The 72,089-nt window shown below is 43.5% G+C and overlaps 1 protein-coding gene across 2 annotated transcripts; it reads left to right on the forward strand.

Moving 5' to 3' along the window:
• Nucleotides 1–9,045: 9,045 nt before the first annotated feature.
• LOC145342097 (proteolipid protein DM alpha) lies at nt 9,046–57,160 on the forward strand. 2 transcript variants are annotated; one of them, XM_080187313.1, is made up of 7 exons: nt 9,046–9,311; nt 36,835–37,021; nt 38,010–38,166; nt 43,236–43,404; nt 53,198–53,271; nt 54,217–54,282; nt 55,854–57,160. In XM_080187313.1, exons 1-7 carry the CDS (start codon nt 9,308–9,310, stop codon nt 55,932–55,934), a joined length of 738 nt encoding a protein of 245 aa, XP_080043439.1. In that variant the 5' UTR covers nt 9,046–9,307; the 3' UTR covers nt 55,935–57,160. The 2 variants fall into 2 exon arrangements, with proteins under 2 accessions (XP_080043439.1, XP_080043440.1); XM_080187314.1 differs by lacking the exon at nt 9,046–9,311 and adding an exon at nt 14,633–14,944.
• Nucleotides 57,161–72,089: the final 14,929 nt, after the last annotated feature.

Below are 72,089 nucleotides of genomic sequence, written 5' to 3' on the forward strand. Positions count from 1 at the left end.
TATTATCCTCTCCTGCCTTGGTGCTTTTGTCTTCCGTGTGTGCCTGTTACAGTGGATGGGGTGAGGGGTCTCCCAGGGCTGGTGGGATGGGGTGACCTTTTATTCTTTGTGGGTGTTTTATGTTGTGCTGGGCAGGATGTAATGGTATGGATTGAGAAAATATGCATCGAATTGGTGTGGAGGCACTATTGGCGGAGCAAGTTGGGTCGGAACATTCCTGTTTATTAAGATGGTTTATGGGAATGGTATGAGGGTCGGTCTTTTGCTGATAGTGCAAAAGTTGCTTCATTGACTATTTATTTGTTTATTTCTTTATTTATTAATTAATTAGTGTCCCCAGTAGGTTCACATTAGCAATATAATGAAGTTACTGTGGAAGGGTACACTAAGGAAGACTTTAGCGTGGCCAATCCAGCCTTGTTAGTTGTAATGAATCAATCTGTGCCCACATTTCTCCCATTGTTCCTGATGGTTGAAGTTGCATTTTCTCCAGATTTGCCTGTGAATTCTATCCAGTCACCACGTGGTCGGAGTATCATTCATACAGAGTTACAGATTTATATTTTTGTTTTTAGGCATATATATTTGTCTGCGTGGATTAGTTTGCCCATTCTAATAGATTCCAATGCGTGTCCAATTATCTCTTTTATGTAAGGTGAAACTATAGTGACCCCTGAGCCACATATAAGACAATATCTGAGGATCTTTAGTGTGTGTTTTATTTAAAGAATCTCACTGACTCTAAAGCTCCTGAAGGTCAAGTCCACGTCCAGCTGGGGTTCATTTAGCTCCTGTTCATTCTATGTCCGAGGCTGGCCACGGATAGAGTTTGGCCATTCTAGCCATCTCTCTCCAGTAAAACTGTAACTGAGGCTTAGTCTTGCCCTCTTGTCTTGCATCCCAGCCAGTTTCGCTGCCTCCTTGTGCTTTATCAAGGGAAGGGAGAGTTGATTTTGCCATTCTTTGCTTTTTGTGTTTTTTTTTGACCCTTTTTGGATCTTATCCCCTCCAATAGGTTCAGGAGAAGATTTAGTGAGAGGAAAGAAGTAAAGGAGATCAGTAATAGTAGAGAAGTGGTGTTGGGGAAACTCATGGGAATGAAGGCCAATAAATCCCCGGGGCCTGATAATCTATATCCTGGAGAATTTAAGAAAGTGTCCCAAAAAATAGTGGATGCATTGCTAGTCATCTTCCAAGATTCTATAGACTCTGGAACAATTCCTGCAGATTGAACGGTAGCTAGTATGACCCCACTATTTAAAAAGGGAGGTAGAGAAAAAATGGAATTATAAACCAGTAAACCTGACATCAGTAGTGGGGAAAATTCTAGAATCTGTTATCAAAAATGTAGTATCTCCAAATTTGCAATGACACAAAGCTTAGTGAGGGGGTGAGCTGTGAGGAGGATGCAGCGATCTTTCAGTGTGATTTGGACAAGTTTAATGAGTGGGCAAATGAATGGCAGTTGCAGTATAATTTGGATAAATGTGAGGTTATTTTGGCAGATTATCTTGACAGATAAGGCAAAGGAGAATCCAAAGAGCTTCTACAAATATATAAAGGGCAAAAGAGTAACAAGGGAGAGAGAAGGGCCTCTTAAGGATCAATAAGGTAATCTATGTGCGAATTCACAAGAGATGGCTGAGATCCTAAATGAATATTTCTCATCAGTATTTACTGTTGAGAAAAACATGGATGTTAGGGAACTTGAGGAAATAAATAGTGAGGAGCGTACCTATCACAGGGAAGGAGGTGCTGGAAGTCTTAAAGCACATCAAGGTAGACAAATCCCCAGGATTTGATGAAGTGTATCCCAGGACATTCTGGGAGGCTAGGGAGGAAATTACTGGTCCTGTAACCGAGATATTTGAATCATCAATAGTCATGGGTGAGGTGCCTGAAGATTGGAGATTGGCAAGTGTTGTGCCTTTGTTTAAAAAGGGCTGCGGGGAAAAGCTTGGGGACTACAGACTAGTGAGCCTTACATCTGTGATGGGTAAGTTGCTGGAAGGTATTTTGGGAGACAGGATCTACAGACATTTAGAGATGCAAGGACTGAATAGGGATAGTCAGCATGGATTTGTGAGTGGAAAATCATGTCTCACAAATTTGAGTTTTTTGAAGGGGTATCAAGAAGGTAGATGAGGACAGTGCAGTTGATGTCGTCTACATGGATTTTAACAAGGCCTTTGACAAGGTACCGCATGGTGGGTTGTTGCATAACGTTAAATCTCATGGGATCTAGGCTGAGATATCTAAATGAATACAAAATTGGCTTTTTGACAAAAGCCAGAGGGTGGTTGTAGGGGGTTGTTTTTCAAACTGGAGGCCTGTGACCAGCGGTGTGTCTCAGGGATCAGTGCTAGGTCCACTGTTATTTGTCATTCATATTAATGGTTTGGATGAGAGTATAGGAGGCATGGTTAGTAAGTTTGCAGATGAGACCAAGATTGGTGGCACAGTGGACAGTGAAGAAAGTTATCTCCAATTGCGACGGGTAGATGGAGTTTAATTTAGACAAATGCAAGCTGATGTATTTTGGTAAATTGAATCAGGGCAGGACTTACTCAGTTAAAGGTAGGGCACTGGGGAGATTTACAGAGCAAAGAGATCTAGGGGTATATGTTCATAGTTCCTTGAAAGTGGAGTCTCAGGTGGACAGAGTTGTGAAGAAGGCATTTGGCATGCTTGGTTTCATCGATCAGAACATTGAATACAGAAGTTGGGACGTCTTGTTGAAGTTGTGCAAGATATTGATAAGGCCACATTTGGAATACTGTGCGCAGTTTTGGTCACCCTATTATAGAAAGGATATTAATAAATTAGAAAGAGTGCAAAAAAGATTCACTAGGTTGCTACCGAGACTTGAAGGTTTGAGTTATAAGGAGACGCTGAATATTCAGGGACTTTTTTCTCTGGAGCATAGGAGGCAGAGGGGTCTATTTTATAGAGGTCTATAAAATAATGAGGGCACAGATCAGCTAGATAGTCAATATCTTTTCCCAAAGGTAGGGGAGTCTAAAACTAGAGTGCATAGATTTAAGGTGAGAGGGGAGAGATACAAAAGTGTCCAAAGGGGCAATTTTTTCACACAGAGGGTGGTGAGCGTCTGGAACAAGCTACCAGAGGTAGTAGTAGAGGCGGGTACAATTTTGTCTTTTAAAAAGCATTTAGATAGTTACATGGGCACGATGGGTATAGAGGGATATGGGTGAAATGTGATTAGCTTAGGGATTTTAAAAAAAGGGCAGCATGGACAAGTTGGGCCAAAGGGCTGCTTTTCATGCTGTAAAACCTCAATGACTCTATTCACTTTGATAGCAAACACAGATTGCTTTCTGAATGGCCATAGATTAGGAGAGGGGAATGTGCTATGAGACCTGGGTGTCATCATACACCAGTCACTGAAGATAAATGTAAGTGTAGTAGGCAGTTAAAAAAAACAAATCGTATGTTAGTCTTCACAATGAGAGGATTTGAGAAAAGGAGCAGGGAAGTCTTGCTGTATTTATATACGGTCTTGGTGAGGCCGCACCTGGAATATTGTGTGCAGTTTTGGTCTCCTTATCTGAGGAAAGATGATCTTGCTCTGGAGGGAGTGCAGAGAAGGTTTCCAGACCGATGGGATGGTAGGATTAATCTTTGAGGAGAGATTGAATTGGTTAGGATTGTATTATTTGGAGTTCAGAAAAATTTAGGGTATCTCATAGAAACCTATAAAATTCTTACATGACTAGATAGGTTAGATTCAAGGAGCATATTCCCAATGGTGAGCGTGGCCAGAACTAGGGATCACAATCTGAGGATACAGGGTAGGCCGTTTAGGACAGAGATGAGGAGAAATTTCTTCAGCCAGAGAGCCTATGGAATAGGTCAGCCTATGGAATTTGTACTGAGGAAGTAGTTGAGGCCAAAACATCGAATATTTTCAAGAAGCAGTTAAATATAGCACTTGGGGTGAAGGAGATCAAAGGATATAGCAGGAAGGTGGGATCACCATGATCATAGTGAATGGCAGAGCAGGCTCAAATGGCTGAATGATCTCCTACTACTCCTATTTTCTATGCTTCCTCATTTCTTCCACAGAGAATGGTGGAGGTTAGGTTTTATTTTATTTTCAAGGGAGTTAAGGATTATGAGGGACAGACAGCAAAGTGGAGTTGAAGAAAAATCCAACCAGCAGTGATGGGCTTCTCCTCAATGATGGAGGAGCCTAGCACGTTCATGTAAAAGATAAGGCTGAAGCATTTGCAGCAATCTTCAGCCAGAAGTGCTGAGTGGATGATCCATCTTGGCCTCCTTTCGTGGTCCTCAGTATCTCAAATGCTGATCTCTATCCAATTCGATTCACTCCACGTGATATCAAGAAATGGTTGGAGGCACTGGATACTGCAAAGGCAATGGGCTCTGATAACATTCCAGCAATAGTATTGAAGATTTGTGCTCCAGAATTTGCTGCTCCCCTAGCCAAGCTCTTCCAGTACAGTTACAACACTGGCATCTACCCAACAATGTGAAAAATTGCCCAGGAATGCCCAGTACGCAAAAAGCAGGACAGATCTAACCCAGTCAATTACAACCCAATTAGTCTACTCACGATCATCAGTAAAATGATGAAAGGGTCATCAACAGTATTATCAAGCAGCACCTGCTCAGCTATAACCTACCCAATGACATGTAGTTTGGGTTTTGCCTGTATCACTCAGCTCCTGACCTCATTGCAGCCTTGGTTCAAGTGTGGATGGAAGAACTGAATTCCAAAGATGAAGTGAGAATGACAGTCCTTGACATCAAGGCTGCATTTGACCGAGTGTGGCATCAAGGAGCCCTAGCAAAACTGGAATCAATGTGTATCGGGGGCAAACTCATTGCTGGTTGAAGTCATACCTGGCATATCAGAAGGTGGTTGTGGTTGTGAACGATCAGTCATCTCAGCTCCAGATGTCTCTGCAGGAGTCCCTCATGATAGTGTTCTAGGCCCAACCATCTTCAGCTACTTCATCGATTACCTTCCGTCCATATAAAATTGGATGTTCGCCAATGATTGCACAATGTTTAGCACCATTCACGACTTCTCAGATGCTGAAGGAGTCCATGTTTAAATACAACAAGACCTGGACAATATCCAGGCTTAAGCTAACAAGTAAAAATGAACATTCGTACCACACAAATGCTTGGCAATGACAATCACCAGGAAGAGAAACTCTAACCATCGTCCCTTCACATTCAATGGTATTATCTTCACTGAATCACTGACTATCAACATCCTTGGGGTCACCATTGACCAGAAACTCAACTGGACTCGCCACACAAACACAATGGGTACAAGAGCTGACCAGAGGCTAGGAATATTGTGGCGAGTAACTCACCTCCTGATTCCCCAAAGCCTGTCCACAATCTACACGACGCAAGTCAGAAGCGTGGTGGAATTCTCACCACTTGCTTGGATGGGTGCTTAAAGCCAGCCAAGACAAAGGAACCCGCTTGATTGGCATCACATCAACAAACATCCATTCCTTCCACCACTGATGCTCAGTAGCAGCAGTTTGTAGTATCTACAGAATGCACTGCAGCAATTCACTAATGATCCTTAGGCAGCACTTTCCAAACCAAGACCACTTCCATCTAGAAGGACAAGGGCAGCAGATACCTGGGAAAACTGCTACCTGCAAGTTCCCCTCCAAGCCACTCACCATCCTGACTTGGGAACATATCACCATTCCTTCACAGTTGCTGGGTCAAAATCCTGGAATTCCCTCCCTAATGGCATTGTAGGTCAACTCACAGCATGTGGATTACAGCAATTCAAGACGGCAGCTCACCACCAACTTCTTAAGGGCAACTAGGGATGGGCAAAAATTGCTGGCCAACCAGCTATGCCCATGTCCCACGAATGGATTTAAAAAAATGATCTTACTGAATAGTGGAGCAAGCTCAAATGGCCAAGTGGCCTGCTTCTGTTTCTGGTCTTGTGATCTTAGTACAGTGGCATTTTTCACATGGTACCCTAACTGCATTCAGATTTATCTCGCAAAACCCCTCTCGATTCCTGCGCTTGCTTGCTTGAGCATGTTGCTTGCTCATCATTCTGTCATGGCTGAGCAGAATATATCTCTATTTAACAACAACTTGCACTTATATAGCACCTTTAACTTAACAAAAGTTGCCAACTTGCTTCCTAGGAATATTTCAAAGCACAATTTGACACTGAATGAAATAAGGAGCTGTCAGGTCAGATGACCAAAGGCTTGGTCAAAGTGATAGATTTTAAGGAAAGTCTAAAATGGGAGAATGTGGGATCAACATAGAAACATGGAAACATAGAAGATAGGAGCAGGAGGAGGCCATTTGGCCCTTCAAACGTACTCTGCCATTCATTACGATCCTGGATGATCGTCCAACTCAACAGCCTAACCTTGCATTTTCCCCATAACTTTTGATCCCATTTACCCCAAGTGCTACATCCAGCTGTCTCTAGAATACATTCAATGTTTTAGCATCAACTACTTCCTGTGGTAATGAATTCCACAGGCTCACCACTCCTTGGGTGAAGAATTGTCTCCTCACATGGTGGTCCACTCTGAATCTTCAAACTATGACCTTTGATCCTCGACTCCCCCACCATTGGGAATATCCTCCTTGAATCTACCCTGTCTAGTCCTGAAATTCCCCCTCATTCATCTAAACTGCAACGAAAACAACCCTACCCTAGTCAATCTCTCCTTATACATCAGTCCCACCATCCAGAAAAGAGACGGAGAGGAAAGGAATCTCAGAGCATCAGGCAGCTGAAGGCATGGCCAATGGTGGAGCAATTAAAATTGGGGGAGCCAGAATCAGAGGACAACAGATATCTCCAGAATCGTGAGGCTGGAGAAGGTTACAGTGATAAGGAGTGAAGGAATTTGAAAAGAAGAATGGGAATTTTAAAATCAAAGAGATCCTTGATTTTAAGTTAAGATATGGGTTGCAGAGCTTTAGATGAGCTCAGGTTTACAGAAGGTGGAGGATGGGTTACAAAAGTTCAGATAAGCATTTTGGCAACAGATAAACTGAGGCAGAGTAGTGGGTGGGATATGAAGAGGGAGGGAGAATGGGATGGGACATGGAGAGGGAGAGAGAATGGGGTGGTATATGGAGAGGGAGGGAGAATGGGATGGGACATGGAGATGGAGGAAGAATGAGATGGGACATGGAGAGGGAGGGGATGGGATGGGACGTAGGATGGAGAGTCAGCTGGGATAAGGAGGGGGCAGTGATAAGGAGGGGGATGGAGAATGTTTAAGTTTATTTATTAATGTAAAAAGTAGGCTTACATTAACATTGCAATGAAGTTACTATGAAAATCCTGCAGTTGCCACACTCCGGTGCCTTTTCGGGTACACTGAGGGAGAATTTAGCATGGCCAGTGCACTTAACCAGCATGTCTTTGGAAGAAACGCGCACAGACATGAGAATGTGCAGACTCTGCACGGGCAGTGACCCAAGCCAGGAATCAAACCTGGGTGTCTGGCACTGTGACGCAGCAATGTTTAATCACCATGCCAACGTGAATGGTGTGGGATATGGAGGAGGAGGGAGAATGGAGTGGGATATGGAGTCGACTGGGCTGAGATATGGAGGGGAGAATGTGCTATGGATAGAGTGTGGAGTAGGATTTTGATGGGGAGCGGGTATAGGGTGGGAGATGGAGAGGCATGTGGGGTCAGATATGGAGGAGCAATGGGGTGGGATACTGAGGAAAAGGTGTGGGCTATAGATGCAGACTGGGGAAGGATATGGAGGGGAAGAAGGAGTTGGGTGGAATATTGAGGGCAAGGGGAGTGAAGTGGGATATGGAGGAGAAGGGAAGTGAGGTAGCTTATAGAGGGGTAGTGGGGTGGGACACTGAAGGGCATGGTTGTGGGATACAGATGGCGAATGAGTAGGATATGGAGGAGGAAGAGATGGTGGGATAAAGGTGGGGATTGGGGTGGGTTATGGAGCAGGTATGGGATGGGTTACAGATACAGATATGGAAGGCAAGTGGGTGGGACATGCAGGGGAGTGGGTGAGACATGGAGTGGGATATGAATGGAGGGGAAGCAGGGTGGGATATAGATGAGGAGCGGGATGGATATGGAGTTGTGGTGGGATAGAAAAGAGAAACGGAATGGGATGTGGAAGAGCAGAAGGGTGAGATATGGAGGGAAATGGGGTTGTGGTGCGATAGGAAAGGTGAGCAGAATGCGAGACAGAGAAGCAAATTGGTGATCCTGGTGAAGGCTCAGATTGATATTTAGCATCTCATATCAGGGTGAAATATAACACTAAGTTTGCAAACAGTCAGCTTCATTCTCAGGTGGTTACCAGTTTGTGCTGTGTTGGGAGCTGTGCTATTCTTGTGCTGGGTTGTGATGGTGGTGGATGTACCTTGGCTTAATACTATGCTCTTGTTGCACCATTGCTTGCGCTGTGTTGGGTTGTTCTTACGCTGTGTTAGAACAGGGCTGTGCTGGTACAGGGTTCTGCTGTTACAGGGCTGTGCTGGTATAAGGTTCTGCTGTTACAGGGCTGTGCTGGTGCATGGTTCTGCTGGTACAGGGTTCTGCTGGTGCAGAGCTGTGCTGGTATAGGGTTGTGCTGGTACAGGGCTGTGCTGATACAGAGTTCTGCTGCTAGGATATGGAGGAAGAGGAGATGGTGGGATAAAAATGGGGATTGGGGTGGGATATGGAGCAGGGCTGTGCTGGTACTTGGTTCTGATGTTACAGGGCTGTGCTGATACAGGGTTCTGTTGATACAAGGCTGTGCTGGTGCATGGTTCTGCTGGTATTGGGTTCTGCTGGTATAGGGCTATGCTAGTACAGGGCTGTGCTGGTAGAGTTCTGCTGCTACAAGGTTCTGTCAGTGCAGGATTCTGCTGGTACAAAGCTGTGCTGGTCAATGATTTTACTCTTACAGGAATGTGTTGGTACAGGGCTGTGCTGGTATAGGGTTGTGTTGGTATATAACTGTGCGAGTGCATGGTTTTGCTGGTACAGGGCTGTGCTGATACCGGGTTCTGCTGGTGCACGGTTCTATTGGTACAGAATTCTGCTGGTACAAAGCTGTGCTGGTACAGGACTGTACTTCATTTGGGTTGTGTTGATATCGAGTTAAGCTGGTGCTGGAGCAGGAGCGGACTCATTGCTGTTTCGTGTCAACTTTTGTTTAATGGTACTTTAAGGAGTTTTCTGTGCTCTGAGTCGGACTGAGAGGTTTTAACGAGCGGCAGCTGGCAGTTTGAGAGTTTCACAGAGTGTGTCTGGAGCAGAGAGCACAGGAGATGGGTGAGTGAGAGCTCTGTGTTATAGAGAGTCTAACGGTGTGTGTTATAGACAGTGTAACTGGGGCTCAAACTCTCGGGGCAAACTGCGGCGCTGCTGAAACCTATTGAAGGTGTTTTCCCCGCACACTTACTCCGAAATCCGGGAGCGTTTTGTTCACTCGATAGCGGAGCCGGGATTTGCCCAGTTTGTGACTGAGGAACACTGCCGGCTCCGGACAGTGGCTCCTTCTCTCCAATTCCAGCTCCCCAATTTTCCCCATCTGTCCCCAGTTTGTACCCTCTACCCTTTCTTTCTCCATGCCCCCCATGACCCCATCCCACCAATGCCCCCGATCTCCACCCCTCCCCTGATTTCCCCCCTCCCCTGATTTCCCCCTCCCCTGATTTCCCCCTCCCCTGATTTCCCCCCTCCCCTGATTTCCCCCCTCCCCTGATTTCCCCCCTCCCCTGATTCCCCCCTGATTTCCCCCCTCCCCTGATTTCCCCCTCCCCTGATTTCCCCCTGATTTCCCCCCTCCCCTGATTTCCCCCCTCCCCTGATTTCCCCCCTCCCCTGATTTCCCCCCTCCCCTGATTTCCCCCCTCCCCTCCCCTGATTCCCCCCTGATTTCCCCCCTCCCCTGATTTCCCCCCTCCCCTGATTTCCCCCCTCCCCTGATTTCCCCCTCCCCTCCCCTGATTTCCCCCTCCCCTGATTTCCCCCCTCCCCTGATTTCCCCCCTCCCCTGATTTCCCCCCTCCCCTGATTCCCCCCTGATTTCCCCCCTCCCCTGATTTCCCCCCTCCCCTGATTTCCCCCCTCCCCTGATTTCCCCCCCCCGATTTCCCCCCTCCCCTGATCTACCCCCTGATCCCTCTCCCCGATCTCCCCACCGATCTCCTCCGCTCTCCAATATCCCCCTCCCTGATTTCCTCTCCACGATTTCCCCCTTACCCTGATTTTCCCCCCTCCCCTGATTTTCCCCCCTCCCCGTTGGGCCAAAGGGCCTGTTTCCCGTACTGGGTTGTTCTTTGTTCTTTGTATATCCCACTCCACGATCTCCCTCTTCCCTGATCTCTTCCCAAGCGCTCTCCTCCCCACTTCCTGAGTGATCTCCCCCTTCCCTGATCTCCCCCTTCCCCGAGTGCTCTCCACCTCCCAAGCGCTCACCCCCGGGCGCTCTCCACCCGCACCCCCGGGCACTCTCCACCCACAAACCCGGGCGCTGTCCACCCCCTATCCCGGGCACTCTCCCCACCCGCCACCACCAGCACTCTCCCCACTACCCCAGGCACTTCCCCCTACCCTGAGTGCTGCCCCTTTCCCCGAGCACTGCCCCCCCACCCCGATCTCCTGCCTGATCTTCCTCCCAATCTGCCCCCTCCAATCTGTGCCCTTCGATTTGCTCCCCCCCCAATCTCGCCCGTCCCCGATTTACCCCCTTCCTGATCTACCCCCCCCCCAGCGCTCCCCCCCACCCCCCAAGCGCTCTGCGCTCTTCCCCGGGTGCTCCGCCCCTCCCCGAGCACCCCCCCACCCCCCCAAGTGCTCTGCACCCTTACCCAGGGCGCTTTCCCTTACTACCCCAGGCACTTTCACCCCCTACCCCAGGGCTACATTTTCCTCCCTACCGCTGGCACACTCCCCTCTACCCCTGGTGCTCCCCACCCCACAACCCAGCCGCTCTCCACTACCTACCCTGGGGTCTCTGCCCCCCCACCACGGGCGCTGTTCCCCCTGCTCCCCCGGGCTCTCCATCCTCCCCGCTGTCTGCAATCTGTCCCTTTCCCGATCTCTCTTCCAGCCCTTCCGTGATCTGTCCTCTCCAGCCCTTCTTTCCATACTATTCTGCTCAATGGAGAATGCAATATATTTTTCTAGTGTTCCTTTGACTTATTCCTTGAAATTTTTCAGCTGCCTGTTTCCCCCATCCCCACCCCAACACTTTGACCCCCACCCCAACACTTTGACCCCCACCCCAACACTTTGACCCCCACCCCAACACTTTGACCCCCACCCCAACACTTTGACCCCCACCCCAACACTTTGACCCCCACCCCAACACTTTGACCCCCACCCCAACACTTTGACCCCCACCCCACACTTTCACCCCCACCCCAACACTTTCACCCCCACCCCAACACTTCCACCCCCACCCCAACACTTCACCAGAATTAACATTGCCACTGTGACATTTGACTAGTATTTCCTAGTTCCAGTTAGTTTTGTTGATTAAGAGGAGGAACACTGGATGTTTGAATTTCCTGATGTTTTGGGATTGGTTTCATTTGATGTCACCTTGTTATGGAATTTGAAATATATGTGGTTTGTCTCTCAGTGTGACATAACTGTTTACTGAATCAAATCTTGGCTTTACTGACCATTTTTGTTTTTCTCAGCTCTTGAACATTTCTGTGTTTCTTGTAGATGTGGTCACTGAGGGTTATGGTCCAATGCTCCACTTGACTGGGTGATCATTCCTGCACATTGTCAAATTTTCGTGGGCTGTGGATTGTGGGGCTTTCTAACAGCTGCTTCATAGCCAATCTTTCTCTCCCCTCACATTCATTTCCTTAACTGAGGTACCAGCATTGTGAGCTCATCAGGAACCTTCAATCCCTCAAAATGTTAATGGGGTATCCAATCCCATTAGACTGTCTCTACTGTGTTCCTCTAAACCACCCCACCCTCCGCCAATGTCCCTTATCACCTTTGGGTCCCATTCATTCTGTCCATTGTTTTCCATTCCTGTTTAATTTATTCCAAGATCCTGATTAAGTAAAAGTTCCCTGAATTTTATATTTGCATTAAACTATCTCATTAATATATCCTGACACCGTGCCATTAGAGTACCCATCATGCATGATTATGTGGGAGAAGTTTTAGTTTAACATCAGGAGTAAACCATTTGGCTCCTTGAGCCTGGTTGACCATTCAACAGGATCCTAGCTGATTTCTAAACTTATTTTCTTCTCGCTCAATTTCCACACCCATTGAATCTCTGAGAGGCCAATCAACTGTTGACCTCTGTATTGGATATAATCAGTGATGGAGCACCCACAACCCTCTGAGGTAGAGATTTGCAATCTTTGAATGAAAAACTTTCTTCTTGTCTCAGTACTAGATAATCAAACTCTCTACCTGAGACCGGGGTTCCTTGCTCAAGACTTCCGGTCTGGGGGAAAAGGAAACCCTTGGTATCTACTCTGTCAAGCTTTGTCAGGGTGTAGTATTTCAATGAGAGCACCTCTCATTATAAACTCTAGAGAGTATGGGTCTGATTTACTCAGTGTCTCATCATTGGACAACTATCAGTAAAACAAATTTTTGTTGAACCCTCTCTTGAGGCATATCTTTCCATTGCTGAGGAAGTCAAACTTGCATATAGTTCTCCAGACATGTTCTCACCAAAGCCCAATATAATTATGGCAAGACTTTTTTACTTGAGCATGGGCACTGCCAAATCCCCTCCAATAAAGGCTGATCTTCAAATCACTGAATGGTTATTACACAGGAGGAGGCTAGATCTGTCAGTCTGATTTCAGGTTGAGTGAGTGAGCAAATGATTGGTAGATTGGTAATATGGATAAAAGTGAGGTTATCCATTTTAGTAACAAAACTAGGAAGGCAGATTACGATCGAGTGGCCAAAAATTAGATCAAGGGAATGTGCAGTGACACCTCATCACTGAAGATAAACATGCAAATGCAGTAAAAAGGGCAAATGATATATTGGCCTTTGTAGCAAGAGGATACAGGAGCAGGGATGTCTTGCTGCAATTATACAGGCCCTTAGGGAGGCCACACCTGGAATACTGTGACAGTTTTGGTCTCCTTCCTTGAGAAAGGATATTCTTGTTATGGAGGGACTGAAGAGAATATTTCCCTGATTGATTCCTGGAATGGTAGGACTGATACCTGAGGAGAGATTGAGTCTGTCAGGATTGAAATTCAGAAGAATGAGAGGGATCTCATAGAAACCTATAAATTTCTAACAGGATTAGGCAAGAAATACAAGGAGGATGTTCCAAATGGTGGAGTCGCCCACAACCAGGGGTCACAGTCTGTGGGCGTAGACATTTAGGACAGAGGTGAAGAGAAATTTCTTCATCCAGAGAGTGATTAGAATTCACTACCATAGAACGTAGTTGAGGCCAAAACACTGAATGATTTCAAGGAGCAGTTAGTTATAGCACTTGAGGTGAAGGGATCAAAGGATATGGGTAGAAGGTGGAACTTGGCTAAAGAGTTAGATGATTAGATGATCAGTTAGATGGATGCTGGAGCAGGCTCGAAAGAATGAATGGCCTCCTTGTCTTATTTTCTGTTTCCATTCAGCCCGTCATGTCTGATTGAATCTGCCAACACCACACTCATGGATTGTGCATTTCAGACCATAGACAATTGCTGCATAAACATTTTTTCCTCATAATACATTTGATTCTTTTGTCATTCACTGAAATTTTTATTGCCCTTGCATCTGGATGTTGTGTTTTGTGACACCCAGATCACTTTATACATCAACAAATATCTCTTCCCCCATACAACAAATATTCTGATTTTCATTTTTTCCTATCAAAGGGAAGAACCTCGCATTTCCTCACATTGTATTCCATCTTCAGCACCATCACTTAGCCTGTCAATTCCTTTGAAGCCTTTTTGTGCCTTAATTCCTGGCTTTGTGAACTTTGGACAGATTGTCTTGGCCCCTCCAACTAATTCAGTAAGGTAGACTGTAAACAGCTGAATCTCCATACAACACAGATCATTGAAACATGTTAATTCTCTTCAGCGTATATCTCAGATTGAGAGCAGGTACTTTCCTGGCTGCTTTCTTCAGAGCAGCTGTGGAGTTGTTTCAATGAGTGTTGTGCTGATGAAATTTATAATGAAATTATTTGTCTTTAATTGGTGATGAAGAATAATGAGAATTAATTTGTTGAGCTCAATTTCAGAGCCTGTTTTGGACTCGTTCTGAACTTGTCAGACTCTCAGTGGTGTTTTGGTTCAGACTATCCCTTTTGTCTTCCCATTTTTGTTCTCTCTTTATTCCCATGACGTAAAGTGACTCTGACTGAACAAACTGAATCAAGTAATTGTATTGTTCAATGGATTTCATATTAAGAGTGCCTCGACATCTGTTTAAACCCTCTCTTCCTGAATTGAGGGGGGGTGGTGGTCCCAGGGATAATGAACTTGGAAGCACCCATCCGAGAGAACAAATATCTCGTGACAAGTTCTGACGTTGGAAGATCCCATTTAGAACAAACCCATTTTTCAGTGTTCAGTGTCAAAATTCCAGGATTTGTACGGGAGCCTTCTGTTTGTACAATGAATACTGGGATCAACTCTGATCCAGGAGACCTAGCTCAGGAAAGGAGGGTGCTTCTAGATGGACATCAGATTAACATACTTATAAGTCACTAGCGAGGCCAGCATTGCTTATCTCTAATTGTCAGTGATGACTAAGTGGCTCGCTTAGCAGTTTCACAGGATGTCAAGACTCAGCCATGTTGTTGAATCATCAATGGCCCTGAATGGATAAGGATGGGATAACTCCTTCCCTGGCTAGTCTGAGAGAACCGGATGTTTTATTTTAAATGACTATTTGAAAAGTTCGTGATCATCATGGCTGAAACTGGCATTTTATTCCAGGTATATTTAATTGAATTTAAATTCCCCCCAGCTATGGTGGGAATTGAGGTTTGAACTTAGGTCTCTGTCTCCAGTGAATTTGTCTCAGGTTCTGAATTACAACCCAGTGCATTACCTCTATGCTGCTGTCCCTTGTTTGAACTCATTTTGTTTATTGTTTGTGGCAAGGACTCTCATCACAGATGTTGATCAAGAGAGGTTAAGAAATTGGATGATGCATATTTTCTGTCTGCTTATAATATATTGAGTGTACATCTGAATGATCTATTGAGCAAGCTCTTTGAAATGACCATTCCAGGAAGGGTTGGTGATGTTATGTTATGATGTGGGTATGCCGGCGTTGGACTGGCGTAAACACAGTAAAAAGTCTGACAACACCAGGTTTTAGTCCAACCTATTTATTTGATAATATACTCACAAGCTTTCGGGGTTAGCCCCTTCGTCAGGTGAATGGAGAGTTCTGGCCTCAGACAGAGCATATAAAGCACAGACATATAAAGACAGACTGTCTGTGCTTTATATGCTCTGTCTGAGGCCAGAACTCTCCATTCACCTGACGAAGGGGCTAACCCCGAAAGCTTGTGAGTATATTATCAAATAAATAGGTTGGACTAAAACCTGGTGTTGTCAGACTTTTTACAATGTTATGTTACACAGAGGAGTGGAATCTTGGTTGCTGTGACAACGTGAATTTTTACAGGCATGTTATAGTCTGGAAATATGGATAGTAATGGTCGAGGCTTCAACTTTCTTTCCATTGCAAGGTGACCAGGAAACTTTCCTACTCTTACTGCTTGCCATTGGTCTATGTTGGAAGGATTTGCAACTTAACCTGTTTGTCCACATTATGAACGCATCTTCCTTAGCCTTCACGTCCTGGTGTATTTCTGGCTTGGAGGAGGAACACTGCACCACAATACCTTCTATTCAGGAAGGTTAAGGGAATCGAATTTATTGATATGCTCCCAGCATGCTGATAAGTTTCTGGTTTTGAACTTCTAAAAAGCAATCACATTGGACTCAAGACATTAACTGCCCATAAATGCTGCCAGAAATACTGAGGTTTTCCCAACATTTTCTGTTTTTATTTGTGGTTTTGAACTGTTGGCCAGAATTCAGATTATCTTGCATCTTTTACTCAAATTGAAGAGGGAGAGGGGGTGCTGGTTGTTGACTCTTTTTAAATTATGTATAGAAACTCTTACTATTTTAAAACTTCTGCCTGACTGATTATTTTTACTCAGTCACGAATCACATCTTTTGATATTATCTCCTTCGTACAATTTACTAATTATCAACTCTTTAGCTCAATTGGCCAACTCGTAGAATCCCTACAATGCAGAAAGAGGTCATTCAGCCCATTGAATTTGCACCGACTCATTGATCTCAGAGGCTTCTAGGCAACATACCAACTATTTTTCGTGTGGTGGGCAATTTATTTAAGTGCACGGCCCCTTTAAGTTAGCACTTGTGTGACTGAGCTTGTGCAGGCACTTTCAGGTTGCAGAGCAGTCGTAAAGCTTCGAGTGAACTTTATTCTAGGGCTGAAGGAGATTGGGGAGTGCTAAGGCCATGGAGGGATTTAAACCTGAGGTGGAGACATCGTTGCTAGAGCGGGAGGCAGTGCTGGCCAGCAAGCGCAGAGGTGCTGGGTATTCAACATGTAGTGTCAGTTAGGACATAGGCAGCAGGGCTTTTGGTGAACTGATGTTTGTGGAAAATGAGAGTGTGTTCGTGAGAACACGAGGACAGCAACTGGAATTAACAATGGCATGAATATATGTTTCAGCAGCTGATGATTATGGCAGAGATGTTATGGTGATTGTACTAGAATTTCTCAATGATGGAGAACATGTAAATGGGTTCAAACATTAGGTTCAACTGATCGGCCTCCCACATTCTACCATCTAAATACCCTGAGGTCATCCAACATACCAACTATCTCCTCACTAGCACCCTGTCCTATTTGCATGTTACCCCGTGCTTGCTGACCTACGATAACTCCCAGTTAAAACAGTACTTTAATTTTAAAATTAATGTTTTCAGCCTCCTCAGGACTTCTCTTGCCCCCCCACCAATGTAATTCCACCCCCCCAACTTCCCCAACAGCTTGTGCCTTCAGCTGCCAAGACCCTAATAGCTGGAATTTCCTTCCTAAACTCTTCCACTACTCTATCCCACTTTTCTTCCCATAAAACCCACATCTCTGGCCTTCTGTCTTGGTATCTGTTTATGTGGCTCAGTGTTGTATGCATATACAAACATACATACAGACAAGGAGCAGGAGTAGGCTATTCAGCCCCTTGAGCCTGCTCCACTATTTAATAAAATCATAGCTGATTTGATAACAACCTCAGATCTATATTCCACCTATTCTTGATAACCTATTATTCCTTTGCTTACTAAGAATCTATCCACCTCTGCCTTAAAAATATTCAAACTCTGCTTCCACTGCCTTCTCAAGAAGAGAGTTCCATCCATGACCCTCTGAGAGAAAGCAAATTCTCCTCATCTCTATTTTAAATGGGCAATATCAGACCCCTCAGGCTATTATATGTTTCAATCAAGTCACTAATTACTCTTCCAAACTCCAGCATATACAAGCCTAACCTGTTCTACCTCTCCTCATAAGACAACACGCCCATTCCTGGTATTAGACTGGTAAACCTTCTCTGAACTGCTTCCAACAAATTTATATCTTTCCTTGAATAAGGTGTTGAATAGTGTATACAATACTCCAGATGTAGTTTCACTAGTGCCCTGAACAACTGAAGTATAACCTCCCTATTCTTGTATTTAATTCCACTTACAGTGAATGATGACATTCTATTAGATTTCCCAATTACTTTTGGTACCTGCACCCTAGCCCTTTGTGATTCATACAGTAAGACACCCGGATCCCTCTGCATCTTAGATCTCAGTAATCTCTCACCATTTAAATTGTATAGGGCGTTGGTAGGCCACACCTAGAGTTTCAGGTACAGTTTTTGTGTCCTTATCTGAGGAAGGATGGTCTTGCTATAGAGGGAGTCGAGAGAAAAGGTTTACCCAGCTTATTTCTGGGGTGGCAGAACTGTCATATGAGAAGAGACAAAGTCGATTAGGATTATGTCCATTGGAGTTTAGAAAAGTGAGAGAGGTTCTCATAGAAACTGATAAAATTCTATCAGGATTAGACAGGATAGATTCAGAAAAAATGTCCCAGATGGTGGAGGAGGCCAGAACTGGAGGTCACAGTTGGAGGATGGAGGAGAAACCTTTCAGGACTGAGGTGAGGAGTAATTTCTTCAACAAGGGTGTGGTAAATCTATGGAACTCACTACTACAGAAAATAATTGAGACTAAAATGTTACATGATTTCAAGAAAGAATTAAATATAGCCTCGTAGGGCCAAAGGATCGAGAGATATGGGAGAAGCCGGGATCAGGATATTGAATTTGATGATCAACCATGAACATAATGAATGGCAGAAAATGCTTCAAGGGTTGGCTGAATGGCCTATTCTTGCTCCTATTTTCTTTTTATATTTCTATGTATGTATAATACGCTACCTTTATTCTTCCTGCCAAAATGGACAAATTTTGCATTTTCCTACATTATATTCCATTTGCTAAATCTTTGCCCACTTGCTTAACCTAGCAATGTCTTTTTGTAGCTTTGCTATATCTCTGGCACCAAGAGGCAGCAGTGCTAACTACTGAGATGTTACTTGTATCCTCTATTGTGAAGATTGAAGCAAAATATCTGTTCAATTCATCTGCTATCTCCTTGTTTCCATTATCATTTGTCCAGACTCAATTTCTATAGGACCAATACTTACTTTTTTACCTTGTTTCCTTTGAAAACATTTATAAAATCCTTACTATCAGTTTTCATATTTCTGGCCATCTTTCTCTTATACTCTCATTTGCCCTCCTTATTAATCTTTTAGTCATCCTTTGCTGTTTCTTGTACTCTGTTCAATCTTAATTCTGACCTTCCACCTGTCTTGCACAATTATAAACTTTTTCTTTAAGTTTGACACTATCTTTAACCTTCCTAGTTAATCATGGATGGTGGTCCATTCCTTGGACTTTTTCTTTCTTGTTGGAATGTATCTTCTGTACATTTTGAAAATATCCATCAAATATTTACCACGGCATTGCTATTGACTTAACATAATTTGCCAATTCACATTAGCCAGCTGTGCCTTCATGTCCTTATAGTTGCCCTTATGTAAGTTTAAAAATATTGTCATGGGCCGACTACTCTCTCCCTCAAATTGAATGTAAAGTTCAATCATATTATGCCACTGCTACCTAAGAGCATGTTCAATGAGATCATTAATTAATCCCATCTCATTGCCAGTATCAGGTATAGTATAGCCTGCTTTCTGGTTAGCACCTGGACTTGTTGTTCTAAAAGAAAACTATCCCAGAAACATTCTCTGAACTCCTTATCTGGGCTACCTTCGACACCTGATTTTTCTAGTCTATATGTAGATTAAAATTAGCGTGTCTTTCTGACAAGCTCCAATTATTTCTTCCTTTATGCTCCAACCTACCAAGAGATTACTATCAGAGAGCCTGTATATGAATCCCACAAGTGACTTCCTGTTTTCACTATTTCTCACCTCTAACCAAACCGTTTCACTTCCTGGTTTTGTAAGCATCGATCATCCCCCTCTATTTTGCTAATACCATCATTAACTAACAGAACCACCCTCTTCCTTTTCCTAGTATTTTGTCCTTGCTGAATATACTACACTGTTCAATATTCAGGTCCAAATCCATGTCTTCCTGCAACCATGTCTCAGTATTGATTATCAAATTGTGCTTATTTGTCTATTTGTGCACTGTCAGTTCATCTGTTTTGTTTCTAATGCTGCATGAATTCAGATAGAGAGCTTTAAGTTTTATCCTTTTATTCTTTTTATAATTTCTAGTTTCATCTGTTGATTTACTGTTAGGTTTATCCTCTCTGTCCCTTCTTGTCATAGTCTGTTTTTAATTTTCCATAATAAAACCTTTCTTTTTTGTTTTATTTTTTCATTTATCCTATCTCCTTGCCTCTTTACTTAAGAACCCTTATTTCCCTAGTTATGTGGCTCCAGTATGGCTCAGGTATAGACAGTCCCAATGGTACAGATGCCACTTTCCCCAGTATTGGTGCCAATGCCCCATGAACCCAAATCCATTTTGACCTCTTTGTGTCTTTGAGCCACATATTTATCCCTCTAATCTGATTTCTCCTACGCCAATTTACATGTGGCTCAAGGAATAATCCAGAGATTATGACTTTGAAGTTTTGCTTCTTAATTTGGTGTCCTAACTGAGAGAACTTTGGAAAAATATAATTTTACCTGCAGCTAATTCCATTAACATCCTGGGATGGGAAACATCTGATCCTGAGGATTTGTCATTTCTATGGGATGTGTGTGGCTGGTGAGGAATCGTATTTGTTACTAATCGCTAATTACCTTTTTCTTATGTTGGTTTTCATGAGCCCCTGACCCTGATTCAGTATGAGTTTCCTTGGGATGCTGGCATGCTGAATTCTTCATTCACTGCAATTTATTCAATGCGCCTGCCTTTTCCTTCTTTACAGTAGCAGTATCGCTTTGATCAATTTTGAAGGGTTCATATTGTGCCTGATCATTCTCTTTCTGCGAATGTAACTAACAATTTTTCTCTTGATTTTGGTATTCCTGGCAAGTTTCCTTACACATTCCCTTTTGGAGTTATAATTATCAGTTAAGTCACACTTTGCTGGATTGTCTGTATCTTTCCCATTTCCAATGCTCTTTTGATTTTGTCTTTATGAATGTTTATTTTTTAAATTTTCTGTTACCACTTTAGACACTGATTTTACCAGCATGGCCACCCTGAAATCGGGCCAGGCAAGGGTTCACAGAACAGCTTTCCCCATTGGTCTCGAGTGCGGTCTTACGAGCTACCAAGGGCCTTAGTGTCCAAGACTTTTTTTTGATAATTAAAGCACTTGCCTCTTAGAGAAATAAACTGGTACTGGATCACATTAAATTAATTTTGCATACCTCCCAGTGATCTTTTGCCCATTGCCAAATTTGTCCAGTTTATTTTGATCTAAAATACAAAAAAACCAAATACTACAGAAATCTGAAATTAAAAAGTGACAATGCTGGAAATACTCAGCAGGCCTTTTTACTCATTCAGAAGATGTAGGTGTCATTAGCTGGGCCAACATTTATTGCCCTGCCCTAATTGCCCTCTTACTAAGTGGCTTTCTAGACCATTCCAGAGGGCAGTTAAGTGTCAACCGCATTGATGTGGATCTGAAGTCACATGTAGTCCAGACCATGTAAGGGCAACAGATTTCCTTCCCTAAAGGACATTAGTGAACCAGATGGGTTTTTAATGACAACAATGGTTTCATAGACAACATTCAACTTTTCATTTCAGATTTTTATTGAATTCAAATTTCACCATCTGCTATGGTGGGATTGAACCCTGGTTCCTAGAGCATTACCCTGGGTCTCTGGATTACCTGTCCAGTGACAACACCACTACACAACTGCTGCCTCTGTGGGGAGAGAAGGAGTCAATGTTTTAGGTCAGCAACCTGGGCCTCAGGCCTCTATAGGTCCAGAGACACGTGACAGCTCTCATTTAATTGAGGTAGGGCAGTGTCGGCAGTTGGGTGGTGGGCAAGACACCCATTGGGTTTAACCTGCCTGCTGTTGGGAGTGTGTATTATCCAGCATAAAGTCAATCTGGACCTCAACTCTATTTCCTTGCCTTTGCTGCATATTCCTTCATATTCATCCCAAAGAAAAATCCATCAATACTAGTCTTCAAATGTCCAACTGACTCCCAACTGACTCTTTAATGCTTTCAAACGCTTTGAACAGATTGCCTTTCGACCATCGATATTCGAGGGAATACAAACTAGGTCAATGCAATTATTTCCTTAAACAGTTAGGGTTTCACGTGCAGAGCCCTTGGCCAGAGCTGTACCCAAAGCAATAAATAACCTTTGAGCTCAGCCTCCTACTCCATAGCAGCTTACTTTAATAGCACTGATCCACCCAGGACAGTAACACTTTGGTTTCATCTTTCCCTGTGTTACATTGATTGATCAGACAGGGATGATGAATGCCAAGCAGCAAATAAGAGATAAGAACTGGAGATCATTCATCCTTTTGAACCTGCTCCATCATTTAACAAGATTGTGTCTGATCTTTGACCTCCTGCATTATCCCAGAACCCCTCATTCCCTTAGTAGAAGAACTATCAGCCTCTGTCTTGAAGCAGCTCAGCCTTCCCAACTCTTAGGGGTAGAGAATTACAAAGATCCATACCCTTGGAGTGAAGAAATTTGATTTAATCTCTGTCCTGAATTGCTCTCCCCTTACTCTGAGTCAGTGACCTGATGTTCTACATTTGCCAGCTAGGAAAAACATTTCCCTCCACAACTACCCTGTCAATCCCCTTCAGAATTTCATGGATTGATTAGATCGCCTCTTGTTTTTCTGAACTCTAGGAAATATAAGCCTAATCCAAGCAAGCAATAGCCCAAGACATCATTGCAGGAGTTCAACAAGGTAGTATCCAAGGCCCAACCAGCTTCAGCTGCTGCAATGACCTTCTTTCTATCATAAGGTCAGGAGTGGGGATGGCCACTAATGATTGTTTCAGTATTTGAGGTACTGAACACTGTACAATCTATGCCCACAGACCTAGTTAACATTCAGGCTTGGGCTAACAATAGACAGGTAATTTTGGTGTCTGTAGTAATTCAGCCAGACGGCAGTTTCCTAACACCAAACACCCTTTATTGTGCGCCAAAGAGAAGAGCCATGACTGTGACTTACGGCTAGACAATCTATACCCCGGGAACTACAACACCCATCTACGTAGAGCAACAGGTTTAATAACCTCTCATTGGGTGAACCTATGCTCGCTCAGGGAAGCTCATACTCCATGAAGCTTAAGGGGAGATCTATCGATGATCTCCCGTGGCCTTTGTGAACATCGTAACATCCCTCTCCTTTAGATCCGAGTCTCACCTAGAACCCCCACTGTGAGAAGATTCTTTCCACCATTTAGTGGTTGTCTAAGGTCCGGAGATGGGTCAGGCAGTATAAACTGAACAGGGGACCTTCGTTTCTGGAGGGAGCATCGCAGGGTTATGGATATGGGTTCCTCCTTAGTTCTGGTTTAGCCCGGAGGCCCACAGCCTCCATCTCGGAGTCCAAACTTACACAATCTGGAGGGCTTCGAGCCGAGGGCTGACACTCACTGGCAGTGGCTATCTCCATGGCTGGTAGTGAGGCTTGCTTGAGTATAGACTCCTGGGCACTGAGATAGTCCATTGGCCTTGCAAGATCCTGGTCCAATTTTCTCCACAATGACCCCAGGGACCCATTTAGGACCATCCTTGAAATTTCCCATGTGAGTCAGATCACCCATTGTGAAAGTTCTTTCTGTCCTTGTAGAATCATAATTTCCTTTTTTGGTTTTCTTGTTGTGACTTTGCCCTCCCTGCGAATTTTGGAAATAGCAAGCTTAATCTGGTACATTTCACCCAATGAGAAGCAGTCAGCAGAGTTATTAAACCTGCTGCTTTATGTGGATGGATGTTGTAGTTCCTGGGGTGTAGATTGTCTAGCTGTAAGTCACAGCCATCATCCCATCAATAGCTCCATTGGGTCAACATCTGTTGTTGTTGTGTGATCCTGTAATCGAACCAAAATCCATGGATGCCGCTGATTGTTTCTTCATGCCATTTTGGAAGGTTTTAACTGCCCATTCTGCCACTGCATTTGATGATGAGTGATAGTCCAAAAATGCCAGATACTACTGGAGAGCGCAAAGTTTTGGAAATCACTGCTAATAAAGGTCGTGCCATTATCAGAAGCAAGGACTTCTGATATTTTGTGTGTGTTGAAGCTTTGCTGCAATTTCTCAATCGCAGCCTAAGAAGTTGTGGAGCTTATGCAGTCCATCTCCAACCACTTAGAGTTGGCGTCCACCATAATTAAAAACATAAAATCCAGAAAGGGACTTGCAAGGTCCACATGTGCATGCACCTGTAGCCTGCCAGTCCACTCCCATAGGGAATGGAGGCTGAAGGAGGATGGTTTCGATTTTCCTGGCACAGGTCATGTCGCTTCACCAAGTCTGTGGTGTCAGATTTGTGATCGGGCCACCAGAACAAACTCCTAGCCAGCATTTTCATTTTTGATACTCCTGAGTGGCCATTATGTAGTTGTGTTAATATTGGACATTGTTCTGGGGGGTGGAACAATTATTCGGGACCATCAAAGAATGATCCCATTCTCAATATGAAGTTCATCTTCCTTAATGAGATAGGATTTAATTTCTTCTAAGGGTCATTCTTGGAATTCATTGCATCGGATCATATGCTTATTTTGAATAAGGTTGGATCTTTTTGGGTCTAGGCTTCAACCTGTCTTGCTGACACTGGCAAAGTCTCCCAAAAATTCAGACTCATCTACTGCTGGTGAAGGAGCCAACTTGTGGGCAATGGGAGGTGACTCAATGCATCAGCATTGACTATGCGGATTCCAGGATGGTGTTCTAAAAGATATTTGGCATCAAAAACAAGGCCCATTGCTGTATCTGAGCAGGCAATTGAAGGGATTGCTTTGTCCTTTTTTTGAAAAGACTCTATGGTTGATAACTATAACAAAGAATCAACTTTTCTATAACAAAGGACCATCAATCCTTTGTCAATCTGAGAATATTATCACTCCATGTCCAAAATGATTCTGGGGGCATATGCAACGGGCTTTTCTGTCCCACCTTTGAAGTAATGTGACAGCACTGACCCAAACTCATTTAGGGAAGTGTCACCAGTTAATAGAAGTTCTTTCCTAGGTTAAAAATAGGCCAGTAGGTTAAAAAGCCTCTGCCTGCGGAGCTTCCCAAGACTATTTCTGGTATTTTTGTAGCAGGGCATCAAAGGGGGACAGGATGGAAGCCAAGTTTGGGATAAGATTTCCACAATTTACTAATACCAAGAAGGACTGCAACCCCATGGTGTTCCTTGGGGTTGGTGCTTCCTTGGTGACCTTTACCTCATCCTCTACTGGATGTAACTCCTTGCCATCTACTTGGTAGCCTAAATATGTTACATCAGCCTCTTCAAGCAAACTCCCACACTGGTAAATTGCTGCAAGACTTCTAAATTGCCTGGGTGTTCCTGTTCTGAAGCTCCCATGAACAAGGAGAGCTTACTTACTTACTCATCTAAGTATGCTGCTACCTTGGGTAGCCCTTGGAGGATGTTTAGAATAGAAATGTTCTCCATAACTCTTTGGAAAATGACGCATGCTGACGACACCCCAAAATGCAAATGAGTACAGTTGTAGAGTTCCTTTTGCATGTTGATTGTCACACATTTCCATGAAGACTTGTCCAGTTCAAGCTGAAGATGGGCATGGCTGATGTCCAACTTGGAGAATACCTTGCCGCCTGTTGGTATACAGATCTTCGATTTGGGCTATGGGGTATCTATCAAGTTTGGAGACCTGATTGACTGTTAGCTTATAATACTAAGACAAACTGACTTGTCGGGCTTAGGATCAGGCACTATGGGTGTGACCCATTCTGCAAATCTCACGGGTCTTATTTTATCTAAACTTTCAAGGTGCCCTAGTTCAGTTTCCACCCTCTCCAGTATGGGGTATATGACTGGACTTGCTTTAAAATACCTATGTGTAGCATTAAAGTCAACATAGGTCTTGGGCTTGGCCTCTTTCATTTTGCCAGATCTTCTTGAAAATCATCAGCGTGTCTACTGATAGTTTCTTACAGTTCCACCATGCCTGGCTTGAAGATCTCCCAACCAGTTGAACCAAATCTGCTGGAGCCAGTTTCTCCCCATGAGGCTTGGTCCATGCCCCTGTACAAGAATGAGTGGGAGTCGAATTGATTGCTGTCTATAAGTCACTGGGGCTAATGTGATACCTTTTATTTGTAAAGTTCCCCCATGTTGGTGGCCATCCTGGCTTTCGTATCTTCCAACCTCAGGAATTGGGTGCCAGATTGGAAAAGAAGCTTTTCTCTGACAATGGAGACTGCAATTCCTGTGTCCTCCGCCTTCTTCAAGTGATGGCTGTTTGCCAGTATTTCTACCATTATTGGGGTAACTTTTGTTGTTACAATATGATTCAGTTATAATTCCTCTGTCTCTGGAACACTCAGGTACCAGCCTTGGCTTTCTTCCTAGGCAGCATATATTTTGCCTGTTCTTGAAAGGTCGCTGTGGCTGTGTCTTTTGATGTGCTTGCATTAATTTGTTGTTTGGCAACTGCATCTTTCTGGCACATATTCTTTCATATTCTTGAGGTTGTTATTGCTTTTCCTTGACTGTCTGATGGTGACGTTAGGGTTTTTACATCAAAAGATCCCTTTAGCACCTGACTGACACAAGCACTCTCCATTGGGGCCTGATTATATGAGGTTCCTCCCCCTAGTTGGAGGATATTGCTGCTTGATGCCCTCTGTACTGCCTGAACCTCTTTTTCTGCATTCTCATTTGTGCCACATATCAATCTTGCAACGTTTCATTAAGGGGTAGTCCGAATTCACAATGTTCTTCCAATTTCCACATCCTAACCAAAATCTCAGTGACAGATTTTCCAGTTCACCCAGCCGTGTTGAAACAATATCTCTGGAGGATTACAGAGGGCTTCAGGTCACAGAGGTCTAACCAGGTCATTAAAACTTTGAGTCAGGACATCCACATAGGTTCAGCTTTTATCACATTCAAAGTTGAGGCCATGCTATCAACAATATCACTTTTTGTTTTTCATCTCCTTCGATGTTGTTAGCACAGAAAAAATAACATGCAGTCTGTACAGTGGGCCCAGTCTTCCCCATTGGAATCATAAAGTTCAAGTTTCCTGAAAGGAGGCATTTTTTGTTTCTTACAGGAGAAGTTTATTGGCTTATGGAGGTTGTCTGGAGAGAGATAGAGGAAAAAAAATCTTGGAGCCAATGTAGAAATTCAGCGAAATGCCAGTTTCCCATCACCAAACACCCTTTATTGTGTACCAAGAGAAAAGCCACATTCGCAGCTCAGTGTCAGACAATCTACACCTGGGGGCCTACAACATCAATCCAAGTTGAGCAGCAGGTTTAAAAACTCCCGCTGGCTGCTTCTCATTGGGTGAACCTCAGCTTGCTCAATAAGGAACGTCCTACTCCACAAAGTTCACAGGGAGATCTATTAGTGACTCTCCATGGCCTTTGTGAGCATCATAACCGTGCCATATGAATGCCATACAATGAGCAGACCCAATGTCCCTTTGATACACTGTAGAATTACAATCACTGAATCAACCACTATCAACATCTTGGGGTCACCATTAATAGAAATTTAACTGGACTAGTTATAGAAATGCTGAATTTTCAAGAGCAGCTCGAAACTGGGAATTCTATGTGAGTAACTCACTTTCCAACCCTCCAAGTCTGTTCTAATACAGAGTACGATGAAGCATTCTTTACTTATTTGGATGCTTTATCTGCTCTAACATACCCAATGTTCAACATCGTGGAAGACAAAATGGCCCTCTTGGTTGGCACCCCATTCATTAAAAGTTCTTTCCCTCCACAGTGATACACATAGCTGCCACATCACATGTACAAGATGCACTGCAGCAACTCATCAAAGCTGCTTCAACATCAATTTCCACACCTGCAATCTCTGCTATCTACAAGTACAAGGGCAGCAGATGCAAGGGAATGCTATCACATGCAAATTCCCCTGCAAGTCACATCATCCTGAAGCGGAAATACATCAATGTTTCTTTGCTGTCAAAATCCTGGAACCCCTTCCTAACAGCACTGTGGATGTACCTACACCTCATGGACTGCAGTGGTTCAATAGGAAGCTCACCAACACCTTCTCAAGGGCAATTAGGTATGGGCAATAAATACTGGCCTATAAATGAATCCATAAATGAATGCTTACTATAAATTCTTACCCTCATAAAACAACTCATTTGACCCACATTGAATGTCTGCTGTGCTCCTAGGACATTTGTGTTGTTCTTTGGGTAAGAGTCCAAAAGTGCTCCAAGTGTGCCCCGTGTAACTGCAGTTAGCCTTCAGTATTCAAATGGATACAATTGGCTGCAGCTACAACTGGGCAAGGCAACCAACCAGAATCCCTTTCTCCACTCTCTCTTGTAAAATAGATTCTACTCCTCCCCCTCACCCTCACAACACACACACACACACATGCACACACACAGCCCACGGTGGCATTGGTTGAGGATAGTGCGTGGGCCATGGGACATTGGTCAAGTTGCTTTGAGGCCAGTACAGAGTCTAGCCAAAGCAATAGACACTGGTGAGGTAGCACAGGTGACCCAGGGCATGCAAGACCACCCCCTGCCAAGAAACCCTCTCCTCAGGAGGAATCAGATGTAATTGTGCAGCGGGTTGGATAGGTCAGGTGAATCAGATCGAGGAGATGAAAGCAGGTCCAGTGCTTGAAAACGGAGAATTTCCGTGTCTCCACCGCTCTCCCAGCTCTGTGACTGAGGTGGTGACTGGCACTGCACTGAGTGTGATGTTGTTCATTTGCTGTTTCTCCTCTTGCCAAGTGTTGAATGGGAGCTGCTGTCCTGGCTAGTGCTGAATGATCCCTTTGTTGAAGGTTAGAGTTCAGAATCAGCCGCCTTCCTCTCGCTGAGCATTGTTTACGCTACTTAACAGAGCTCCATTGAATCTCAACTCTTCACAGAACAACGCCAATTGTTCCCTGAGTCCTGTCCATTCAGACTGTGGTCATTCTCATCGAATCATACAGCACAGAAGAAAGCCGGGCAGCCCATACTGCCTGTAACTAGCTCTTTAGAAGAGCCATCTAATTAGTCATGCACTCACACTGCCCTACTCTTTGCCCAGGACGCTGCAAAATATTCCCTTATCAAGCGTTGGATCTAACGTCCTTTTGAAAGTTAATATTGAATCGGCTTCTACCACACATTCAGGCAAAGTGTTCCAGATTGCCACAACCCAGGGTATAAAAGAAATTAAGATTTCTGCATGTTATCTCTGTTCCTTTTTCAATTGCATTCAAATGGTATCCCCTGGTTATTCACCCTTCTAATAGTGGAAAGAGTTATTTGCTCTTTCAAAGCACCTATCACATCTTTCCTCCTGGTCTAAGGAAACAAATCTTCTTTAGCTTCTCTCAAAAGTCCCTCATTCCTGGTATTATTCTAATAAATCTTCACTCTGCCTTCTCCATTATTTTGGAATTCTTTCTATAGTGCAGTGGCCAGAATTGATTATAGTACACCAACTGAGGCTAAACTACTTTTCTGTATAGATTTAGCATAATTTCCTGGCTGTTGTACACATCTCTAGTAACAAAACCAAGGATCTTATTTGACCAGCCTTCCCAACATGTTCTGCTACCTTGAAGGATTGATGTATGTCCATCTGTTCCTGCATTCTCTTTCAACTTGCATCATTTGATCTGCAGAGCAAGGGGCGCCTGAAACAGCCCCTTCGGCCCAAATTGTCCATGCCCACCATTTTTTAAACCCCTAAGCTAGTCCCAATTGCCCGCATTTGGCTCATATCCCTCTCTACCCATCTTACCCATGTAAATGTCTAAACACCTTTTAAAGACAAAATTATACATGCTTCTACTCCTACCTCTGGCAGCTTTTTCCAGACACCACCCTCTGTGCTAAAAAATAACCCGTCTGGATCCTTTTGTATCTCTTCCCTCTCTCCCTCTCACCTTAAACCTATGCCCTCTAGTTTAGACTTCCCTTCCTTTGCGAATTGATATTGACTAGCTGATCTATGCCCCTCATTATTATATAGACCTCTATAAGATCACCCCTCAGCTTCCTACACTCCAAGAACAAAGTCCCAGAATAGAGCTGTCTGAGGTATCCTCTGGGCTTTTTTGTAACGTGGAGTTCCAGACTGACATCATCTGGGTGGCACGGTGGCACAGTGGTTAGCACAACTGCCTCACAGTGCCAGCGATCTGGGTTCAATTCCCAATTTTGGTCACTGTCTGTGCAGAGTCTGCATGTTCTCTCCGTGTCTACATGGGTTTGCTCCCACAGTCTGAAAGACATGCTGGTTAGGTGCATTGTCCATGCTAAGTTCTTCCTCAGTGTGCCCAAACAGGTGCTGCAGTGTGGCAACTAGGCGATTTTCTCAGTAACTTAATTGCAGTGTTAATGTAAGCCTCCTTGTGACACTAAGCTTTAGTTTGTCATGAGCTGGCTGATCTCAGTTGGGGGGAAGCCAATCTTTTGTTGCCCTTGCTAGCTCAAATATTGAAATAAAAGCAAAATACTGCAGATGTTACAATGTCAAATATTGAATAAGTAGCAGAATGGAAAAGTTACAAGATTAGTGATGCAGAAGCCTGGACTAATACTCTGGAAAATTTGAATTCATATCCCATCCTGGTGACAGCGGATCTTAAATTCAGTTCTGTAAATATATGTATCTGGAATAAAAGACCAGTCTTAATAATGTTGACCGGGTAGCTATTGTGCTGTAAAGCCATCTAGTTCAGGGGAGGAAACATACCAAACTTAGCCAGTCTGGCCTTCATGTGACTCCAGTCCCAAAGGAATCCTAGAACCCTACAGTGCAGAAAGAGGCCCTGCGGCCCATTGAGTCTGTACTGAACACAATCCCACCCAGGCCCTACCCCCATATCCCTACATATTATACCCACTAATCCCTCTAACCTACACATCCCTGGACACTAAGGGGCAATTTCTTAGCATGGCCAATCAACCCAATCTGCACATCTTTGGACTGTGGGAGGAAACCGGAGCACCCGGAGGAAACCCATGCAGACACGAGGAGAATGTGCAAACTCCACACAGACAGTGACCCGAGCCAGGAATCGAACCCAGGACCCTGGAGCTGTGAAGCAGCAGTGCTAGCAACTGTGCTACCATGCCGCCCCGCAGAATGTGGTTTACTCTGAAATGGCCTAGCAAAACCATTCAATTGTTTCAAGTACAATTAGGGATGGGCAACAAATGTTAGTTTTGCCAATGATGCTCCCATATCTTGTGAATAATTTTAAAAAAATGACTTCTGCTTGAATTACAGATGAGGATAATGTCAGGTTGTGCTTTGACTGCGCCTGTGGTTGAATATCTTGCTGATGTGTGCAATGAATGCAGTGCCCAGTTAATGCACAGCATATTTAACCATTGCCTAAACAGTCACTGAATCTCTGACCATGAATGGAATTTTAATTAATTTGTAATACAAAGTGAAAATGCTGGAAGTATTCAACAGGTCTGGCAACATCATGGAGGGAGAAACAGAGGTTGGAATTCTCTGGCCATTCATGCCCTGCTGCCACTGTCCGTGGGAATAGAACATTTGGCACTCAGCCCAATCTCCATTCACTGCAGTGAGACTGGAGAATCCTAGCTGCAGGCGAGGTCAGAGAATCTGGCCCAAGTTAACATGATGTGGGTATGCCGGCGTTGGACTGACGTAAACACAGTAAAAAGTCTGACAACACCAGGTTTTAGTCCAACCGATTTATTATCAAATAAATCGGTTGGACTAAAACCTGGTGTTGTCAGACTTTTTACCAAGTTAACATGACAGCTAATTACATTGTATAAGGGGAGAAGGATTCCTGATATCACTGCCTGCCATCTGAGACTGCCACTTTTTAGTATGGGGTAGAGAGGGGTGGAAGCAGTGGGGCTGTTCGTACCTTCCAGGATAACACAATTTCATAACCCAAAGGTTAGGTCCAGTTTTGTTCCTTGCAGTCCCCCCAAGTCAGTAATAACTCTGCCTCAGAGTTCCAAGCTCAGGGTTTGAACCCAATAAAAGATCCTTTGTAACTAGCAGCCCCTGATCAGTGCAGAATGGAAGCATAATACACAGAACCTGTCTCTAATCTATTCTCATTGATGTATGACATCATTCATTTCCATCCTAACTTGCTTCAGAGTCGATTCCACCAACTAGTTTGAATGTGATTATGGGATTACACAGCTACCCTTGCAGCTCTAACCAGTTCTTAATGTGCTGCATCCATTGAATATTGCCTTCTGAATTGGAACATTCATCAATGCCCTTTAATTTCGAAATTAGACTGAAATAGAGGAAGAGGAAGAGGCCATTCAGCCCCTTGAGACTGCTCAAATATTCAACTCTGCCTGATCTGTACTCTGTTTCCCCAACTGCAGCAAATATCTATTAAGGTGTCTGGTGCAGTATTTAAAAGATCAATACAAACCAACAGACCCAACTGGTCTCAAACTTTAGCTCCAAGTTTTCACTCCCCTTTCTGTGAAAACAATGCTTTAGATTTTGCTGCTGAGCTTCCCAGTGATCATTTCAACATTCTGACCCTTGTTCTTGTTTCCCCCACCGGAGGAAATAGTTTCCCTTCATTGACCATAACAGACACTTACTCATCTTAAACGCCTAACATCTAAATCAGTCCGGAGCTTTTTAAACAGAGTGGAGTACAAGCCATATTTATACAACCTATCCCTATAATTTAATCCTTTTGACCTCAGGATTATTTCGGTGAATCTGCACTTCCTCCCTCTAAGATATCTCCTGTGTGAGATGCGATGATGTGGACATGCCGGCATTGGACTGGGGTAAACACAGTAAGAATTCTCTCAATACCAGGTTAAAGTCCAACAGGTTTATTTGGTAGCAAAAACCACTAGCTTTCGGGCCTCTGACCCTTCATCAGATGAATGGAGAGTTCTGATCACAAATAGAGATGTAAAGACACACACTCAGTTTGCAGAAAACTGATTAGAATGCAAGTTTTTACAGCTAATCAAGTTTTAAAGGTGCAGACAACGTGAGTGGGGATAGCATTAAGCATAGGTTAAAGAGATGTGTATTGCCTCCAGACAGGACAGTAAGTGAGATTTTGCATGCCCAGGCAAGTCATGGGGATTACAAATAGTCTGACATGAACCCAAGATCCCGGTTGAGGCCATCCGCATGTGTGCGGAACTTGGCTATCAGTTTCTGCTCAGCGACTCTGCGCTGTCGTGTTTCTGCTCAGTGAGTCTGTGCTGTCGCATTGTAATCAGTATTCTGTAAACTGAGTGTGTGTCTTTACATCCCCTGTTTGTGATCAGAACTCTCCACTTACCTGACGAAGGGTCAGAGGCCCGAAAGCTAGTGCTTTTGCTAAATACCAAATAAACCTATTAGACTTTAACCTGCTGTTATGAGACTTCTTACTGAGGTGCGATGCCCAGAATTGAATGCAGTTACTCGAGGCGGGGTCTCACCACAGATCCATAAAACTAAAGCATGACTTCCAACCCCTTGACATGAAGGCTGACATTCTTTTAACCATAGTCACTAACTGTTCATTGTTTGATGTGCATGGACTTCAATTAATTTTGCTTTAGTTGCTAGCCATTTGCCATTAAGAGTCTGGTGAAAGATTTCACATTTGGCCACACTGAATTCTCTTTTCTAACTTTATCCATTAACTTACGCTGTTTTATGTCACTTTGTAAATCATTTAATATCGACATAAAGAACAAAATCAGCCCGGGAAACAGGCCCTTCGGCCCAACGAGCCCGCGCCGCCATCTCAACACCACCAGTCCACCTCTCTACCCATGACCCCTATCTAATGTTTTATGGCCATCCAGATTGAGGGAAACTGATTTAGGGACAATTTATTCCTGCCAATCAGCCTAACAGCACATCTTTGGGGTGTGGGAGGAAACCGGAGCACCCGGAGAAAACCCACGCAAGCACGGGGAGAATGCGCAAACTCCCACAGACACCGGCCCAAATCCATGTGTCTGCACAGCAATCAGCGATAGTCACTGAGCTGTCATCTTGCCCAGTATCTTGTCCAGTTTAAGCACACACTAACGACATGAAGCACTAGGCCAATCTCGAACAACCAAGAGCAGCCCCAGTACGACCTATCGCGTGTATGCCCCTCGTTGGACACGAGGTGGACTGACTTAAAACCTGTGAATGAAAAGAGAAAAAACATTATTATCATACTATACCCATTTACATTACCAGGGACGCCCCAATGCTAATGACCCTTATTTAAAAGGTTCTCCTATATCCACCCATCTCCAACTCAGTCATGTGCCTGTCTAAGTTACTCTTAAAGGACTCTAGCGTGTTTGCCTCCACCACCTTACTTGGCAGAGCATTCCATACCCCCACTACCCTCTGTGTGAAAAACCTCCCTCTAATATCTGTGTTGTACCACTCCCCCCTCACCTTAAGTCCATGGCCCCTTGTCCTACGTGTCTGTATTATAGGAAATAGCTTATCTCTGTTTACTCTATCTATACCCTTCATAATCTTATATACTTCTATTAGATCCCCCCTCAGTCGGTGTCTTTCAAGGGAAAAGAGCCCCAATTTCTTCAATCTTTCCTCGTACACCAATCCTTCCATACCAGGCAACATCCTGGTAAACCTCCTCTGCACTCTCTCCAGAGTCTCCTCGTCCTTCCGGTAGTAAGGCAACCAGAACTGTGTGCAGTACTCCAAATGCGGCCGAACCAACGTTCTGTACAACTGCAACATTAGACTCCAGCTCTTATATTCTATACCCCTTCCTATAAAAGCTAACATACCATAGGCTTTCTTCACCACACTCTCCACTTGTACTGCCACCTTCAAAGACTTGTGCACTTGCACCCCCAGGTCTCGCTGCGACTCTATACTCCTTACGGGCTTACCCTTTATCATATAACTTCCCCCTACATTATCCTGGCCAAAATGCATCACCTCACATTTATCCGGATTAAACTCCATTTGCCATGTATCTGCCCAATCAACCAGCCTATCAATATCCTGCTGTATTACCAGACACTGCTCCTCACTGCCCGCCATGCAGAACAATTTGAGGTATGAAGTGTTTTCCTGATTCTGTTTACAATTCAGCTGTGCTTTATTTCCACCTGTATATTTTCTTTGCTGATTGTGTACAGGCTGACCTTTGAAAGAAAGTTATTCACGACTCATTCACATAATAGTATTTTAAACCAATTTGAGTCCCATTCTAGATGCTTGAGCACAAAAATCGCAGTAATCCATTATGTGTTGTACCGTTGACTGTGTAAACATTTGGTATTAAACTGAGGCCTCGTTTGCCCTCCTTTCTGTATAAAGTTCCACAGCACTATTGAAACAAGAGTTGACCTCAACTATCCTCATTAAGTGTCCTATTTTGGTTGATGTTACATTGTTGTTTGACTGATCCTGCTGTGCACAATTTGGCTGCTTTTCTTTCTAGACTGCAATATAGATAAACACTTCATTGGTTGTGACGCATTTTGAGATGTCCTATGGCTGAGAAAGACACCTGATAAATGTTAATTCATTTCTGTGAGGCAAAATTCAGCTCTAATTTGCACACCCAGCTTTTGCCTGTCTTCATCCAAAGTGTATTCAAACGTGTAGCACATTAAATGTTGCATTACCTAACTCCCCAAAGCCCTAGGAAAGGGGTGGGGAAGGTTGTTCAGAGCTGGAGCACGAAAGTTCTGTGCTCAAAATGGGGCTTGGAGGTCAGGGGCATGGTTCCCATAAGACTTTGTGGAGTCTTGGGGTTTGATGTGTTGAGGGTGGAGTTGGTTAGTGGTTTAAGGTCAAGTTTGGTATTTTCTACTCATTTTGTCAAGTCTGTTGCTACTTTCCACATTTTAGAAAGAGAGAGTTTACTTTGAGTAGCAACACATGAGCTCCACCTGGTGGCTACAGGCTGGTTAGTGTGTTTATCGATAGTAGTCAGACTCATTACAAGCCTCTTTAATCATTTGGACCATTTTTCCCATGGTGTTATTATTTAAGGGAGTATATATTTGTTGCAAATTATGAATTAATTATTTAAGTGATTCCCATTGCTTATCTACAGTGTTTAGTATCTCGATTTACCTTGTCAACTCACTCCTTATCCTGCGTAGTTTGCTTTTCTCTAATCTAAGACCCTAGTTTTGAATTTGATTAGATTATGCTGAAAATTCAATTTTATTATCTTATGATCACTGTTCCTTACAGGTTCCTTTACTACAAGGTTATTAATCAGTGCTTTCTCACTGGGCAACGCCATGTCTAAAAAGGCCTGGTCCTGAGTTAGTTCCTCTACATATTGATCTGGAAAACAACATTAAATACATTCAGTAATGAGCCTGAAGTGTTTGCTCTTGAGGAAGTTCCTTCAATCCAATTTTCTAAAGCAAAGTTTTAAAGTTTGTTAGTAACAAGTAGGCTTACATTAACACTGCAATGAAGTTACTGTGAAAATCCCCTAGCAGCCACAGTCCGGCGCCTATTCGGCTACACTAATGGAGAATTTAGCATGGCCAATGCACCTAACCAGCACTTCTTTTGGACTGGAGCACTCAGAGAAAACCCACACAGACATGGGGAGTACATGCAGACATTGTACAGACGACGATCCAAGCTGGGAATCGAAATCACGTCCCTAGCGCTGTGAGACAGCAGTGCTAACCATTGTGCCATGACGCCCTATCTGTCTCTTTATCTCTCTTTCCATTGCACCCCTACTTTCTTTGCAAATTTAGACAGTGATCTATAAACCATTCAATCATAGAGGCTACTAACCGGACTCTGATCACGCCTTTGCGTGCACATGTGTGTACACAGACCCATGGATACGCCAGGGATTGCAGAGTGGAGACCTCCAGCTGGCCACTCTGTGTACATAGAATATGCTTCTGAGTGTTAGGCAAAGAAGAATCTCCTGGGCCTGATTCTGGAACCTTCAGTCTTTGGGAGAGAAGAATGGTAAATGGAAATGAGTGAGGAGAGTGGTAAAGGGGAATTGGTGTGATAATGGAGGGAGTTGTAGAGCATATCCTGTATTAGCTCAGTCATTTATTTTCTCTGCAGGTTGTTCGGAGTGCTGTGTGAGGTGCCTCAGGGGAGTTCCCTTTGCCTCTCTCATTGCAACTATCCTGTGTTTTGTGGGAGTGGCTCTTTTCTGTGGCTGTGGCCATGAGGCCCTGACTGGAACTGAAAGACTCATTGAGCGCTACTTCTCCAATGACTTTATGGACTATGCTCTCCTGGCAAATGTGTAAGTATCTCAACATCTTTCTCTTCTGTGTTGAACTAGTTTTGTGCATGATGATAAATTAGGAAGAGCATTAAGTAGATGGGGGCTGAAAGTTGCCAAAGGGCATCAACACAGATAGTAAATGGACAAAACTGGCTGATGAAGTTCAGTGCGGGTAAGTCACTTAGGACCCAAGAAAGCTAAACCTGATGTTTTCTCAGAACAAGGAGATATTGGGCACCAGATATAGGAATCAAAAAGTTTAGTTAAGACTTGGCCTTTATCGCAAAGAGATGCTATGGGTGGCATGGTGGCTCAGTGGTTGGCACTGCTGCCTCTCAGTGCGAAGGACCTGGGTTCAATTCTGGCCTTGGATGACTGCCTATGGGGAGTTAGTACATTCTCCCCATGTCTGCGTGGGTTTCCTCCGGGTACTCCGGTTTCCTCCCACAGTCCAAAAATATGCGGGTTAGGTTGATTGGCCATGCTAAGAAATTGCCCCTTCATGTCTAGGGATGCATAGCTTAGAGGGATTAGTGGTTATAATATTTGGGGACATAGGGGTAGGGCCTGGGTGGGATTGTGTTCGGTGCAGACTCGATGGGCCGAAGGGCCTCTTTCTGCACTGTAGGGTTTCTATGTTCTATGTTCAAAGGTGGAACTCTGTGCGCCAAAAGGTTACGCATGCTGAGGACAGTTGAAACTTTTACAACAGATATCAGTTATTTTATGTTGGGTAAGGGTATTGAAATATGTAGCAAAAATGGGCAAATAGAGTTGGGATATAAATCAGCTATGATCTAAGTGAATTATAGAAGAGTCTTGCGAGTCTAAGTAGCCTCCTCCTGTTCCTATAATTTCTCTTGTGACATTTGAGTGTTGAGTTTACACCATGCCTGAATGTTTTGTGCTATCTGTTGTGTGATCTGCCCTCTTGTGGAGAGTGTGTATGAGCGAGATTTTGAAGTTGTGAATCTTTTATATGAGCTGCTGTATCTGTTGCTGCCAGAATCCAGGTGTTCCAGTACGTTATCTATGGCACTGCATCGTTCTTCTTCCTGTATGGGGTTCTCCTCCTGGCTGAGGGTTTCTACACCACCAGCGCCGTCAGATCCCTCTTCGGAGAATTCAGGACCACCATGTGTGGCAGATGTGTCAGTGCAACTGTAAGTCACTCAAAGCCCGCACCGCATGGGAGAATCCGGAATCTGAACACTGATCTCTGTTTACAGCTATTTGATCTGGGAACACTTCCTTCCCTACCTTTCCCTCACAATTCAAGTTTCTCCCTGCCCTCAGCTCCTGTAATAGCTAACAATGGGATGCTATTCAGCCCCTGTCTGATGGCCCATTCAGAATGAAACAACATCAGCATTTCTATTTCCTCTTCCTACCGATGCTGCCAGACCTGCTGACTTTTTCCAGCTTTCTCTCTTTGATTCAGCTTCAAGCATCTATAGTAGTTTGCTTATTTCAGCATTTCTATGGTGCTTTTCATGACCCTGGGTGTTCAAAGCAAGCAGAGTAAGAAGTCTCACAACACCATGTTGAATTCCACAGGTTTATTTGGCAGCACAAGTTTTCAGAGCACTGCCCCTTCATCAGGGGCAATCCAGCCAATGAACCACTTATCATTTGTCATCACAGTAATGATGTGTGAAATGCCGGTTTACGCAAACTCCCACAATCTTTCTTACCTTTGTCCAGAACTTGGCTTTCCTCAATTATAATTCATGTTCCCCTGCTCCAATATCAGATGACACATCTCGTCGTCCTCCACATTAACCTCTTTCTATCTCAAACAGCTTGTTTCAAGACTAAAGTCCTGCATTTAATGCATCCATTCCCTATAGTTCATGTAGTATCAGTGACCTGCTCATCAACATCTCGCTGGGCTGAATGTTTACCCAGCATGTTAACCACCAAAACATCACCAATTATCCTCTTGCAAAATAAGAAATTTTTTTGTATTTATTTGGCATTGTTTATGACCACCAAATGTCTCCAAGTGATTTACAGATCATGAAGTTCAAGGTGAAATGCTGTTACTTTTGTAATGCAGGGAATATGGCAACCAATTTGCTCACAACAAATTCCCAAACACAGCAAGAAATAGAGATCAGATAACTTGGCATTGATTGAAGGATGAATATTGGCCAGGGAACAAGGGAAAACTCCCCTGTTCTTACAGTCATAGAGTCATAGAGGTTTGCAGCATGGAAACAGGCCCTTTGGCCTAACTTGTCCATGCCATCAAGTTTTTAATATTAAACTAGTCCCAATTGCCTGTGTTTGGCCCGCATCCCTCTATATTAATCTTACCCATGAATCTGTCTAAATGCTTTTTAGAAGACAAAATTATACCCACCTCTACTACTACTGCCCCTGACAACTTGTTCCAGACACTCACCACCCTCTATAAAAAAAAAGGTCCCTCTGGACCCTTCTGTATCTCTCCCTTCTCACCCTAAACCTGTGCCCTTTAGTTTTAGCCTCCCCTACCATTGAGAAACAATGTTGACTATCTACTTTATCTATGCTCCTCATTATTTTATCAACCTCTATAAGAGCACCCTTAAGCTCCAGGGAAAAGATCCCAGTCCCAGTCTGGATCCCGTGAGATTTATGCAACTTACCATTCCGTACCTTGTCAAAGGCCTTACTAAAGTTCATGTGGGTTGCACTGCGCTGCCTTCATCTGCCTTCTTGGTTACCCCATCAAAAAACTCGATCAAATTTGCGAGACATGATCTTTCACTCACACAGCCATGCTGACTGTCCCTATTCAGCCCTTGCCTTTCTAAATGCTTGTAGATCCTGTCTCTCAAGAATACTTTCCAACAACTTACCCATTACAGCCTCTCCTTCTAACTCGAACCATCAAGTCCCAGTAGCATCCTAATAAATTTTTTCTGCACTATTTTTCTAGTTTAATAATATCTTTTCTATAATAGGGTGACCAGAACTGTACACAGTATTCCAAGTATGATCTTGTAGAACTTCAAAAAGATGTCCCAACTCCAGTTTTCCGTGTTCTGACCAATGAAATCACGTATGCTGAATCGCTTCTTCACCGCCCTATCCACCTGTGTCTCTACTTCCAAGGAGCTATGAATTTGTACCTCTAGATCTTTGTTCTATAAACTCTCCCCATCACCCTACTATTAACTAAGTTGTGCCCTATTTCAATCTCCCAAAATGCATCATCTTGCATTTATCTAAATTAAACTCCATCTGCCACTCATCAGCCCATTGGCTCAATTGATCAAGACCCATTGCAGTCCTAAATAACCATTTTCACTGTCCACTATGCCACTAATTTTGGTGCAATCTGCAAAATTACTAACCATGCCTCCTAAATTCTCATCCAAATCATTAATATAGATGATAAATAACAGTGGGCGCAGCACTGATCCCTGATGTACACTGCTGATCACAGGCCTCCAGTTTGAAAGCAACCCTCTACAACCACCCTCTGGCTTCTGTCATGAAGCCAATTTTGTATCCATTTAGCTACCTCACTCTGGATCCTGTGAGATTTAACCTCATGCAACAACTTACCATTCCATACCTTGTCAAAGGCCTTACTAAAGTTCATGTAGGCGGCACTGCACTGCCCTCATCTGTCTTCTTGGTTACCCCATCAAAAAACTCAATCAAATTTGTGAGACATGATCTTTCACTCACAAAGCCATGCTGAGTGTCCCTATTCAGCCCTTGCCTTTCTAAATGCCTGTAGATCCTGTCTCTCAGAATACTTTCCAACAACTTGCCCATTACAGATGGTAGGCTCACTGGCCTCTAGTTCCTAAGCTTCTCCCTGCAGCTCTTAAACAAAGGCGTAACATTTGCCAGCCTTCAATCTTCAGGCACCTTAATTGTGGCTGTCACTGATTCAAATATCTCTGCTAGGGGACATACAATTTGCTCTCTAGCCTCCCACAATGTCCTGAGATACACTTCATCAAGCCTGGGGATTTATCTACCTTGATGTGCTTTAGACTCCCGGCACTTCCTTCACCTCAAGACATCACTATTTATTTCCCCAAGTTCCCTAACATCCATGCCTTTCTGAACAGTAAATACTGATGAGAAATATTCATTTAGGATCTCACCCATCTCTTGTGGATCCATACATAGATGACCTTGTTGATCCTTAAAAGGCCCTACTCTCTCCTTAGTTACTCTTTTGCCCTTTATGTATTTGTAGAAGCTCTTTGCCATGCCGTGGCATCTTTTACTTTCAGCCGATCAGATAGTTTGGGCCTTGATTTAAGATGTTGTCTAAAAGACAGTGGCAGCTTTGATTTTTGTTTCAATCCCTACAATGAGACTCGAATCTGAAACCTTGTGACCCTAGAGGGGAACATGCTAACATCTGAGCCACAACTGACTCTAACCTTAATTGGCTCCCAATGCCCAACATTCCTAATATAAGCTTCTCTATCTCATGTTTAACTCCTTCCATTACCTCTCCCTTCCCTATCTCTTTAACCTCTGCCAACCATCTAACCTTCTGTCAACTCTGGTCCATCCCTTGTTTTCCTTGCTCTATCATTGGTGGCTGTGACTTCAGATGGCTAGTTCCCAGCTCCGGAACTCCCTCTCTAAAGCTCTTTACTCTCCTCCTCCTTTTAAGATATGCCTTAAAACCTAGCTCTTTGAGAGGTTCTTGACCACTTGTTCCAATTTCCCTTATGTAGGTTGGTTTTGAGTTGTGACTGGATACCCTCCCATGAAGTGTCTTGGAATGTTTCCCGACATAAAAGGTGCTACAGAAATTAGTTATTGCAGTGAAGCAATGATCACTACAGTTTTGCAATGATACCATTAACTTGCACTCACTGCAATGTTTTGATTTGATTATTACTATCTAATGGGCTAGTGCTATAAGAATTCACTTCACTTAAGTCACTTTTCACTGTCTCGCGCCCTACAGAATCTGAAGTAACTCATTGTTGCTGCCAGTATATTCTATCTTTCATTTATTAACTTTTAAATATCCACTGATTTGCTCTATTTCAGATTTTATCCTGCTCTTTGGCTGCTCCATCCATCTCTGGTGTCCCACTTTTCCCACAGATTTTCATACATGCCCCACTATTTATTATCCTTAAGCATTTGCCATCCATTAATGTCCATTGCAAAGATACCAAACACACACCGACTGTTCTGGGACAGCTGAGCAGCTCTAGATATCTTTGTTTCCAATCCCTTGTTGGGACACATTGAGGCTCCATTTTCATTTCCCAGTGACGGAGATGGAATCTGCTCATTTAACTCACCCATTTGCATATATTTTCTGCCTGTCATGTACTTTGAATGGTCCCTTGGCTTAATGAGAATTAAGATTCTGAATACACAAGGCACTGAGGAACAAGAGCACTGTCAGCAGATAATATATAGGGAGCACAGAATAAAGGCTCCCTCTGTGATTGCAGCTAAATCTCTTGCTCCTCACCAGGTTGCTTGCCATCTCTTTCAGATGTCAGATTATACCAGCTGTTACATGGTGAAACTCCATGGGCACCAAAATTGCCCACTTTAAGCAGAGCAGATTGACTTGTACATCAATGTGATCAATGTTCATTGGGTTTCTTTGTAAAGTTAGGAATGGTTTAGGGGATTGTATCAAGACGATGCAAAGGAGTGAGTACACATACTTCAAGGAATAACTCTCATTCCCTTTAATCCATCCACAAAGTTTGAGGCTTCCCTTACCTTGTGTCTTTTATAGTCATCCTGTTTGCTAAGAAGAATGAACAATTCCACTTCATTGTATCATGTAACTTTATTGTATCATGTAACAACTCCACTTTATTGTATCATGTAGCTATCACGATAGAAAGTGATTGCTTGGATCTTGGGTCTTTTCACATCCTAGAATTTCCTATGTATAATGTATTTGATCAACCCTTTATCCCATGTGTTTTGTGGGCTATTGTTTTTGTTCTTTGATAAAAGCTCCTTGGTAGTATAATCTGCAAAATTTGGTTTGAGAATTTTGGAGCAGATTATAACTGACCTTGTACCCAAGTTTAACAATGAGCCCTATGGGGACTGAAGATTTCAGCTGATAACTGACCTATTTTAAATAGATTGTGGCCCATCCTAGGTCATGATGCCAGTTAAATGTCTGATTGCGAATGATTGTTCTCTTTCTCTCTCTCTCTCTCTTTGTCTTTCTCTCCCATTGATGTCTTGCTTTTCTTACTGGCCTCTTCTCTTCTTCCAGTTCATCTTCCTGACCTATGCCCTTGGCGTTATCTGGATGGGAGTTTTTGCATTCTGCGCATTGCCTGTCTATATTTACTACACCATGTGGTCCACATGCCAAGCGATCAAATATGTGACAGATAATAATACAGGCTTCGATGATGTCTGTGTGGACGCCCGGCAGTATGGTATGAATTTTGGCCACTTTTCAATCTTATATAAAATTCTGATTTTTATTTTCTACATACACTTTGACACTCGTTCCATAGCTCAAAACCCCATGGTTGAGGCTGGGCTTTAACTATTTACAATTTAGAGAAATGACTTAGATGACGGGACTGAAGATATGGTTACTAAATTTGTTGACAACACGAAGATAGATAGGAAAGTAAGTTGGGAAGAGGACTTAAGCCAGATACGAAGGAATATAGGTTAAGTGAGTGGGTGAAAATCTGGCAAATGGAATATAATGTGGATAGCTGTGAAATTGTCCATTTTGACAGGAAGGCAAAAAAGAGGCTTCTTATTTCTTGCACAGCTCTGAGGGGTAGAGGGTTCTGGGTGTCCTAATGCACAATCACAAAAGGCTAGCTTATGTTTCTTTTGGGCAAAAAACATGCCAATCAATCACTAAAGGAGGCACTTGAATTTGAGCCTGGGGCTTCTTGATTTACAATCAAATGCTGTACCATTATACCTTTTCAGCTGAGGTAAAGTTTCTGTTGTCCCAAATGACCAGAGCCTCAAAGGGAAGAGCTGACTAGTGGTGATTTAGCCTGAGGATTGCCATGCCTCAGGCAAGAGGCAAGGCTGAGAAAGCAGAGTCTTCATACATAACCTCAGCCAGTGTGGGAATTGCTGTTGGTGTTGCTCTGCATCACTAGCCATCCAGCCAACTGAGCTAAACTTCGAACTGTTGATGTCTCAACAATTGCATGTTTTGGCAATTACATTATTAAACCAAATGCATGTAAACACAGGTAACGATCATTGGCTCAATCTCCAAAACAGTATAAATAGTAGTAATAACAGTAATAATAGTTGGGTGGATTAGTAAGTTTGCTGATGACACCAAAGTCGGAGGTGTGGCAGATTGTGAGGAAGGGTGTCGAAGTTTGCAGGGTGACTTGGACAGGTTGCAGAGCTGGGCCGCGAGGTGGCGGATGGAGTTTAATGCGGAGAAGTGTGAGGTAATCCATTTCGGTAGGAATAACAGATGTGTTGAGTATAGGGCTAACGGGAGGACTTTGAATAGAGTGGAGGAGCAGAGGGATCTAGGTGTATGTGTACATAGATCCCTGAAAGTTGGGAATCAAGTAGATAAGGTTGTTAAGAAGGCGTACGGTGTCTTGGCGTTTATTGGTAGGGGGATTGAATTTAGGAGTCGCAGCGTCATGTTGCAACTGTACACAACTCTGGTGCGGCCGCACTTGGAGTACTGTGTGCAGTTCTGGTCCCCACATTACAGGAAGGATGTGGAGGCTTTGGAGAGGGTGCAGAGGAGGTTTACCAGGATGTTGCCTGGTATGCAGGGGAGGTCCTATGAGGAGAGACTGAGGGATTTGGGGTTGTTTTCACTGGAAAGAAGGCGGCTAAGAGGGGATCTTATAGAAACATATAAGATGATTAGAGGTTTAGATAGGGTGGATGGTGATAGCCTGTTTCCTCGGATGGAGAAAGCTAGCACGAGGGGGCATGGCTTTAAATTAAGGGGGGGTAGTTATAGGACGGATGTCAGGGGCAGGTTCTTTACCCAGAGGGTGGTGAGGGACTGGAATGCCCTGCCTGCTGCAGTTGTAAATGCGCCTAGTTTGGGGGCGTTTAAGAGATTGGTGGATAGGTTTATGGACGAAAAGGGATTGGTTTAGATTAGTGGGTCAATGTTTTTTTTTTAAAAATAAGACTGGTCGGAGCAACATTGTGGGCCGAAGGGCCTGTTCCGCGCTGTAATGTTCTATGTTCTATGTTCTTAATAGCTAAAGCTGGAACAGGTTGGGTAGGGGACAGGACTTAACTCAATTCTTGCTGAGCTTTAGGAAGAATAAACCTATTAAATGTAAAAAAAAGAAGCTGCTGCATTATTCCTCCTCATATACATTTATTGAATTTAACAGCAGGCACAGCAGGTAATTAGGAGAGTGAATAGAATATTATCATTTATTGTGAGGGGATTTGATTACAAAAGTAGAGAAGTTATGCTTCAATTGTTCAGAGCATTGGTGAAAATACATCTGGAATAATGTGTACAATATTGGTCTCCTTATTTAAAGAAAGATGTAAATAGGTTAGAAGCAATCCAGAGGGGGTTTACTGGACTAATACCAGGGATGGATCGATTGTCTTATGTGAAAAGGTTGGAGCGGTTAGTTTTGTATCCACTAGAATTTTGCAAAGTAAAAAGTGACTTGAGTGAAACCTTTTAAGATCCTGAGGAGTAGTGACAGGGTGCACTTGGAGAGGATGTTTCCCCTTGATACACAATCTAGAATTATGGGTCACTATTTCAAAATAAGCTGTCGCCCATTTGACACAAAATGAGGAGAACTTTTTTCTGAGGGCCTTGAGTCTCTGTTTTGAGCCTTTGAATATTTTTAAGGCAGAGTTAGATCAATTCTTGATTAACAAAGAGGAGAATTATTATTGGGGGTAGGCAGGAATATGTGATTGAGGTTATAATCAGATCAGCCATGATCTTATTGAATGGTTCGAGGAGCCGAGTGGCATACCCTTCTCTCATATATTTAAATGTATAGGACACCCCCAAGGGAAGGGGCCAGTGTAAATGATATCACAAGGGGTAAAACTAAGGATCATAATGTTGGGCATCAGCAGGACTGATCACATAGTCAATACTGTCTGTCCTAATCAGGAATCAGCAACCTGATGATTCCAGTCTGTACGAGGAGGAATGATTGAGGGAGTTGAGAAGCTTTGTTGAATTGTGGTCCAGGTACAGCATGTGTTAGAATAGGTGACAGAGAAATGGTCATGAACAGTGTAATAAGAACAGGGAAGTTCTGGGAGCTCGAGGGTTTTAGTGAGACCGCACATAGTATATGAAATAATGCAAAATACTGTGGATGCTGGAAATCAGAAATAAAACAGAAAATGCTGGAAAAACTCAGCAGGTCTGGCAGTGTTGTGGAGAGGGAAACAGAGTTAATGTTTTGAGCCTGCACAACCATTCTAATCTGGAGTACTATTAACAGTTTTGGTCTCCATACCTATGGAAGAATATAATAGCTTTAGATAGGTTGCAATGGAGGATCATGAGCTGGATTCCAACAAAGTTCATCAGGAGAGATTGATTGGAATGGGCCCATACCTTCTGCAGCTTAAAAAAAAGAGAGGTGATCTAATTGTAGCATGTCACATTCTTTGAAGGCTGGATCAGGTGGATGCTGAGGCTGTTTATTCCAACCCCCCCCCACAATTCGGGTGTTTGACACTATTTATGGTCATGGGAGACTGGGAAAACATGTATGACATAGAGAGCCACATGAGTGGGGTGGTGAACCTGGTAAAAGTTGGCAAGAAGGATGTGGTCAGGACAATATCCTCTATATATGTATGTATTCAGTCATTTAAGCCTCTAGACATGATACAGCATATAACCTTACAACAGGAATCACAGCCTCGGGATAAGGAGACAGTCAATTAGGACTGAGACTATTTACATTCTGCAGATATAGTTATCTGGGCTTCAAGAAGACATTTGCTGAGGTGCTACACAGAGGTTGACACAAGGTAAGATCACATGGTGTTACAGGCAATTTATTAGCTTGGATTGAGGATTGGTCAATTGACAGACGGCAGAAAGTTGAGATAATGTGTCTTTTTCTGGGAGCAAGATGCAACCAGTGGTATACCACAGGGTTCTGCCCTCAGGTCCCAATTATTTATTAACTATATTAATAACTTGGATACAGGGATTGAAGGTGCTATAGCCAAATCTACAGATGACAATAATACATGAAATAGTACATTGCAATGAGGAAAAAATAAAATTACAAATAGATATGGATAGATTAGCTGAGTGGACCAAAATGTAGCAGATGAAGTTTAACATAGACAAGTGTGAAGTTTCCATTTTGGTCAGAAAAATAAAAGGGTGACTTATTACCTAATGGAGAGAGTTTTTGGTGTGCTTTGGTGCAGAGAAATCTGGGTGTCCTTGTGCATGAGTCGCAGAAAAGTAATGTGCAGGTGCAGCAGGCAAGAAGGAAAGCAAATTGAATATTGGCATTGGTGAGACAGCACTACAATATTGTGTACAGTTTTGGTCCCCTTACTTGAGGAGGGCTATGTTACATTGGTGGAAGTTCAGAGGAGGTTCACTAATTTGATTCCAGAGATGAAGTGTTTGCCTTATGAAGAAAGATTGAGCAGTTTAGGCCAGTAGACTCAAGAGTTTAAAAGAATGAGAGGAGCCCTAATTGAGAGATATAAGATGATAGAAGCTTTTGATAAAGTAGACGTAGAGTGGCTGCTTTTTCATTTGGTGCAATCTAGTTCAAGTGGTCATAGCTTTAAGATAAGGGGTACCAGATTTAAACAGAGATGAGTGGAAACTATTTCTCTCAAAGGGTTGCGGATCTGTGGAAGTGGATGCTGGGACATTGAGTACATTTAAGGAGGAGATAAACATGTGTTTAATTAGTAATGGGTTAAAAGGTTTTAGTGAATGGCAAGAAAATGAAGTTGAGGCTGAGTTGAGATCAGCCATGATTTCATTGCTGCAGAAGGCTGTGAAAGCCAGGTCATTGAGTGTGTTTAAGCCAGTGATAGATTCTTGATTGATAAGAAGATCAAAGGTAACAGAGAAAAGTCAGGAGAATGAAGTTGAAAAACATATCAGCCACGATTGAATGGCAGAGCACACTCGATGGGCCGGATGGTCTAATTCTGCTCCTGTATCTTACGGTTTTGGCAGAGCAGGCTTGAGGAGGCCCAATCCTGCTCCTAGTTCTTATGTCTTGTTTTTTGGATGAAATCTCCTGGCTTGGAGAGTAGTGAGCCATTGGGATTCGGGATGCCAGGGAATTGTGGAAGTATAGAATCATAAGGTTTCTGTTGGTTATGGAAAAAACAACGAGCAATCCAGAATAAAAATTAATTAATTAGGAGAGGGTGGCCCAAATAAATTGGAAAACAAAATGGGCAATGCACAATGACTGTCTTTAAAGAGGAAATAGTTCATATACATCACGGTACATTCCATTAAGTGGAAAGGTGGTAACAATAAGTTCTGAGACTGAGGGAAGTTGAAAGAAATAGAGTAAGGTGAAGCAGTAAAAAGAGTGTTGATCACAAGATATAGGATGGATAATACATTTGAGCAGCAGGCTGAATATAGAGGGTTCAAGGAGAAGTAAACAAACAAATAAGAAGCAAAGAGAGAGTATGAGAAGAGACTGGCAACTAGCATTAAAGGGAATCCAAAAGCCTTTTGTAGGTATATAAATAGCAAATGGGTAGTAAAAGGAGAAGTGCGGTTGATTAAGGGAAAAAAGAATATTTATGCGGCGGACACAGCTGATTGAATACTTTGCATCCATCTTCACCAAGAAAGAAGATGGCCCTACCCCCTAGCAGGGACTACAGTCCTGCTGGAGTTGAACCCATGAGGTGGGGCCAGTGAACAATGCAAATTGCCACTAACTTTGATGGGACTGGAAGATCTGTCAAGCTGCCTCTGCCACGTGAAAATCTGCCACACGGGGTGGGTGGGTGGGGGGAGGGGGTGTGAATCAGGAAATACAAGCTATAGTGAAAGAGGATGGGTTATATTTTGATATAAAGAAGAGGTGTTCAACAGGTTGACTGTATTTATCTTTAATAGGTTACTAAGACTAGATAAGATGTATCCAAGAATACTGAGGGAAGTAAGGATGGAAATTGCAGTGGGACTGGCTATGATCTTCCAATCCTGCAGAGATATAGCGAGATGGTAGAGAGCTGGAGAGTTGTTCAAAATAGAATGCAAGGATAAAGCCTCAACTATAGTTTAACCTCAGTAGGGGAAAGCTTTAAGAAATGATTAAATGGGAGAAGTGTGAGTTATTGGAGAAAAGCCACGGTTTAAGGGTGATTTGTGTTGAACTTGCTGGAGTTTTTTGAAGAGGCAACAGAAAGGGTTGGTGTGGTCATGGAGTTCCAAAATGTATTTGATAAAGTGCCACATGATGAACTTACCAGCAAAGTTAGAGCTCATGGAATAAAAAGGACAGTAGCAGTATTGATATATAATTGGCTGAGAAAGCAGAGAATTGTGGTGAATGGTTGTATTTTTGGATTGGAGAAGGGTTCACAGTGGAATTCCCCAGTGATCAGTGTTGGGCTTGACAATTGGACGTGCAAAACTCATGGATTCTGAGCTATGAGGAGAGTACCTTCTAGAACGTATTGGCTACTGGACTCTGGGGAAGTGCAGGCGGATTGGAAAACAGCTACTGTTACGCCACTGTTTAAAAAAGGTAGTAGACAAAAGGCGGGTAACTACAGGCCAGTTAGCTTAACGTCCGTAGTTGGGAAAATACTAGAATCGATCATTGAAGAAGAAATAACAGGACACCTGGAAAAGAACGGTTCGATCAAGCAGACGCAGCATGGATTCATGAAGGTAAAGTCATGTTTGACGAATTTATTGGATTTTTATGAAGGTGTGACTAGTGCAGTAGACAGAGGGGAACCAGTGGATGTGGTGTTTTTAGATTTCCAGAAGGCATTTGATAAGGTCCCTCTCAGAAGGTTGCTGCAGGAGGTTAGGGTACACGGCGCTGGGGGTAAAGTGTTCGCATGGATTGAGGATTGGCTATCCAACAGGAAGCAGAGAGTTGGAATAAATGGGTGCTTTTCTGGTTGGCAGTTGGTGACTAGTGGAATGCCGCAGGGATCGGTGCTGGGGCTTCAGCTGTTTACCATATACATAGACGATCTGGAGGAGGGGGCTGAAAGTAGAGTGACAAAATTTACTGATGACACAAAGATGAGTGGGAAAGCCAATTGCGTGGAGAACGTGGAAAGTCTGCAGAGAGATTTGGATAGGCTGAGTGAGTGAGTAAGGACCTAGCAGATGGAGTATAACGTTGGCAAATGTGAGGTTATCCACTTTGGAAGAAATAATAGTAGCATGGAATATTATTTAAATGGTGAAAAGCTGCAGCATGCTACAGTGCAGAGGGACCTGGGGATCCTTGTGCATGAATCGCAAAAACCCAGTCTGCAAGTGCAGCGGGTGATCAAGAAGGCGAATGGAATGTTGGCCTTTATAGCGAGAGGGATAGAATATAAAAGCAGGGAGGTCTTGCTGCAACTGTACAGGGCACTGGTGAGGCCGCAACTGGAGTACTGTGTGCAGTTTTGGTCCCCCTATTTTCAAAAAGATATATTGGCCTTGGAGGGAGTGCAGAGAAGGTTCACCAGGCTGATACCGGAGATGAGGTGATTAGCTTATGAGGAGAGATTGAGCAGATTGGGCCTGCAGTCATTGGAGTTTAGAAGGCTGAGGGGTGACCTTATAGAGAATATAAGATAATGAAGGGGCTAGATAGGGTAGAGGTAGAGAGATTCTTTCCACTTAGAAAGGAAAACAGAACTAGAGGGCACAGTCTCAAAATAAGGAGGGGGGGCAGTTTAGAACAGAGTTGAGGAGGAACTTCTTCTCTCAGAAGGTAGTGAATCTCTGGAATTCTCTGCTCATTGAAGTGCTGGAGGCTACCTCGTTGAATATGTTTAAGTCACGGGTGGATAGATTTCTGAATGATAAGGGAATTAAGGGTTATGGGGAGTAGGCGGGTAAGTGGAACTGATCCACTTTAGATCAGCCATGATCTTATTGAATGGCGGGGCAGGCTCGAAGGGCTAGATGGCCTACTCCTGCTCCTGTTTCTTATGTTCTAATGAACGTGTGAACAAATGGCAGATAAGAACATAAGAACATAAGAAATAGGAGCAGGAGTAGGCCGTCTAGCCCTTCGAGCCTGCCTCGCCATTCAATAAGATCATGGCTGATCTGAAGTGGATCAGTTCCACTTTCCCGCTTTCTCCCCATTACCCTTAATTCCTTTGTCTATCAAAAACCTATCTACCTGTGACTTAAATGTATTTAGCGAGGTAGCCTCCACCACTTCAACAGGCAGAGAATTCCAGAGATTCACCACCCTTTGAGTGAAGAAGTTCCTCCTCAACTCCGTTCTGCCCCCCCCCTCTATCTTGATGCTGTGCCCTCTAGTCCTACTGTCCTTTCTGAGCGGGAAGAATCTCTCTCCCTCTCCCTCTACCCAATCTCTCTACCTCTACCCTATCCATCCCTTTCAGATAAAATTGTGTGAGAACTGATTTCATTTTGCTAGGAAGAATGAGGAAAGACAATATGAAATAAAGGATATGATTCTGAATAGGGTTTAAGTTTATTTATTGGTGTCACAAGTAGGCTTATATTAACACTACAATGAGTTACTGTGAAAATTCCCCAGTAATCACACTCTAGCGCCTGTTTGGGTACACTGAAGAAGAACTTAGCGGAGCCAATGCACCTAACCAGCAGTTTGGACTGTGGGAGGAAACCGGAGCACCCGGAGCAAACCCATACAGACACAGGGAGAACGTGCAAACTCCACACAGACTGTGACCCAAGCCGGGAGTCGAACCCGTGTCCCTGACACTGTGAGGCAGCAGTGCTAATCACTGTGCCACCATGTCGCCCACCAAGAGCAGTGGGACCTGAGGGTACATGTGAACAAATCACTGAAGGCTGAGAAAACATCCAGTACCCTGGGCTTCATCAACAGAAGCTTTCAGTATAAGGCTGAACAGCTTTATTGTGACTTGTATGAAAAAATGGTTCAGCCTCAACTGAAGTATTGCGATCTGTCTGGACACCACACTTGAGGAAAGATATGAAGACATTAAACCTGGTATGAAAATATGTGGAATGCCATAAGCATAGACAAGGGTCATGGGTGGAGAGGGGACTCACAATGTTGAAATAGTAGCACGGGCTCGTTGGGCCGAAGGGCCTGTTTCCCGTGCTGTGTTGTTCTTTGTTCTTTGAAAAAGATTCATGAGAATCATTCCAGTAGCTAAGTGAGTTATGTGGATAATTTGGAGAAGCTGGGTTTGTTGTACTTGTGGGACAGAAAACTAAGAGGAGATTTTGATAGAGGTGTTCAAAATTGCAGTAGGTTAATCTGGACCAAGTAGGTGGGCAGAAGTATTTCCTGTTGGTGAAAGAATTGAGCAAAGGAAAGCACGGATTGAAGGCCAATTGGAAAAGAAACAATGGTGATATGAGGAAAGTGTTAGAATTGGAATTAGGAGCGTGGTGGAGACAGATTCAACTGTGGCTTTCAAAAGTTTTCTACAGAGAGGAAGAGTAAAATACAGTACTATGGGAAAAATTGGAGAGGGACCAGGTGGGTTGCACTTGCAGAGAGTCGATATGGACAGGGCCGAATCGCCTCCTGTGCTGTAACCAGTACTGTGATTTTATACACTGGGTTAATTGAGGAAGGTGACAATATGCTGGGAATGTGGAAATTGAGACTGACGATCAATTATCAGTTTCAGAATGGTGGAAAGGGCCCGTAGGGATCAAAAGGCCATACCCCTGCCGCTGTTTCTTATACTCTGATGAATATTACTCCCTGAAAAGACTGAGAATTCTGGGATCTGCTGAAATTTTCAGAACTGTGATTGTTAGATATTTGGGGCAGAGATTTCGTGCAATGGTGGGTAAATGGAATTGAAGTGTAGATCAGCCATGATTTGACTGACTATTGGCCCAAGGGGCTGAATAGTGCCTTCTTGTTTCTACGCTGGGAACGTTCTGGTTGATGAGTTCAGTTGGATTCTGGTAGTAAACTGGCTTATGTTGCATGAGAGAAATTCAAATCTCATTTATATCTAAAGTTTTTATCAAATTGTGTTTAATGTATGTTTACTGGAACTCATGCCATTTCCTCGACCTCCCTGTTTCAGGGATCCTGCCATGGAATGCCAATCCGGGGAAGATCTGTGGCTTCAATTTAACAGATGTTTGTAATGCCACGGAGGTAAGTGGTAATTCGAAACCAGTCAGTCCAATCATTTCAAAGCTTTCACTATTTCACCAAGTGAGCAGGCACCACAAGCCTGCAGCAGGGGAAATAACTCCACCACTCACTCAGTCTCATTACAGCAGTTTGAGGTTTGCAACTTAAAAGGCAATGGTCAAGTCCAGCTGGGGCATGAATCTCATCAGGAAAAAGTAACAGTAAAACAGGGAAATATGGGCACAGAGGTTAGCACTGCTGCCTCACAAGGCCAAGGACCTGGGTTCGATTCCTGGTTTGGGTCATTGCCTGAATGGTGTTTCTTCCCGTGTTTGCGTGTGTTTCCTCCCACAGTCCAAAGTTGTGCACATTAGGTGGATTGGCCATGCTAAATTGCCCTTCAGATTACCCAAACAGGTGCTGAAGTGTGGCAACTAGGGGATTTTCAAAGTAACTTCATTGCAGTATGAAGGTAAGCCTACTTGTGACTAATAAGTAAACTTTACTTTAACTTTTTTGTTGTTTTTAAATGGCTCTTGCCTCTCTATCTAGCCCTGTGCTTTTCCTGTCCTGGGAGTGTTTGATGGGGACAGTGTAGAGGGAGCTTTACTCTGTATCTAACCCCATGCTGCACCTGTCCTAGGAACGTTTGATGGAGACAGTGTAGAAGGAGATTTTCCCCTGTATTTTGTCTATTGTTGTCAAGTAGCTTTACGCTACTCAATCTCTGCACAAGTCAGCCTTTCCCATTGGGATTAGATGGTGGAAAATGACCAATGCTTGTGGACAGCAACAAATTCAGAACTTGAGGAATAAAAGTTTTTTATTCCCCAGGATGCACAGCAGTAACTGAATCTCCTGAGTGATGGACAGGGAAACAATTAGATAGTTGTCTGACTTGTATTTGACCCTTTGTCATGTTTCATATTGAACTCCTTTCACCCGTAATTTGTGTCTTCACTGCAGTTTGAATTGACCTACCATTTGTTCATTGCAACATTTGCGGGAGCTGCAGCCACAGTGATTGCCTTGGTAAGTTAACAATATGAACCTGAATGGGAACACCTAATGAGTACTGCTGTATGTATGGAAAGGATGAACGCAGTATAAATCTGAGATGCTTTCAGTTGTCACAACAGAGAGAGATCACAAAATTCATCAAAATTGTGCAAATCCATATATCCAACCATGCATGTATATATACATATATATATATATGTATCAGTCTCTGCTGAGAACTAATATTTGATATCCTATTTTGAACCAGTGGAGTTTGTGTCACAGACAGAATTTATGTTTGTGATTAATATGTTTTAGATGGAAAAGGGTGTGCCTTTTCTTACCCTAAAGTAATCATTCAGCAGCACATTTCTGTGAGTTAAAATATATTGTAGCTTATTTAGTCTTTCACACTTAGCTCAAATTAAATGCGACAACAAACACACTTGCACTAACATATACACGTTGGATATAGATAAAGGCACTTTTACAGATTATAGTTATTTCCATTTTTCCAATCCTGTGATCTCTAGTCGACTATGTAGCAGACCTGGCTTCTTGATTGAATTCAATGTTTTAATGTCGAAGTGAAGGTCTGATAAAGCAAAGGGTTGTTCACAGCAGGTTGTGAGATTTCTTATATTCACATAGCTAGGAGATTGATTCTCAAGTGAATTTTCACTGGGGCAGGTGCCATGCTGTGGCTACGTGATGTTTCAGAGCTGGTTCAGAGCCTGGTTGAAATTGCAGCTCAGGTGGAACAGCCTGCAACCAACTGCTTGATTCATTTAGACAAAGACAATATAGCTATCTTACAATGTGACTCACCAGTTCATGATCCCTTTCCAAAAAGGTGGTGTGTTCATGTTAACTCAATGTTCTGTGTTGTGGATTAACATTTTTTGAAGGTTTGAGACATGCTTCATGGTATAATGGGTCAGTGATAGGGGCCATTCACTTTCATTATCACCAATTGATTTTTCACCAAAAACCTCCAACCTCAACCACTGCTGGGATTCTCTGGTGCCACTGCAGCAAATGGCATTTTGGCTGAGGACCAAATTCTCCATTTTCTTTGCTAGCAGGGCAAGTATTGATGAGAATGAAGAATCCTGCCCTTGAACATTGTTTTTGTTTGGTATGAGACAGGGAGTTAGGCTGTCTGGGAATTCCATGTGCTTTTGTAATGGCCCATCCTTTAAACAGAGATATGTGTGAATTCCCTGGATGGCTGTGAATGCCCCATTTGATTGGGTATTTGCTTGAGACTTGGTGCAGTCTCTAGCTCAAATGCCAAAGCTCACAAGATAAGTTATGATCTCATTGAATGACCTGATGGGTCATAATTGCCTACTTCTGCCCCTATGTCTTATGGTCACAGGATTTGCAGCAACCATTTCTGCCCAATTTTTAAATATATTGACTGAAAGTTACTAATATACAGGATGGGAGAGGTGCATGACTGGTGAGTGATTATGTGGTTGATCAAAGTCTTGTATTATTCACACGTGTCTTTAATTGGCTGTACAAACTTTAATGGTTTTTTTCTCTTCACCTTTTTTTCTCCCCACAACCCCACCACCATTGTCCCCTCTCGTTCTCAGCTTACCTACATGATGTCTTCCACCTATAACTATGCTGTCCTGAAGTTTATGAGTCGGGATGATTGCTGCACAAAATTCTAACTTAAAGCAGGGACTGCATCTGCTTTTCTGACCCTCCTCTGTCTCTCTATCAGCCCTGCCTCTATTGCACAACTTTGCTACAGGAATGTTCACCAACTCTTCTGTGGTTCCTCACACCTTCCCCCAAATCCTCAATAGCAGCTGCTCCTCATCGTGCATCTCATTGCATAACCTTCATGTAAACTAAAATAAACTGTAATGTTGAGTAAAGAATCCTAGTGAAATGCAAGGGAAGCTTTTTAACTGTCAGTTTTAGTATTAAATATCTTGTATATTATAACCCATTTTTGATGCTGAGATGCATGGTGTCTGTAGAATCTCGGGTCATGAAAATTTGTTTTCAAACATAACCCTTTGCGAGTAGTATGGATCCTGTTTCTCTGTCATGTTGTTTGCTCTTGTGGAAATAAAGATGTTGGAGACTGTAAACTGACCAAGATTAAGTGGGTTCCTGTTTCTGTCCTCCTGCTAATAATAACATGCATTGAGCAGGCAATCAATAAGAATCCTCCAATATGCCAGTTGGGCGGCACGGTAGTACAGTGGTTAGCACTGCTGCTTCACAGCTCCAGGGACCTGGGTTCGATTCCTGGCTTGGTCACGGTCTGTGTGGAGTTTGCATATTCTTCTCGTATTTGCGTGGGTTTCCTCCGGGTGTTCTGGTTTCTTCCCACAGTCCAAAAAAGATGTGCGGGTTAGGTTGATTGACCGTGCTAAAATTGTCCCTTAGTGTCCTGAGATGCGTAGGTTAGAGGGATTAGTGAGTAAATATGTAGGGATAAGGGAGTAAGGCCTGGGTGGGATTGTGGTCGGTGTAGACCCAATAGGTCAAATGGCCTCTTTCTGTACTGTAGGGTTTCTATGATTCTATGGTATGCATCAGTACTGCAGTTTGGGGGTTGGACTGATTCCCCTAGATGAGAGAGTTTGGCAAATAGTATAGCACAATCTGCTGTTTAGAGGGTAAAGTCTAGTTTAATGGGAACATGGAAGAGAACTAATGTAACTTCACTATTTAAAAAGGGAGGTAGAGAAGAAACAGGGAATTATGGACCAAACAGTCTGACATCGATACTGGGGAAGTGTCAGAGTGCACTATCTAAGATTTAACATCAGAGTACTTGGAGAACAGTGCCAGGATCAGATAGAGTCAGCATGGATGTTCGAAAGAGAAATCGTGCTTGACAAATCTACTGAAATTCTTTGAGGATATAACTAATAGAGTTGATGAGCCAGTGGATGTAGTTTATTTGAACTTTCAGAAGACTTTTGCCAAAATCCTATATAAGGGATTAGTGTAAATTTAAAGCAAATGGGAGGGGGGACAGTGTATTGAGATGGATAGAAAAGTGTTTGGCAGACAGGAAACAGAGTCGGAATAAATGGATCTTTTTTGGAATAGCAGCCAGAAACTAGTGGGGTACCATGGGATGGAACTTCAGCAATTCACTATAGATATAGTTCACTCTCTATATGAATGATTTAAATGAGGGAACTAAATGTAATATCTCCAAATTTGAAAATGGCATAAAGTTGGGTGGGAAGATGAGCTGTGAGGAGGATGCAGAGGTGTTTCTGTGCAATTTGGACAAGTTGGGTGAGTAGGCAAATGCATGGCAGATGCAGTATGAAGTGGTTAAATATAAGGTTATCCACTTGAGGTGATCCACTTCGAAGGCAAAAACAAGAAAAGTATTATTATCTGAATGGCTATAATTTGAGAGAGAGGAATGTGCAGCAGGACCTGGGTCTCTTCCTGCAACAGTTGCTGAAGGTAACCGCACAGGTGCAGCATGTGGTAAAGAAGGCAAATGATTTACCAGACTGCTTCCTGGGATAGTGGGACTGATGCATGAGGTGATATTGAGTCGGTTATGACTATGTTCGCTGGAGTTCAGAAGGATTTACACTGCTAGTCTCTCTGACATTAAGGAGCAATTTAGTGTGGCAGGTCAACCTAACCTGCACATCTTTGGACTGTGGGAGGAAATCCACGCAGACACGGGGAAAATGTACAAACTCCTCACATAGTGAGCCGAGTCCAGAATTGATCTGGGGTCCCTGGCACTGTGAGGCAGCAATGCTAACCACTGTGCCACTGTGCTGCTCCACAATGACAAGAATGAGGGAAATCTCGTAGAAACCTATGTAATTTTAATAGGGTTAGACAGAGTCAATGCAGGAAGGATGCTCCTGATGGTGGGGAAGTCAGGAGTCAGAGATCACAGTTTGAGGATACAGGATAGATCATTTAGTATTGTAGTGAGGAGCCTGTGGAATTTGCAGCCATAGATTGTAGTTGAGGCCAAAATATTATATGTTTTCAAAATGGAGTTAGATACAACATTTGGAGCTAAAATGATTAAAGGATATGGCAGAGAAAGTGGAAACTGGTTACTGAGTTGTAAGATCAGCAATGATCATCATAATGAATGGCAGTGCTGGCTTGAAGGGCTGAATGGCCCATTCCTGCTCCTATTTCTTGGGGAGTTACTCTATCTAACCCTGTGCTGTACCTGTCCTGGGAGTGTTTGATGGGGACAATGTAGGGAAAACTTTACTCTCTATCTAACCCTGTGCTTTCGATGTCTGATGGAACAGCGTAACTGGCCATGAACCATGTTTCCTAGCTCTTGTTCACACCACTTCCTACATTGTGTCTGATCACAAGTGTCCAAGGGAATTCTAGATGGTGCCCTCTGTTTGCTTGGACTCATGAACAGATGCAAAGTTTTGTTTTGTCTGTCATCAAGACACATTCAAACCTAATCTCCACGATAAGGCACTGGCTTAATAGGTCAGTGCAAAACACAATGGTTTCTGAAAACTCACCTCATTGTGAAACATATTTGCTCATGCTCAGTGGGAAAGCTCTGTAGATTATAGTCCTCCCAGTGCTGGTTCAAAGAGTGAATCCAAATATTTTCCATCTGAGAGTCAGGAATGAGTGTGTGTCACCTGGGACTACAGATGTTCTGAGTGAAAGGACAAATTGTTATACCTTTGGTGCCTTCCTGTCCTACAAGCAGTTCCTGTTGGAGCCAGTTTGAAGGAGATTAATTCTGTACTTGGTGTCAACATTGACAAGTTTTCCTGATCCCTCATCTTAGTGAGAGCAAAGGACACCCTGATAATTTGGTACCACAAAGTCTGGGTTTGTCAATGACTCCGCCCTGGAGAATGTGTGTGTTTGTATGTGTGTGTTGCTGTGGCAGCTGTATATAGTGTGGGGTTGCTTTCTTATTGTCTGTGACTGTTCCTCCTCACCTCTGTCTGAGTCTCTCCCTGTTCTGTCCGCCTGTGTTTGAGTGAAAGGTGTCAGTGCCCATTCTCCATCATCTCCACACCTCTCTTTCCAGATAAACTTCCTACTCTGTCTGACAGCTAACTGGGCTTACGCTAAGGAAGCTAACAAAATGAAGTTGTGCGAGATGTTACGAGCACAGGAGAACCAGGAGCTGCGTTGGCTGGAGACTCATCTATAATCTACCAAAAGACTGTGTCCCATTTAAAACTGGGTTTGAAGTTCCGCTGTGATTCAGCTTTGATACTCTGCACCTTCGTGAACTGGAGACATCAACACCACGCCCAATGGAAAGTGGTGACTGGAACAGTCCAGCAGTTTCCATTCTATCGAAATTATAACAGCTGCACAGCGAGACCTTGGTGCAGATTACTATATTGTACCTTCAAGGAAAATAAAGAAACTTGAATTCTATAGTGCCTTAATTGTCCTCAGGATGACCAAAAATGCTTTGCAGCCAATTAAATACTGTTGAACTACTCACTATTCTAAGATGGGAATCTCAGTAGCCAATTTGCACAAAATTTCAAACTTGTGAGAATTTGTTAAGTCGAATCTTAGAGTGCAGAAAGATCCTTCAACCCATTGCATCTGCACTGAGATGCAAGAAACCCCAGACCTACCACCTAATCTTACGTTCGATCACTTGGCCCATAGCCTTGTATGTTATGATGTGCCAAGTGCTCGTCCAGATGTGAGGCTACCTGTCTCTACCACCCTCCTTGGCAATGCATTCCAGACGTCACCTCTGGGTAAAAATGGTTTTCCTCACATCCCCCCTAAACCTCCTCACCTTGAACCTCCATCACCTCATGACTGACCCTTCGACTAAGAGGAACAGTTGCTCCTTATCCACTCTATCCACACCTCATGTAATCTTGTAAAGCTCGAAGTCTTTTCTGCTCCAACAAAAACAACCCAAGCCTATGTAACCTCTCTTCATAACTCAAATAGAACATAGAACACTACAGCACAAACAGGCCCTTCGGCCCACGAGTTGCGCCGATCACATCATCACCTACCAATCTATAGACCTATCTATAACCCCCAATCCCATAAAACCCCATATACTCATCCAGAAGCCTTTTAAAAGACCCCAGCGAGTTCGCCTCCACCACCACTGACGGCAGCCGATTCCATTCACTCACCACCCTCTGAGTGAAAAACTTACCCCTAACATCACTTCTATACTTTCCTCCCTGCACCTTAAATCTGTGTCCTCTCGTAGCGACCATTTCAACCCGGGGAAATAGCCTCTGAGAATCCACCCTATCTATTCCTCTCAACATTTTATAAACTTCTATCAGGTCGCCTCTCAACCTTCGTCTCTCCAGGGAAAAGAGTCCCAGCTCCCTCAACCTAACTTCATAAGGCATGCCTCCCAGTCCAGGCAACATCCTTGTAAATCTCCTCTGTACCCTTTCAATAGCTTCTACGTCTTTCCTATAGTGAGGCGACCAGAACTGCGCACAGTACTCCAAATGAGGCCTGACAAGGGTCTTATAAAGTTGCAGCATTACCTCCCGACTCCTAAACTCAATCCCTCGATTAATGAAGGCCAGTACACCATACGCCTTCTTGACCACATCCTCCACCTGCGAGGCCGATTTAAGAGTCCTGTGGACCCGGACCCCAAGATCCTTCTGCTCTTCAACACTACTAAGACTCCTGCCCTTGATAGTGTACTCGTTCATCCCGTTGGTTCTGCCAAAATGGACGACTACACATTTATCCGCGTTGAAGTCCATCTGCCGCTTCTCTGCCCAGTCCTGCATCCTATTTATGTCCTGCTGCAACTTTTGACATCCTTCCAGACCATCCACAACACCACCGACCTTCGTGTCATCAGCGAACTTACTTACCCATCCCTCCTCTTCCTCATCCAGGTCATTTATGAAAATGGCAAACAGCAAGGGTCCTAGAACAGATCCCTGGGGCACTCCACTGGTGAGTGACCTCCATTCAGAAAAAGACCCATCCACAACCACTCTCTGCCTTCTGCAGGCAAGCCAGTTCTGGATCCACAAGGCCAAAGGCCCTTGGATCCCATGCCCTCTCACCTTCTCAAGAAGTCTTGCATGGGGGACCTTATCAAACGCCTTGCTGAAGTCCATGTACACCACGTCCACGGCACTTCCTTCGTCAATGTGTTCAGTCACATTATCGAAGAACTCAACTAGGCTCGTAAGGCACGACCTGCCCTTGACAAATGTTCCATGCTAGGCAGCACCCTGGCAAATCTCCTCTACACTGATGCAATCACATCCTTCTTATAATGTGGTGACCAGAATTGCACACAGTCTCTAGCTGTGGCTTCACTAAAGTTCTACACAACTCCAACATATGATTGTTAAAGGCAACTGTACAATATGTCTTTTTCACCACCCTACTAACATGCCCTTCCGCCTTCAGAGATCAACAGACAAACATGCCAAGGTCCCTTTGTTCCACAGAACTTCCTAGTGTTCTGCTGTTCATTGAATACTTCCTTGTCAAATTACTCCTCCCAAGGTTTATCACCTCACAATTTTCAGTGTTCCTCGGCCAGATTCTGTCTTATTTTACTCAACTCCACTCTCCAGCAATGAGTTGAACAGGAACAAAGTGACTCCAGAATAATTTAGACCATAGCAACCTTTCCCATTGGAGGAAATGAACAGAGCTAGAGGAAAAGATGTTCACAGCCCAAGCCTATGATGAAGTGAAGACTGAGAACTGCCACCTGGGAGGAAATAGACGATTCTCGAAGGGAAGAGATTGAAATTACATAGTGAAATATCTCCACTTTTCCTCAGGGGGAGCCACTCCCCATCCCCAATCTCCACCACCCCCCGCCACCCACCCACCCCCTCCCATACACACACACACACACACATACACACACGCACACATACACACACAAAATCATTGATCAACTGGATCCAAAGGCGCACCGTTCCTAAGGTGGCCAACTGTGACTAATGAAAACTCCAGAAATACATCACAAGATTTGCCCCCACTTTCTAGCCATTAGCCGACCAACAAATCCATCCTTGTGACGCACTGCCTACAGCAATTGGAAAGCAAAATATCTCATCCCCCAGTTGGATGGTGCTTCATTGTTGGACAAACAGCCCTTTCCCACATTTTCCAAAATGTTTATATTTGGGAAAAGAAAAGCACAAAAAAACCCAATCCTTTTCAATGCCCCAATGATTTCTCCTCAGGGTTGTACACAGCAGTGTCCTGGAAGTCAATCTTTAATTTCTGGAGACTCCAGGCCAATCCTGGAGGGTTGGCAAACCTAGGCCTCTCCTATCCCATTTACTATCCTCTGCCCTTTATCTCACAACCAGTCACTCGCAATCAACAGGTCAGCTCCTGAGGCCTGTTCATCCAGAGACTATGTGACCATCAGAAAATTTCCAGCTTTTCATGGTATCATAGAACCCCTACAGTACAGAAAGAGGCCATTCAATGCACCCGGCCTACATCAACAATCCCACCTACCCCCTGTCCCTGTAACCCCACGTACATACTCTGTTAATCCCAGACACTAAAGATCAATTTAGCATAGCCAATCAACCTAACCTGCACAACATTGGATTGTGGGAGGAAACCGGAGCACCCACAGAGCCACATGAAGGACGTGCAAGCTCCACACTGTCACCCGAAGCCAGAATTGAACCCGGGTCTCTGGCGCTGTGAGCCATAATGCTAACCATTGTGCCATGCACAGTTTTGCTGCTTTTTTCACAATGTGAAGCTGCCTGAAGAAAGGATTGTCAAGAAACATAACACTGGGTAATTGATGAAACCTGTTTTGCAGGATTAAGTGCAGGTTGAGTCTTGTCACAAACTCATTCCAAAAGCTCATGCTGATGCAGCCTGTTTGCAATTCATAACAACTCCCTTAGCATATTTTGTAAGAGAGCAGGGAGTTTGTCTGTCAAACAAGATAGAACAGAAAGTCTCACTGTTTACTTAAAATTGAGCAAAGAACATAAGAAATAGGAGCAGGAGTGGGCCATCCAGCCCTTCGAGCCTGCCCCACCATAAAATAAGATCATGGCTGATCTGAAGTGGCTCAGTTCCACTTTCCTGCTTTCTCCCCATAACCCTTAATTCCCTTGCCTACCAAAAATCTATCTACCCGTGTCTTAAATATATTTAGTGAGGTAGCCTCTACCACATCAATGGGCAGAGAATTCCAGAGATTCACCACCCTTTGAGTGAAGAAGTTCCTCCTCAACTCTGTTCTAAACTGCCCCCGCCTTATCTTGAGGCTGTGCCCTCTAGTCCTGCTGTCCTTTCTGAGCGGGAAGAATCTCTCTACCTCTACCCTATCCATACCCTTCATTAACTTATATGTCTCTATAAGATCCCCCCTCATCCTCCTAAATTCCAACGAGTACAAACCCAGTCTATTCAGCCTCTCTTCATAGTTCAACCCCCTCATCTCCGGGTGAGTAATGGTGAGTAATTCCCTCTAATTAATCTGCCCGTAAATCAACTCGATGAAAGCGGAAATTTTGGAACAACCCAGCCAATAAGAGCGAGTTCGTGATTTGAAAAGCAGTTCACTGCAGTTTCAGACAGAGACAAGCCTGAGACTCACTCTGCCAATCATGAACCTTTCTTTTCTCTTAAGGTTGTACATGTGATTTTGTTCCTTTTGTGGGGCGATTTGCTAAGTGACCTGGGGAACCAATCAGGGGCCAGGGTGGGGGGATCACCCTAGCAAGTATGGGTTTCTGTACCTGTTTGCTCCTGGAAGCTGAACTGGCAGCCATGAGGCTGCAACCGTCTGTATGATAGTTGTAAGTTGATTAATGTTGTTATTTATCTAACTGGTGAGCAGGAATTATTACAGGACAGAATATAAAATCAGCAAAGAATAATCAGAAAATTAATGATAAATGGGAGACTAGCTGATTACTGCCTGTAAGTCACTTGGTGCCTTTTATTTGTAATAGTTCCTCCACGTAGGTGGCCAGCCTGGCCTTCATGTCTTCCAATCTCAGGAGTTGGATGCCCGATTGGAGGTGCTGAGAGGTCTGTTCTCTGATAGTGAAGACTGTAACTCCCATGTCCATTTCCATCTTCAAGGGATGGCCATTCACTATTAAATTCACTATTACTGGGGAAACTTTCATTGTTACAATACAGTTGCAGTATCCCTGTCTTTGGAAGTGTGCATACTTGCATGGCACGCTCAGGTACTGACCTTGGCTTTCTTCCTAGGCCACATACATTTTGCCTGTTCCTGAAACATAGCAATTTGACAAGTCAATTAGGGCGGTGTCCTCTGATCATGCTTGCTATTGCAAATCCGCTTTTCTGATGTATATTCTTTAATACTGTTGGAGTTGGCATCGCCATTCCTTGACTTGTCAGGTGGTGACGTTAGGGTTACTATATCGAATGGGGTCCTTTAACAACTGATTGAAACAAGCTCTTTTCATTGAGGACTGCTTGCATGAGCTCCCCCCTCTTAGTTGGAAGGCATTGCTGCCTAATGCCCCTTGTAGCTCCTCAGCCCTTTTCACTGTGTTCTAAGTTTACTGATGGCACAAAAGTAGGTAGGAAAGTAAGATGTGATACAGATATAAACAAGATATAGAAATGTGAAGTGGGCAAAGATCTGGCAAATGGAGTATGATATGGGAAAATGTGAAATTGTCAATGTTAACAGGAAAAGTTAAAAAATACAATATCTAAATGGTGGGAGATTACAGAGCTCTGAGGTGCAGAGAATTTGGGTGTTGGATGCATGAATCACAAAAGGCTGGTGTGCAGATGCAGTAAATAATTAGGAAGGCAAACAGGATGTTGTTTGTTGTGAGGAGAATTGATTACAAAACTAGGGAATTTATGTTTCAATGATACAGTTGAAGTAGTGTATATCATATTAATTTCCTTTTTTAAGAGCTAAACATGTTGGAACAATTGACTTGATTGAAGCATATAAGATCCTGAGGGGTATTGATAAGGTGGATGTGAAGAGGATGCTTCTCCTTGTGGGAGAATCTAGTACTGGTGCCGCTGCTTAAAAATAAGAGGTCACCATTAAGGACAGATGTAAGGAGAGATTTGTTCTCTAAGGGTTGTGAATTTCTAGAACTCCTTTCCTCAAAAAGAAGTGGAAGCAGAATCTTTAAATATTTTGAAAGTGGAGTTAGGTAGCTTCTTAGTAAGCAAGGGGGTGAATTGTTATCATAAATCGACAAGAATGTGGAGCTGAGGTTACAGTCAAATCAGTGATGATCTTATTGAATGGCAAGGCATGGTTAAGGGGCTGAGTGGCCTTTACTGCTCCTGTCTGAGTGCCCTGAGGCAGGAGGAATAACACCAGGTGGCACTGTGTCACTGTTCAAACATCAAAGGAAAAATTCCGAATTGTCAAAGGGACAAATTTTTCCTGTCTCACCCTCTTCTTGTTCAAAATGTGGCACCAAGTGAGAGGTGAAGGAATAAGCAGTGACACTGACTGATGAGAATAGCGATATTTGCATCAGTTTGAGTGACACAGATATTTTATTGGTGTCACACCAGCTCAGGTCCATCGTCCCCACTCAGCCCCATGGTCCCTGCTTAAATTCTGGAGCTCCCTCCCTAACAGCATTATGGGTGTATCAACACCGTGTGGACTGTAGCGGTTCAAGTACCATCACCTTCACAAGGACAATTTGGGATGGACAACAAGTGCTGGCCTAGCCAGTGAAATCACATCCTATAAATAATTTGATTGGATCTATTTTTGTCACATGTATTAGCATACAGTGAAAAGTATTGTTTCTTGCACGCTATACAGGCAAAGCATTCATAGAGAAGGAAAGAAGAGAATGCAGAATGTAGTGTTACAGTCATAGCTAGGGTGTAGAGAACGATCAACTTAGAGTGAGATAGGTCCCAAAAGTCTGACGGCAGCAGGATAGAAGCCATTCTTGAGTCAGTTGGTACGTGACCTCTGACTTTTGTATCTTTTTCCCAAAGGAAGAAGGTGGAAGAGAGCATGTCTAGGGTATGTGGGGTCCTTAGTTATTCTGGCTGCTTTGCCGAGGCAGCGATAAGTATAGACAGAGTCAATGGATGGGAGGCTAGTTTGTGTGATGGATTGGGCTACATTCATGATCTTTTGTAAATTCTTGTGGTCTTGGGCAGAGCAGGAGCTGTACCAACCTGTGATGCCAATCAGAAAAAATTTTTTCTTTCTTGCATCTGTAAAAGTTGGTGAGAGTCATAGCTGACTTGCCAAATTCCTTTAGTTTTCTGAGAAAGTAGAGGCATTGGTGGACTTTCTTAAATATAGTGTCAGCATGGGGGGACAACAATATGTTGTTGGTGATCTGGACACCTAAAAACTTGAAGCTTTCTACTTCATCCCCGCTGATGTAGACAGGGGCATGTTCTCCACAACACTTCCTGAAATTGATGACAATCTCCTTTGTTTTGTTGACACAGAGGGAGAGAGTATTGTCACCACACCAGTTCACAGATTCTCTATCTCATTCTTGTACTCTGTCATTGTTTGAGATTTGTTCTACCATGGTGGTGTCGTCAGCAAACTTGAAAATCAAATTGGAGGGGAATTTGGCCACACAGACGAATAAAAAATAGTAAACAAATATATTAGGAAATTCTCTCTGGCTTGTTAAGTTGATTTTAAGAGATCTGTGTCCATGAGGTACAAACCTCATTGACCCCTGTAATCATGAAGAGTGTCGACGTACCATTACAGCCCACACAGCCCTTGGAGTGAGGAGAATATCTTCCTAATGTTTATTTTCTTCCTTTTCTGACATTGAAGTAAAGATTGGATTTATGAAGTGCTTTACATAGCCTGTGGATGTCCTGAAGCCAATGAAATACTTTTGAAGTGCAGTCTCTGTGTAATGTGGGAACTAATTTGCAGCCATTTTGTGCACAGTAACATATCAACAATGTTACAAACCATCATCTTACGAGCCAGAAAGTTGGCAGAGCGAATGTGATGATGACTTTTTGTGGTGTTGATTGAGGGATACATATTGCCTAGAACATCTCGAAACACAAGGAACACCTGCATTTGTATAGTATCCTTCACAGTTTCAAGATGAGTACTATGGTAAAGTCACACTAACAGAGTTAATCTCAGGGGCTGGCTGCAAAGCCTTTCACGTTGGCTGGATTCTGATTTGGTTAAATTCTCAAAAGAATTCTTTTGGTCATTCAATGGAAGCCCTGGAGAAAAGCCTCATGAACTTGAGCCACTAATTCAAGCTCCACGCTGAGGTAGTGCTATCCAGTTGGAGGTGCAATCTTTCTGATGGGGCATTAACTGAAGCACTTTCTGTCCTCTAGGTAAATAATCCCATAGCAATATTTCAAAAAGGGCAGGGGAGTTCTGTTCTAAGTCATGATTTACCCTTAAACCACAACATTCAAAACAGTCTATTTGGTCTTTCTCACATTGCTGCCTGTGGGATTTTGCTGTGTGCAAAGTGGCTGCTGTGTTTACTTGGTCACAACGGTGATCTAATTTCAAAGATCAAAGAACAGTACAGCAGAGGAACAGGCCCTGCAGCCCTCCAAGCCTGTGCAGCTCATGCGCCCAACTAGACCATTCGTTTGTGTCCCTCTATTCCCATTTCAAAACAACTAGAAGTTTGGAATGTTCTGAGACTAAGGAAGGTGCTAGAAAAGATGCAAGTTCTTTCTCATTTGTGACTGTGGTTCTGCTTTGCACCAGCAGAGTGAGCTGCACTGCTGTGTTCCTGAGCCATCACCTAATGTTCCCAGAGCAGGAATCCGCCCAACACAGCTCCTCGCGACAACATGTTTAAAAGACCACAGCCCTTCCCCTGATCCAAGGAGGAGATTATCCACACCAATCCTGCTCCCAGAGTATTATGCCAAGAAAACTAGTTCCTCTGGTCTGGCAATCTAGAATTAAAGGAAAACAAAACAGTAAAACTTGGGAAAAGACTGATGCTAGTCTGAAGTGGAATTCCACTTTAAGCTATATAAGACCAATTCTGACCAGAAAGTAATAATTTCCCAACTTTTAATGGTTTTGCACGATATTAAAATGAGATCTTAGCTATTCACTAGTGAAGTCAGGAAACACTCTTTCCCAGAAAGAGGAGTGGAAGTGTGGAACTCTCCCCCCACCCCAGACTCCCTATCCCCTTCCCCTCTCAACCTCCCCTCACCCCACCAAAGGCTGAGGATCAGTTAATTATTTCAATTATATCTATCTGACTGCTGCAGGATCTCAATTATATCTGTGCAGAGAACTCCCTGATACAGCAATTAAATGCACATTCATCTGCATGGCCCAAGATAGTGGGAGTGTTGGTGGGAAGAGATTGTGAGGCCACAGGACTTGCCCTCATTTAACAGCCATACTTTACTGAAGCTGTTACCAGAAGGGAGAACACTGGACCTTTCAATTTTCCCCAGAGTGGGGAAATTATAAATAATCATAGTTTGAAGGTTTGCAATTAATACCCACAAATTTACTAACACCATTAGAACCACAGAATCCTCACAGTCCAGAAGTAGGCCGTTCTCGAGTCTGCACCAACTCTCTGAAGAGCATTTTATCCACGCCCAATCCTCATAACCTTGCACATTTACTATGGCTAATCCACCGAACCGTACATATTTGGACTGTGGGAGGAAACTGAAGCATCCTGAGGAAACCCATGCAGGTATGAGATTGATAGATTTTTGTTGCTGAAAGGATTTGAAGTTAACTGAACAATCTCTTCCTGTTTCAATAATGCAATGTTGAATAACATTATGAGTCCTGTATAGTCTTTGGTCTGGGGAAAGTGGAAAGCTCCAGTGTTCTCCCTTCTGGTAACAGCTTCAGTAAAGTATGGCTGTTAGGTGAGAGCAGGTCCAGTCACGTCACAATCCCCTCCCACCAACACTCTCACTGTCTTGGGCCATGCAATGAAAGTACATTTAATTGCTTTATCAGGGAGCTGTCTGCACAAGTACAGTTGAGACCCTGCAGCAGTCAGATAGTTAGCAGAGTGGGGAAAATTATACATACTCATAATTTGATGGTTTGCAATTAAAAGCCACAAATTTACTAACACCATTAGAACCACAGAATCCTGACAGTCCAAAAGTAAGTCATTTGGCCCATCGAGTCTGCACCAACTCTCTGAAGAGCACACACCAAATCCTCATAACCTTGCATATTTTCTATGGCTAATCTACCAAACCATACATATTTGGACTGTGGGAGGAAATCGAAACACCCAGAGGAAACCCATGCAGATATGGGGAGAAAATACAAACACCACACAGACTCCCAAAGCCAGAATTGAACCCAGATACCTGGCGCTGTGAGGCAGCAGTGCTAACAGCTGTGCAACCGTGCGGCACACCAAGTCTAATTTTGACATTCCCTAAAAACTGTGGGTTAATCTCTCATTCCACAAGTTTGAACATATAACCTTGAATGGTTCTCTGGGAGTGCTGCACTGTCAGAGGGTCAGGGCAGCACGATGGCACTGCGCAAGGAACCCAGGTTCAATTTGCAGCTCAGGTCACTGTCTGCGTGAAGTTTGCACATTCTCCCCGTGTCTGTGTGGATTTCCTCTGGGGATCAGGTTTCCTCCCACGATCCGATTAGTTAGGTGCTTTGGCCATGCTAAATTTTTCCTCATTGTACCCAAACAGGTGTCGGAGTGTGGCGACTAAGAGATTTTCACATTAACTTCATTTCAATGATAATGGAAGCCTATTTGTGACACTAACAAATAAAAAAGTACTAAGGGAATGCTGCACGATTGGGGAGGGATCAGTACTGAGGGAGTGCTGTGCTGTTGGAGGGTTAATACTGGAGGAATGCTGCACTGATGTGGGTCTTGTGGGTCTTACTTACTGTGAATGCTGCACTATCAGAGGGTCAATATTGAGCAAGTGCTGTACTATTGGAGAGTCAGCACTGAGGGAATGCTGCACTGTCAGAGGGTCAATACTGAGGGAGTGCTGTACTATTGGAGAGTCAGCACGGATGGAATGCTACACTGTCAGAGGGTCAGTACTGAGGGAGTGCGGTACTGCCAGAGGGTCAGTTCTGAGGGAGTGCTGCATTGCTGGAAAGTCAGTACTGAGGGGGTGCTGCACTGTCAAAGGGTCAATGTTGAGGGAGTGCTGTAGGGTGGGTTGCATGGGAGTGCCACACTAGCAGATGAACAGTCGTGACAGACCTGCACTCTCTTTTCTTTTGTGATTTTTAATTGTAAAAATTAACTACCGAATATAAGATGAAATCAGGTCTGCATAATTCCTGCGTGTATAGTGGTTTTCTCAGTCTGTCCAAATAAGTCCCCAGTCAGTCCAAATAGCCCCCCCAGTCAGTCTGAATAAGCCCCCAGTTGGTCCAAATAATCTCTCAGTCTGTCTGAATAACCCACCCCCCCCCCAGTCTATCCAAGTAACACCCCCCCCAATCTGTCCAAATAACCTCTCAGTCTGTCCGAATAACCCCCCTCAGTCTGTCCGAATAAATCCTCCAGTCTGTCTGAATAACCCCTAGTCTGTCCAAATACCCCTCAAGTCTGTCTGAATAGGCCCCCCCACAAGTCTATCCAAATATCCCCCAGTCTGACCAAGTAGCTCCCCCACCACTCCCACCACCACACCACCTGCCCCAAACAACTTTTGTTGCAAATTTGAAAAGGAATACTGGAATCCTTGGAATCTCCTTCTCTCAAAACTGCTTCCAAATCATTAATTACTCATGATGTAGAATTACTGATGTAGTGCAGGGAAATGCTATAGCATATTAGTTCACAGCAAGCTCCCATGAAGGTTAGTAAGCAATGAACGGCAATTTTAGATCATTGGCAAAAAGTTCAGAGAGAAAATGAGGAGATTTATTTTTATACAGATTATTCCAAACTGGATGGTGGAAACAGATTCAACAATAACTTTCAAAAGGGAGAAGCACTTGGGAAAGGGAAACAAATTGCAGTGCTATGGGAAAGGAGGAGAGTTGAGGTCTAATTGGATTACACTTTCAAAGAGCTAACACTGACATGAGGGGTTGAATGGTCTCGTGTGCTGAACAGTGGAGTACAAAGGGAATTTCCATTATCACATGATTATGTCATTTGCACGAAGCTGATATTGTCTTAGTTGTGACCCGCACTTGCCAACATTTAGCACTTGTTTGTCAGAATGCAATGTTTGATCTTTTACAATGGAATTTTCCTTTTATATCCAAATAATCCCTGTGCCTTCTGTTCCAGTCATATTTACACCCTAGCGTTGTAATTTGCTGCTTAACAGGAATGATCACAGCCACCCCAGGAGACTCACTACTGAGCTCCAGTTAAACCTGTTAACCAGAGTCTGCGCACTGTGAGCCTAACTGGAGAAGCAGTACAAAGCCTGCCTTACAGTCAACCCATGTAGTCACACTTTCCTGCCCTTTCCCCTTACAGTCCTGGCATTTCTCACACTTTGGAGAATTATTAAATTCTCTTTCGAAAGCCTCCTTTGAATCTTCCTCCGTTTGCTTTCTCAGAAATCTATTTCAGGATCTGACAACTCAATGCCTAAAATGGATTTTTCTCCCATTACTGTTGCTTCTTTTTTTCAGGCCCTTTAAATGCATCTTCTCTGGTTATAAATGTTCCTCGGTAGTTTGCCCTAAATTCATTAAAAGAAAGACCCCATATTTTTGCAACCTCTTTTACAATCTTAGCACATTTCAAAATGCATCACAGTCAGCAAAGTAATTTAAGGAAGTGTGATGATGTAGTGTTGAAACACTACAGCCAATTTGTGTGCAGCAAGCTCCCATAAACAGCAATGCAATAATCATTAGATCATTTTTCTGTTGTTAACTAAGAGGTGCATAC

Source organism: Carcharhinus amblyrhynchos, chromosome 4, assembly GCF_965287045.1.
Source record: "Carcharhinus amblyrhynchos chromosome 4, sCarAmb.v2.hapA, whole genome shotgun sequence".
Classification (NCBI taxonomy): domain Eukaryota; kingdom Metazoa; phylum Chordata; class Chondrichthyes; order Carcharhiniformes; family Carcharhinidae; genus Carcharhinus; species Carcharhinus amblyrhynchos.

What these genes read in the sequence shown, in the direction of transcription:
- LOC145342097 (XM_080187313.1), top strand. An exon ending in TATGCTCTCCTGGCAAATGT is followed by an intron (nt 37,022 to 38,009) that starts GTAAGTATCTCA and finishes TGTTGCTGCCAG; the next exon opens with AATCCAGGTGTTCCAGTACG. An exon ending in ATGTTTGTAATGCCACGGAG is followed by an intron (nt 53,272 to 54,216) that starts GTAAGTGGTAAT and finishes TCTTCACTGCAG; the next exon opens with TTTGAATTGACCTACCATTT.